The 56,260-nt window shown below is 46.8% G+C and overlaps 1 protein-coding gene and 1 pseudogene across 1 annotated transcript; one reads left to right on the top strand and one right to left on the bottom strand.

Annotated features, from left to right (window-relative positions):
- Positions 1–22,029: 22,029 nt before the first annotated feature.
- LOC127315111 (BTB/POZ and MATH domain-containing protein 1-like) lies at positions 22,030–44,676 on the bottom strand (annotated as a pseudogene).
- A 5,816-nt stretch (positions 44,677–50,492) lies between these two features.
- On the top strand, positions 50,493–53,003 carry LOC127315109 (protein FAR1-RELATED SEQUENCE 5-like). Its single transcript, XM_071824380.1, has one exon. It carries the CDS (start codon positions 50,493–50,495, stop codon positions 53,001–53,003), a length of 2,511 nt encoding a protein of 836 aa, XP_071680481.1.
- The last annotated feature ends 3,257 nt before the right edge of the window (positions 53,004–56,260 follow it).

A 56,260-nucleotide genomic window follows, 5' to 3' on the forward strand; every position in this document is an offset into this window, starting at 1 on the left:
AGAATTTTGCCCAGATTCGTGACAGCAAAGAAATCTGTTTCTGCGCAGTAATCCAAATCTAGTATGAACCTTGCTATCAAAGACTTTACTTGGCACAACAAAACACAAAACTAAGATAAGGAGAGGTTGCTACAGTAGTAAACAACTTCCAAGACTCAAAATAAAAACCAAGTACTGTAGCAAAATAACACATGGGTTATCTCCCAAGAAGTTCTTTTCTTTATAGCCATTAAGATGGGCTCAGCAGTTTTAATGATGCACTCGCAAGAAATAGTATTTGAAGCAAAAGAGAGCATCAAGAGGCAAATTCAAAACACATTTAAGTCTAACATGCTTCCTATGCATAGGAATCTTGTAAATAAACAAGTTCATGAAGAGCAAAGTAACAAGCATAGGAAGATAAAACAAGTGTAGCTTCAAAAATTTCAGCACATAGAGAGGTGTTTTAGTAACATGAAAATTTCTACAACCATATTTTCCTCTCTCATAATAACTTTCAGTAGCATCATGAGCAAACTCAACAATATAACTATCACATAAAGCATTCTTATCATGAGTCTCATGCATAAAATTATTACTCTCCACATAAGTATAATCAATTTTATTAGTTGTAGTGGGAGCAAATTCAACAAAGTAGCTATCATTATTATTCTCATCATCAAATATAGGAGGCATATTGTAATCATAATCAAATTCATCCTCCATAACAGGTGGTAATAAAAGACTACTATCATTATAATCATCATAAATAGGAGGCAAAGTGTCATCGAAGTAAATTTTCTCCTCAATTCTTGGGGGACTAAAAATATCATGCTCATCAAAACCAGCTTCCCCAAGCTTAGAATTTTTCATATCATTAGCAACAATGGTGTTCAAAGCGTTCATGCTAATATCATTGCTACTAGCATGCAAATAAGGTTCCATAGGTTTTTTAATTTTCGCATTAAACCATTCATGTCTTGACTCAGGAAATAGTACAAAAAGCTCACAGATGTTTTCCATTATGCCTTACTAGTGTAAAACAAGAAACAAAAAGTTGCAATTGCAGGATCTAAAGGAAATAGCTTCGAGTACTTACAAGGCGCCGGAAAATAGCTTAGTAGCCGAGATCCGGAGTGTGAGTACCTTTTACCTTTCCTCCCCGGCAACGGCGCCAGAAAATAGCTTGATGTCTACGCCTCCTCCTTTTCCTGTAGATAGTGTTGGGCCTCCAAGAGCAGAGGTTTGTAGAACATCAGCAAGTTTTCCCTTAAGTGGATCACCCAAGGTTTATCGAACTCAGGGAGGAAGAGGTCAAAGATATCCCTCTCATGCAACCCTGCAACCACAAAGCAAGAAGTCTCTTGTGTCCCCAACACACCTAATAGGTGTACTAGTTCGGCGAAGAGATAGTGAAATACAGGTGGTATGAATATATATGAGCAGTGGGAACGGCACCAGAAAAGTGCTTTGCCCAGGAAAGTAAACAAGCAGTAGTAACGCAGCAGTAGTAACACAGTAAACAGTAAACAAGCAGCGATAGCAGTATTTAGGAACAAGGCCTAGGGATCAGACTTTCACTAGTGGACACTCTCAACATTGATCACATAACAGAATAGATAAATGCATACTCTACACTCTTGTTGGATGATGAACACCATTGCGTAGGATTACACGAATCCTCAATGCCGGAGTTAACAAGCTCCACAATTCAATGTTCATATTTAAATAACCTTAGAGTGCATGAAAGATCAATTCGACTAAACCAAGTACTAACATAGTATGCACACTGTCACCTTCACACTATGTAGGAGGAATAGATCACATCAATACCATCATAGCAATAGTTAACTTCATAATCTACAAGAGATCATAATCATAGCATACGCCAAGTACTAACACGGATGCACACACTGTCACCATTACACCGTGCAGGAGGAATAAAACTACTTTAATAACATCACTAGAGTAGCACATAGATGAATAGTGATACAAAACCCATATGAATCTCAATCATGTAAAGCAGCTCATGAGATTATTGTATTGAGGTACATGGGAGAGAGATGAACCACATAGCTACAGCGGAGCCCTGAGCCTCGGGGATGGATTACTCCCTCCTCATCACGGAGGCAGCGATGGCGGTGAAGATGGCGATGAAGACGGCGGTGGAGATGGCTCCGGGGGCAATTCCCCGTCCCGGCAGGGTGCCGGAACAGAGAGTTCTGTCCCCCGAATTGGAGTTTCGCGATGGTGGCGGTGCCCCTGGAGTCTTTCTGGAGTTTCGTCAATTGGTACTACGTTTTTAGGTCGAAAGGGGTTTTATAGGCGAAGAGGCGGCGCAGGAGGGCTGACAGGGTGGCCTCACCCTAGGCCGGCGCGGCCAGGGTCTGGCCCGCGCGGCCCTATGGTGTGGGGCCCCCTGGCTCTCCTCCGACTCTCCTTCGGTGTTCTGGAGCCTTCCGGGAAAAATAGGAGGTTTGGCGTTGATTTCTTCCAATTCCGAGAATATTGCACGAACAGCCTTTCTGGAACCAAAAACAGCAGAAAACAACAACTGGCCTTTCGGCATCTCGTCAATAGGTTAGTTCCAGAAAATGCATAAATATGACATAAAGTGTGAACAAAACATGTCGGTATTGTCATAAAACAAGCATGGAACATCAGAAATTATAGATACGTTGGAGACGTATCACATCTTCACAAAAAATAATATGACCATCCTCCAATTTTTCAGTCACAAGATCTTTAACTATTGCAACAGCAGGTTCAACTTTTATTTGTTCTTCAGGTTCTACAGGTTTCTTTTCACTTTTATGAACCGCACTATTTATAACAGAGTACTCCTTCATTTTAGCAGGAAAAGGAGTTTTTTCAATATAAGCTTCAGGAATAACATGATCAGCAGTTTCAACTACAACGCATTTATTAATAGATGAATCAATTTTATCTTTATACGGTTCATGGTACTTATCAAAATTCTTCTTAGGCAATTCATAATGAGAGGCAAAAGCTTTATAAAGATTTGCAGCAACTTGAGAATCAAGACCATATGTAGCACTCATATTACGAAATTTATCAGTATCCATAAAAGCTTCAATGCATTTATAATCATAAATTATACCTGATTCTCTATCCTTGTCGTTCTCCCAACCTTCAGTATTTTCTTGGATCCGATCAAGAAGGTCCCTTTTAAACTCTTCTTTGTTGCGTGTAAATGATCCAGAACAAGAAGTATCCAGCAAGGTCTTGTCTTGAAAAGAAAGTCTTGCATAGAAATTATCAATAATAACATTACCAGGAAGCTCATGAATGGGGCATTTGAGCATTAAAGACTTCAATCTCCCCCAAGCTTGGGCAATACTCTCTCCATCATGAGGCCAAAAATTATATATGCGATTCCGATCCTTGTGAATTTCACTTGGAGGATAGAACTTAGAATAAAACCGGGGCACAATATCATTCCATTCAAGAGAATCCCCATTATCTAGTAATTTATACCAATGCGCCGCCTTACCAGACAGCGATATAGAGAATAGTTTCTTCCTCACTTCATCCATAGCAATACCTGCACATTTGAATAAACCGCATAATTCATGCAAGAACAATAAATGATCTCCAGGGTGGACAGTTCCATCCCCTTCATAGCGGTTATCCATAACACGTTCAATAATTTTCATAGGTATTTTATATGGTATCACTTCCTCACCTGGCGCCTCATCCACTACCATTGCAGTAGTAGTAGATTTCCCAAATAGAAATTGAAGAGAAGATCTCTCCATAATGACTTATAGCAGCAGGCAGAAATAAAATCAGCACAAACAGTAAAGGTTTTCCTTACCAATTCCACTTACCAATAGCGCTTCACTCCCCGGCAACGGCGCCAGAAAATAGTCTTGATGACCCACAAGTATAGGGGGTGTATCGTAGTATTTTCGATAAGTAAGAATGTCGATCCCAACGAGGAGCAGAAGGTGTTGACAAGCAGTTTCGATGAAGGATTCACTGTAAATGCTCACAGACAAGTATTCAGGGGGTTTTGATGTAACAGGTGAACAAAGTACGAGTAAGTAAAGTGCGAGAGTAACAATTGCAGCGAGTGGCCCAATCCTTTTTAGCACAAAGGACAAGTCGGGTTGTTTACTTATAATGACCAAACGTTCCTGAGGACACACGGGATTTTAGTCTGGTGCTTTCGCTACATACGGCTAAATAATCTTCATTGTTATGATAAGTGTTGTGTGGGTGAACCTATGCTAATGTACCGCCCTTCCTAGGACTAATACATACTTGTGATTATACCCCTTGCAAGCATCCGCAACTACAAGAAAGTAATTAAGAATAAATCTAACCACAGCCTTAAACTCTGAGATCCTGCTATCCCTCCTGCATCGATATACCAACGGGGGTTTAGGTTTCTGTCACTCCGGCAACCCCGCAACTGGCAAACGAGTACAAGATGCATTCCCCTAGGCCCATAAAGGTGAAGTGTCATGTAGTCGACGTTCACATGACACCACTAGAAGAATAACACCACAACTTAAATATCATAACACTGAATACTACTCAACCATAATTCACTACTAACATTTAGACTTCACCCATGTCCTCAAGAACTAAACGAACTACTCACGAGACATCATATGGAACATGATCAGAGGTGATATGATGATGAATAACAATCTGAACATAAACTTGGTTCAATGGTTTCACTCAATAGCATCAACAACAAGTAGAGATCGATACCGGGAGAGTTTCCCCTATCAAACAATCAAGATAAAACCCAAATTGCTACGGCGGTGACGGTGTCCAGCGGTGGAGACGGCGGTGACGATGGTGGAGATGATGATGATGGTGATGGAGATGATGTCCAGCTCGATGACGGTGACGATGGCATCGATTTCCCCCTCCGGGAGGGAATTTCCCCGGCGGATTCCTGCCCGCCGGAGAGCTCTTTTCTCTCTGTTGTTCTCCGCCCCGCAGAGGCGGCTGTAACTCTTCGCGAGGTACCCTCTGTGGCTTAGGTTTTCGGGACGAAGGGTTTCGCGAAGAAAAGGAGGCGAAAGGGGCTGTGGGGCCCCCACACCACAAGGTGGCGCGGCCAGGCCATGGGCCGCGCCGGCCTGTGGTCTGGCCCCACCTTGGGCCTTCTCAGCTCCTCCTTCTGGCTTCCTTCGTCATCTTGAAAAATAGGATTTTTGGTATAATTTCCTTCCACAGTTGATCTTCCGAAATATTGCGTTCCGACGGTGCTTTTTCCAGCAGAATCCTGGCTCCGGTGCTTGATCCTCCAATAATGATGAAACATGCAAAATAGATGAAATAACATAAGTATTGTGTCCAAATATGAAATATATCAATGAATAACAGCAAATTATGATATAAAATAGTGATGCAAATTGGACGTATCAATACTCTGTTTGCTTGGACGATGATGAGAACCCCGTCGTCGCCCCATCCACCTTTCTCGAGTTTTTTGACGTCATGGTGGTTTTCAGTCGATCAGCCGGATCCCTCTCCTTCTCCATATAAGCAGGGTCCCGTTGCATAAGAGTCCCACTCGGAACCTGGGGTGACACCGGCCCGGAGAGGGAGATCGAACGAGGACTCTCGGCTATCGCTCGAGAAGGCGGAAATCCTAGCTCGCTAGGGGAAAAGGACTTTCTGAACTGGTCTCTCTTATCCCTAATCATGTAGCAACAAATAAGAACATGATCTTTCAAGAGTTTTCAACAACATACTTCAGATTTTTTTGGAACTTCCTTTTTTAACTTGAGTGTCTTATCGAGCCAACTTCTATGTCTCTTTGAATGCTTTGGTTGGACATCATTTTTTTAGGCATGCATAACTAAGAAAACCCTCATCTTGAACATTTGGTTGGAAATTAGAATACATGAATCACCCAGAATTCATGTAAATGCACTCATTTTATCCTCTACTTGCTTAGCAACACATTCTAATAAATTATAAAGGTTATTATTTATTCAAGATTATTATTACAACATTACTTTTGTTTATTAAAATAATTATTTAAAATTCGAACAATAAAGAAATATGACATCGACCGACATATGTTAATAGGATTGATATGATACTAGTATCACATACATGCGCGCGAAGCACTTGGATGCGGGATAGAAAGGAACTTGGAAGTTAAGCGTGCTAGTGCTAGAGTAGTGCGAGGATGGGTGACCGAGTGGGAAGTTTGAGCACGAGTAAGTAATTGGACTAGAGATAAGGTTAGTTAGAGACTAAACTCGTGAAATAACTAAAATATTAGAAATTCTGAAAAAAGGAAAAAAAGAGGGAGTGAAAAAAAATTCGAATTTTTTTTACGGTAGTGGGGTTCTACCGCGGCAGCGTTTTGGGACGTTTTTCTGCCGCGGCAGACCCTTTAGCGCCGGTTCGTATTACGAACCGGTGCTAAAGGTCCTCCCGCTCGAACGCCCGGCAACCGCCACGTGGTGCACCCTTTAGCACCGGTTCGCAACTGAACTGGTGCTAAAGGGGGGGCCTTTTGCACCGGATTGTTTGCACCGGTTCTCAATCCGGTGCATATGGCCCAAATGAACCGGTGCAAAAGGCATGTTTTCCACTAGTGCGTCTTGGACCAGCCATGATAAACATCTGCGAGGATCGGAGGACCACGATTTCTGGTTTCGGCGCTGACAAGGGATGGGGAATTTAGGATTTTTTTTTTGGATGGGGGCACAAAATGTCTAGTCACTGTGGTCAGTCACACATGAGGTTCACATGATCTATTTCCCGCCAGTCAACATACCAAATCAGCAAAAATAAAAAATAGACCTCATCTCCACGTGGTGAGAGTGGTGGTGCCCACAATGAGATCATCATCCACTGTTGGGAGGCAGTGGGTGGTGGCGTGGGGGCCTGTCGATCTGTGTAACAAAGGAGGCGGTTATTTGGTTCTTCTTGCGCCAATACGATGTTCTGCTTGATGTTGACCCTCATTGATCTAGCGGGTGACGAGTTCTGGAAGGCTCCGCCGGTGATCTCTATTGGGCGCCTAATGCATGTAGATTGTTGGATCGGATGGAATTCAGTCATGTGCACCCATATTTCTAGTCGTGCAACTTCATGAGGGAGTGATGCAAAGTTTTGCTATCTATTGCAATCATGGGACATGTCCGTTTTCAATTTGCATGAGCAAGATAGTGGCAGAGAATGTTATGGCTGCTGAGCTCCACTAATGGCAGACTTAGTCTTTATGGCGATGAGCACTTTGCTTGGTATTACTTAACTTGCAGTAGCAACATTGGTAAGCAGGGCGGAAGCTCAGAAGAAGTACATAGTTCTCAGGGTGAAAACGCAAGATCTGACCTTAATTGGTTGTGCTTGACAATGACCTTGTTGAGAACATTGTTTTTAAGAGGATGGTCTTGCTCTAAGGTGAAAATTCAAGGTTTGACCTTAGTTGGTTATGTCTGGCAATAGCTTTGAAGGCTTTTGGGAGCCTGACCTCCGAGTGGTGTGTTTGCAGTGATTTGGGTTGCAGCTACAAGGTTTTGATCACCGTTGCAGGATTGCATCAGCAATGTTATTACGATATTTCGCTGTTGTAGAAGATGAGTCTAGTTGGTATCTTTACAATAGTAATATCTTTCCTCTATAAAAAACTTACCCATCTCGAATGGGTTCTATACTTCTATGCATGATGATGCAATTCCCACTTTCAACAAATATATCGAGGGCCCTCTCTACCGTCAACACAACTAAAGAGGCTGGCGAAATTTTAATCCTTAGCATTGCCTTGTAAGCAGATTACCAACGCAATTGCAAAAAAAAACTTTTGCGAAAAATCATGTGGTAGGTGGACAATCTGTTTTATTTGTTTAAACTATAATGCTCAATCTTTCTAACCTCATAGGAGTAAGTAAGCACTGATAAAACTACTCAAAATAGGGGCGTCACTTTGTCAGATGCCAGATTGCATTTGGGAGAGAGATGCAAATTGTAAATGTTTTTTTACTGTAACTACGGCGGGCGTTAGCCAACCTGAACATGTATTAAGTCAAGTTGCCTATGAGACTTTTCAGCCTCTACAAGATGGGTTCAAGTGAACCAGAATACACGGAGGTTACCAGAGAGTAGAAGAAAAGAAAAACACACGCCAACACAAAGAACAGAAAGAGAAAGAGAGCACAAGCGCCACCACCAAGCCTAAAAGCTTAGCACCCATCAACGCCGGAACAGACCAAGAAACGCAGGAAGGAGTGAAGTTGGACCAGTCGAAAGGATCTCGAAGTCGAGAGGGCGCGGAGAAACGAAACCCGTTTGTCGAGCGATCACTCTACGCATTGCAGAGCTAGGAGAGTCGCAGCCACCGTCGAAGGGTATACCACTGCCGAGGTCATGTCGCGACATCGAGAACCGCCGACGGAACCGAAGGGCAGAGTTCCACCGAGAAGACCGTTACACCTCCTCTTGGCCTCAAACATGAGAACCATCACCAAAAGAGCAATCCTCAACACTATGCGAAGCATCGAGAACCTCCCGCGCCATCGAAGGACAATGATCACCGAGACCTCACCGCTGCCACGAACATCCCTGAAAGAGAGGTCAACCATTGTTGCAGAAGAACACAAGGATTTAGCTTGGCCCCGAGACGCAAAGCACAGGGGCTAGAGCTTGCCAAGCTCGCCCAAGCAGGAGCACCACAACCAGACTAGGGGGCACGGAACTCGACAACGCTCCCAACGAAGACAACGACACCTGAGGGCGTCGCCGTTGTTGGCACTGACCAAGATCAGAGCAGGGCTTTCGCCCGTTCCGTATCCATCCCAATAGCCTGCTGCAAGCAGGAGGGATTGCACCGCGATGCCTCCAAGGAGGACCATGACGCCGTAGGTGACACCGCCGCTGAGCTTTCGCCCGGAAAGCCATCTCCACCTCCACTTCGAGAGGAACGAGCAGGAGGGGTCCCAAGCTCAGATCTGGAGAGAGACCCGCAGGCCAGCGCGGCCTAGCCAGCCGCCGATGCAAGGGGCAGCCAGAGGCCGACGCGGTCAAGTCGCGCCCAGGACCCGGATCTGGAGGCGAAGCACCACATCGAGCAGGCCATGGAAGATGCACTGCGGCGAGGATGAGCGAGCGTCGAGGAAGAAGGAAACGAGCAGGAGGAGAAGAAGTCGTTGCGGGGACCGGCCGCCTCCACCGCCGGCTGGCCGCCAGCGCCAGCGCCGGCGAGGTGGAGGACGGAAAGACGGGCGGACGCCAAGATGGGGGCAGGCTACCCCCGAGGTAGTCAAGGCAGTCAGCAGCCGCCGCGCCGCCTCGAGGGAGACGACGCGGGGGGGGGGGGGGGTGTCTCTTTGACTCCCAGATTGTAAATGTAACTGCAAGTATAAGTAAATCTTCGCCTTCCGTCCGAGTACACGCAGATGCAGATATTCCAGGGAGAATAATAATACAAATTCAAGCGTGCAGTAGTCCTGGTTAATGCAGAGGAAGACGAAGTTCCTGCGGGAGACCAAGAGGTAGCAGTGGCTGAATGGGCTCGGGGAGGAACCCCCGTGTCCTGCAAATGGGTAAAGCCACCAGGCCCGCCCAGGGGATTTGATTTTGACGTGACCAAGACTGAGCAAATCTTCGACCTCCTGCTCAAGGAGAAGCAGTTGACGATTCCTGAAGGTATCAAATTCCCCACGGTGCAAGAGCTGAACGGAAAGCCATACTGCAAATGGCATAACTCGCTCTCCCATGCCACCAACGACTGCAGGGTGTGGCGTCAGCACATCCAAGCGGCGATAGAGAAGGGACGACTGATTTTCAACCAGTACGCCATGAAGGTCGACACCCAGCCCTTCCCCGCCGTTAACATGGTAGAATGCACTTACCCTGAAGGTTGCCAGCCAGGATCCTCGTTCAGCATCAACATGGTAGGACCTGGGAACCACTCTGGCAAAGATGGAGACGAGGGCAGCTGCTCTCATAGCAAGGACACAGAAGAGGCCGCTCCACGCGATCGGCTCCGTCATGATGGCAAGCGCTACGTCACAGAGGGAGAAGTGAGGAACATGAGATATCAAAGACCCCTCTCTGATCACCTCCTCAACAAGTATGTGAGTCAGTATGACCAACGCCGACGATCCAGCGATGATGATGAGAGAGATCGTCTGGCTAGAGAAGCCAGAAGACATCGTCGGCACGATCGCGATGAGGAGGAGCACGAGCGCCGTGCCACAGAAAAATCAAGGGAGCAAGACGACAACGACAGGCACTGGGACTGCCCCTTCTTCAGACACTGCTGGGATTCAGGAATGAGCCGATTGCCCACAATCGGCAATTGCCCAGAATGCAACCAGAAGAAGAAGGAGGCAGCCAACGAGTCCGTGTTCAAGCGCTTAGGGCCTCTCCCGCCACAAAGCAAACGCGCTGAGTCCCCTCGGTGGGCAGATCTCGAGGATTCAGAAGACGAGGGACAAGAAGAAGATAGGTACCACCGTCCAAGGTGGTGCCCTGATGGACTCAGCCGTTCACAAAAGCGCAGGGTTCAGCGATTGCGCGGCCTGGAGGAAGCCGAAAGGTTATACTTGCATACGTTAAGGAAGGCACGACCTGATCTGGCTGCGAAAGTTCAGCGAACCCTAGACGAAGAGGGTCGTCCACGGAAAATGGAGTGGCACCCCAAACAAAGGAAAGCCGATGATGAAACATCGGCTGGCACAAACATGGTGTTCATCCTCCCTTCGGAGTTCAGTGCTCCAGGATTAGACGAGGCACCTGTGTCACAACTTGACTGCGGCCCGAGGCCGGTTATCTTTGAGAAGCCACGAGAAAGAAGCTACAGACATCTGAAGGCCTTGTATTTGCGAGGTTATATCGATGGGAGGCCTGTAAATAAGATGCTGGTGGACACCGGAGCGGCAGTCAACATCATGCCGTACTCTATGCTACGTCGGCTGGGACGCTCTAGCTCAGATCTAATCAAGACCAACGTGACATTGAGCGATTTCAACGGCCAAGCGTCTGACGCACAAGGTGTTCTGAACGTGGATCTGACCGTAGGAAGAAAAACTATCCCTACAACGTTCTTCATCGTCGATAGCACGAGCACTTATGCTGTTCTGCTAGGAAGAGATTGGATCCACGCCAACTGCTGCATTCCCTCCACAATGCACCAATGCATAATACAGTGGGATGGAGATGAGGTAGAAGTCGTCCAGGCCGATGATTCAGCCGAAATTTCAACGGCTGGCATGAACGCATGGGAAGCAGCAGGCCAGGAACCCCTCTCAGGTATCAATTTGGACGACTGCGAGCGCATCGACGTGACGAAGGGAAGGGTTAAGCTGGTTTTATCCACTGGCCTGACCATGTAGCTGAGGCAAAGCAATGAGCAAACGGGGCGAGGCTGATCCTTGTGATCGGCCCCAAAAATTATGAAGGAGCATTACAGAACCTTCAGTCAACACTTCAATAGATATGGAGGCCGATTCCAGCGATCGGCCAAAATTATCCTCACCACATGTTTTGCTTATGTTCGTCCTTGATCCTATCAGGAGCCGACGTGCGAATTACAGAGCCGATATCTGCCATTCCCTGACAGATTCGGCTCGGGGGGCACCTAAACACGATGAACATGGGAACAGGTGCAGGAGGACATGTGTGCAGCGAAATATTGGGGCCGATAGGAGAAAATCGGCCAGTAAAAAAAAAATTTATTTGGACAGCCGATGCAAGGACCATCGACTTTAGTGGAATTATGTGAGGTTTATCGAATCTCCACCAAATCCAGGCCAGCTGTTGTGCCTTCTGCTTCTTCGCAGGAGTAAGACAATGGAAATTTCTTCATCTCTGACATTCTCGCCTCGAGTAAGACTCGGGGGGCAGCAGGCCTGGTGGATACTCTGTTTAAGAGCCGATGGGGGTACCATCGGCTGGTCTTTCATCGCCACCTTCTTCACAAATGATGAGTATTAAAGAAGACCATTAGGTTTGGTTGGAAGAATTCAAAGACCTCCCTGAAGGTTCTATATTATCCACCAGATTTCAAGATCATCGGTTGAAGAATGGAAGGGTGAATTTTTAAAGGACTGATGCATTGCTATCGGCTCATTACGCATTGGCAAAGGGGACAAATCGGCAAGGTCAGTAGGAGAGGAAATCAGCTAAATTGAACTCAAAGGAAATCGGCAAGATCAAATTGGGGAAAAGTTCTTCATTGATAGATTTCTTACATAAAGAGCTGATTGCTCTCAAAAGGAGGTACTAGGGGATACATTGCCCCATCTACTACTACTGGTCCTATGCTAGAGGTCCTGTCTACGGGCCGTCGCTGCCCTCGTCGTCGTCGTCGTCGCCGCTGTCGGTGCTGCTCCCGGCGGGCTCGTCGTCGCTCCAATGGCCGCCGACCGGGCCTTCATCGTCCTCGTCCTCTTCGTCAGCGTCGTCGTCGTCGCTGTCGAAGTCGCTGAGGTTCCCCGGCCAGGGGCAGAACCGCTTGGCCGGCGGCTCGTCGGAGGAGGTGTCGTCCTCCTCCTCCTCCTCTTCTTCCTCCTCCACCTCCTCGGGAGAGGTGAAGTCGCAGGAGAAGCGGTCATCGTCGCTCTCCTCCTCCGTTTCTCCGCTGGCGAGGAAGCGGAGGTCGCTCTCCCCGTCGGTCAGGGACTTGTCATCCTCCGACCAGATGGAGAAGTCATGGCTAGACTCCTCCCCGGCCTCAATGGCGCGGCGGGTGTTGGCTGCGTGGACCTCCGCCGGGTTCGGCTCCGGCGTCGGCTCGCGAGAGGAAGAGGACGGGATGGAGAGATCCGATGAAGCAGAGGAGGAAGAAGACATGGTGGCACGGGAGGGCTTTTGGAGTGCTAGTGCGAAGAAGATACGGAAATAAACTGTGCGGAGCGGTTAAAAGGGGATATAGTGGAAATTCAATGTCACAGCAGTTTCCGACGAAGTGGTGCCTAAAAGAAAAAAAAATTTTACTGCCAGGTCACGTGGAGAAGTTGAGAAGGCAAGGCATCATGATGACGGATACTGCGACAGTTCTGCCACGACATGACCCGACGAAGAAAAGCAGAGTGATTTTGGAATTACCAATTCCAAAACCAGGGGGGCATGTGTTATCACCAGAATTTGACCGAGTCAGAGGTGGGCCGCGATCAAGATGAAGTTAAAGAATTTATACATGGAAGAAATACGTGAATCGGCCTTATGTACCAAGTTGGGCGAATTGCCCGTGTATCTGTAACATATTAGAATACGTGTCGGTTAGTTAGAGTTTTACCCGTGCACGGTTAGGTGCACGCCTAAATTAGAAAGTCCCCTGGACTATAAATATGTATCTAGGGTTTATGGAATAAACAACAACCAACGTTCAACCAACAAATCAATCTCGGCGCATCGCCAACTCCTTCATCTCGAGGGTTTCTACCGGTAAGCAACATGCTGCCTAGATCGCATCTTGCGATCTAGGCAGCACCAGCTCCACGTTGTTCATGCGTTGCTCGTACTGAAGCCTTGTTGATGGCGAGCAGCGTAGTTATCATAGATGTGTTAGGGTTAGCATAGTTCTTCGCGTAACATGCTATCGTAGTGCAACCCTTGCATGTCTAGCCGCCCTCACACCTATCTTAGGTGTGGGGGCGGCACCCCGCTTGATCATTATTTAGTAGATCTGATCCGTTACGATTGCTCCTTGTTCTACAAGGATTAGTTTAATATCTGCAATAGTTAGGCCTTACAAAGGGGTGGAGGATCCAGCGGCACGTAGGGTGTCGTTCGTTGGCCCTAAACAGGATGTTCCGGGGATCAACCTTGTGTTGGTTTTTAGGCCTTGTTTAGGATCGGCTTACGATCACCGTGCGTGGCTGCGAGGCCCAACCGTGAGTAGGATGATCCGATTATGTGGTGAAAACCCTAAATCGTCGTAGATCTCATTAGCTTTATCTTGATCAAGCAGGACCACCATATATTCGTGCACCTCGTGCGAATCATGGGTGGATCGGCTCCCTGAGCCGATCCACAGGATAACCTGAGAGCCGATCGAGGCTCGTATTTAATGTTTACGTGTATGCCATGCAGGAAACTAAGCGAGGCATCTCCATCACCTTCCTGACCAGGTATAGGTCAGGTGGCACGCCCTTGCATCAGCATCGGACGTGTGACCAGAACGCTTTGCGGGCCGTCGCTCGGAGGGACCTCAGCCAGCCGCAGCTCTAGGTTGTTCCCGGCTCTACGGTGTTGCCCGTCGCTGCCCGCCGGTGGGTTTCTGACGACAACACATTCTGGCACGCCCGGTGTTATCACCAGATTTTGGTCAAATCAGGAGGTGGGCCGTAAGAGAGATGGGCTTAGAAGATTATACGTGTGGAAGATCTCTGAAGCGGCCTTGCACGAAGAGTTTGGGCTAGACTGCCCGTGTATCTTTAATTATAGTAGATTGTATCTTAGGATTAAAAGTTAGAGTTTATATCGTGCACGGTGGGGATTATTCCCACGTTAGAAAAGTCCCCTGGACTATAAATATGTATCTAGGGTTTATGGAATAAACAACAACCAACGTTCAACCAACAAATCAATCTCGGCGCATCGCCAACTCCTTCCTCTCGAGGGTTTCTACCGGTAAGCAACATGCTGCCTAGATCGCATCTTGCGATCTAGGCAGCACAAGCTCCACGTTGTTCATGCGTTGCTCGTACTGAAGCCTTGTTGATGGCGAGCAGCGTAGTTATCATAGATGTGTTAGGGTTAGCATAGTTCTTCGCGTAACATGCTATCGTAGTGCAACCCTTGCATGTCTAGCCGCCCTCACACCTATCTTAGGTGTGGGGCGGCACCCCGCTTGATCATCATTTAGTAGATCTGATCCGTTACGATTGCTCCTTGTTCTACAAGGATTAGTTTAATATCTGCAATAGTTAGGCCTTACAAAGGGGTGGAGGATCCAGCGGCACGTAGGGTGTCGTTCGTTGGCCCTAAACAGGATGTTCCGAGGATCAACCTTGTGTTGGTTTTTAGGCCTTGTTTAGGATCGGCTTACGATCACCGTGCGTGGCCGCGAGGCCCAACCGTGAGTAGGATGATCCGATTATGCGGTGAAAACCCTAAATCGTCGTAGATCTCATTAGCTTTATCTTGATCAAGCAGGACCACCATATATTCGTGCACCTCGTACGAATCATGGGTGGATCGGCTCCCTGAGCCGATTCACAGGATAACCTGAGAGCCGATCGAGGCTCGTATTTAATGTTTACGTGTATGCCATGCAGGAAACTAAGCGAGGCATCTCCATCACCTTCCTGACCAGGTATAGGTCAGGTGGCACGCCCTTGCATCAGCATCGGACGTGTGACCAGAACGCTTTGCGGGCCGTCGCTCGGAGGGACCTCAGCCAGCCGCAGCTCTAGGTTGTTCCCGGCTCTACGGTGTTGCCCGTCGCTGCCCGCCGGTGGGTTTCTGACGACAACACATTCTGGCACGCCCGGTGGGACCAGCTTCCACATCAACCACATCGCCATCTACATCTGAGATGGCGGACGGCACGCCAGTCACGTACGAGGATCTGACGGACGAGCTCAAGAAGAAGTATGACGAGATCAAAGTCATCGTCGAAGCCGACCTCATCGGCTCTTTCCATAGAACCCGTTCACATGGCATCAGGTGGAAGGGGTTCTCGCCTAATGGTGCACTGGATGGGATAGACCTCTCTGCCCCGTCGGAAGAACGCACCAGGTCCCTGCGGCAGGAGATCAACTACCTGGTGGCTCACTCGCTACACCGCCACTCTGAGAACCTGGTCAACACGTTGGAGCGTGTCGCTCTTCGCGTGATCCAGGAGATCATGAGGCACCAGTACTCGCCGTCAGGACCAGCTCTCGGGACGCATCAAGGAGAGTTGCCACTCCAGTCCCGTCCACCGCTGCCATATGCGTTGGCAGCACCAGAAGTGCCGGCTTCACCGGCATTCGTTGTCTACAAGATCGGTGGTGACCCTGGTGACTACCAGTTCTTGCCTGAGGCACCTAAGGAGATCCCTCACGGGTACACGTGCACGTATGTGCCAGACTGTGGTAACTGGGCACTCACAAACCAGGCCACAGCATCAGGAACTCCTGGGAAAACGGGAGGGACGTCAGCGACAGAGCTTAAGAAGCAGACGTGGCTAACTAGGTACGCCACCCCGACGAACCTCCAGAGCTCAGCTCCTGCAGTTGGCTCAGAGCTGGAAAAGCAAACATGGTTGGCTAAGTACGCCACCCCGGCGAATCTTCAGAGTTCAACTCCTGCAGCCAGCACAGCGGATCAGATCAGTACCATACTAAGAGACCAGTTCGGCATGGTGCCGAAAAGGAGGGCAATCGGCTATTCCAAGCCGTATCCCGACGACTACGAGATGATCCCGCTACCACCCAAATATCGGCTCCCTGATTTCTCCAAATTCAGTGGATCGGATGGTTCCAGCTCCATCGAGCACGTGGGCCGATATTTGGCACAACTAGGACCGGCTTCAGTGTCGGATCAACTACGCGTGAGGCTCTTTTCACAGTCCCTCACGGGATCAGCTTTCGGATGGTACACCTCGTTGCCACCAGACTCCATCCGGACTTGGAAGCAGTTGGAAGAGCAGTTCCATACGCAGTACCATTCAGAGGCTTCCGAGTCCGGCATTGCCGATCTAGCACAATTGCGTCAGAAGCGCGGGGAAACGGTGACAGAATACATCCAGCGCTTCAGGAATCTTAGGAACCGATGTTATTCGGTTCGTTTAACTGAAAAGGAAGCAGTTGAGTTGGCAGTAGCAGGCCTCGCAACACCGCTCAAGGACATGGCCTCCCAAGCAGACTATCCCTCACTGGCGAACATGGTTCAGAAACTGTCGGCATATGAACAGCGCCACCCGGACCTGTACCAGGACAAATTCAAGCGTGCAGTAGTCCTGGTCAATGCAGAGGAAGACGAAGTTCCTGCGGGAGACCAAGAGGTAGCAGTGGCTGAATGGACTCGGGGAGGAACCCCCGTGTCCTGCAAATGGGTAAAGCCACCAGGCCCGCCCAGGGGATTTGATTTTGACGTGACCAAGACCGAGCAAATCTTCGACCTCCTGCTCAAGGAGAAGCAGTTGACGATTCCTGAAGGTCTCAAATTCCCCACGGTGCAAGAGCTGAACGGAAAGCCATACTGCAAATGGCACAACTCGCTCTCCCATGCCACCAACGACTGCAGGGTATGGCGTCAGCACATCCAAGCGGCGATAGAAAAAGGGCGTCTAATTTTCAACCAATACGCCATGAAGGTCGACACCCAGCCCTTCCCCGCCGTTAACATGGTAGAATGCACTTACCCTGAAGGTTGCCAGCCAGGATCCTCGTTCAGCATCAACATGGTAGGACCTGGGCACCACTCTGGCAAAGATGGAGACGAGGGCAGCTGCTCTCATAGCAAGGACACAGAAGAGGCCGCTCCACGCGATCGGCTCCGTCATGATGGCAAGCGCTACGTCACAGAGGGAGAAGTGAAGAACATGAGATATCAAAGACCCCTCTCTGATCACCTCCTCAACAAGTATGTGAGTCAGTATGACCAACACCGACGATCCAGCGATGATGATGAGAGAGATCGTCTGGCTAGAGAAGCCAGAAGACATCATCGGCACGATCGCGATGAGGAGGAGCACGAGCGCCATGCCACGGAAAAATCAAGGGAGCAAGACGACAACGACAGGCACTGGGACTGCCCCTTCTTCAGACACTGCTGGGATTCAGGAATGAGCCGATTGCCCACAATCGGCAATTGCCCAGAATGCAACCAAAAGAAGAAGGAGGCAGCCAACGTGTCCGTGTTCAGGCGCTTAGGGCCTCTCCCGCCACAGAGCAAACGCGCTGAATCCCCTCGGTGGGCAGATCTCGAGGATTCAGAAGATGAGGGACAAGAAGAGGAAGAAGACAGGTACCACCGTCCAAGGTGGTGCCCTGATGGACTCAGCCGTTCCCAAAAGCGCAGGGTTCAGCGATTGCGCGGCCTGGAGGAAGCCGAGAGGTTATACTTGCATACATTAAGGAAGGCACGACCTGATCTGGCTGCGGAAGTTCAGCGAACCCTGGACGAAGAGGGTCGTCCACGGAAAATGGAGTGGCGCCCCAAGCAAAGGAAAGCCGATGGTGAAACATCGGCTGGTACAAACATGGTGCTCGTCCTTCCGATGGAGCTTAGTGCTCCACGATTCTACGACGCACTCCAGGTGGACGATAGCAGGCGCATCAAGTCAGAGGTTGGGCTGGTTTTATCCACCAGCCCGACCGAGTAGCAAGAACAAACCGATGAGCGAACGGGGCGAGGCTGATCCGTGTGATCGGCCCCAAAAATTTATGAAGGAGCATTACGGAACCTTCAGTCAGTGCTTCAGTCGATATGGAGGCCGATTCCAGCAATCGGCCAAAATTATCTTCACCACATGTTCTGCTTATGTTCAGCATCGAGCAACTGGGCAGCGGCCACGTCGGCGGATGAAAGTCAGCACGAATCCTTGCGGAGCCGACGTGCAAGTGCAGTGCCTTGGCTAACCACAAAAGCCGATATCTACAGTCACCTGGCAGATTCGGCTCGGGGGGCATATAGTCAGATGAACATGTGCAGTAAACATGTGTACAATGAAACATTAGGGGCCGATTAGGAAAAATCGGCCAGTAAAAAAAATATACACTCGCAGTGGGTATACAGCCGATGCATGGCCATCGACTCAAGAGGTACAGCTGTTATGAGCAGAAGTCTGGTGGAACAATTGTTGAGTTACAAGAAGATTTCTTACTGGATAAATTCCTTCTCAAGACTCCCAACTCCTCCTGCAAGTCTCCAAGTTCGGCAGTACCAGTCAAGCATGGACCAAGGAGGCGGCTATGATGTTTTGCCTAGCATGGACCAAGTTCGCCAGAGATGATGAGCCGATCTGATCAGCAAGGCGCGAGTAAGGAGTTGAGAAACCATTGTGTTTGAGGCTTCTTAGTTCGAGGAACAGATTTGCTGATCTGTCCAAGGCTTTTCAGTGCGACTGTTTTTCCGAAAATCAAAGGCTCGGGGGGCAGCTCGCCCGGAAATATCTTTGCTCTAGAGAGCCGATTTTGTTGGAATCGGCTGTTTCTGCATTATAACTTGGAAACCAATGGCGACGCATTTGGCTCGCTTTGGATGAGGCTCGGAGGGCAACTCGCCCGAGAGGTTCTTGGCTTTGGGAGCCGATTTTGTTGGAATCAGCTGGCTCTACATTGCAACTGTTCTGAAGAATGATGCTTTATTACAGAGTTATCAGTTTCAGCATCCAAGCTGATTCAGCAACAGTTCCGGGGCTCTCTTGGGAACGTCCGCTCAAAATCAAAGAAAGCCGGTCTGCTGCGATCGGCTGCACCCAGTGCTATCGTCATCGGCAGAGCTAGTTAACTTGGAAGAGCTAAGTTAACTTGGAAGGATGACTGAATTGGCCTATCTCGCGGATTATCGTGAGAGACCAAGGCGTGGCCCCATCTGGTCATTGAGCATTGGTTAGGCTAACAATCGGCAAAGTCAGATGAGGAAAAATCGGCTAAATCAGCATGAAGAGCATCGGCAAAATCAAAGGAAATTTTTCATTGATAATAAGATTTCTTACAAAGAGGGGCCGATTGATCAGCAAAAGGGACAGGTTGCTGCTGCTAATCCTATACTAGTAGGTCCCTATTCTAAGGGCTGTTGCCGTCTTCGCCGTCGCTGGGGTAGCTGCCTTCATTGCTGCTGTCGACGAATCCCTCTGTGCTGCTACTGTGACCTTCAGCAGAGGCTTCTTCCTCGTCATCATCATCGTCCTCGTCTGACCAAGCCCAGCCCCGGATACGCTTTGGCGGTGGTTCGTCGGAGGAGGTGTCGTCCTCCTGTTCCTTCTTCAGGTCGGAGGAGACATCTTCTTCTTCGTCGTCCTCTTCTTCTTTGGTGACGGAGGTGAATTTGCCCCGGAAGAGAGGGTCGTCGTCATCACTCTCCACCTCCAGTGCTCCGTCAACCAGGTACCGGAGGTCATCTTCCCCGTCGGTTAGGGGCATGGCCCCATCTGACCAGACGAGGTCTTCACCCTCCGGCACGAAGTCGAAGTCCCACTCCTGCTTGTCCCAATGTTTGGGAGCCCGGCGGTTGTACGCCTCCATCTTGTCGTGCTCTGGGATCAACTCGCTTGAAGAAGAGGATTGGAGGGAGACGGAAGAGGAGGAAGAAGACGACATCGCTACAGAGGAAGAGGGTTTTTTGGTGCCGATGACTGGAACAGAGGAAGGGAATGAAGAGAGCTAATTAATTGGCACAGTTTAATAATGAGAGGCCTGGTGGAAATTTGATGTCATTGCAGTTTTCGAGGAAATGATGCCAAGGTTATCAAATTTTGCAGAGAAGCTGGAAAGACAAGGCATCATGATGAGAAATACTGCGACAGGTCTGCCCTGCCATGACATGACCCTTCGAAGGAAAAACAGAGTGGTTTTGAAATTATCATTGCCAAAACCAGGGGGGCATGTGTTATCACCAGATTTTGGTCAAATCAGGAGGTGGGCCGTAAGAGAGATGGGCTTAGAAGATTATACGTGTGGAAGATCTCTGAAGCGGCCTTGCACGAAGAGTTTGGGCTAGACTGCCCGTGTATCTTTAATTATAGTAGATTGTATCTTAGGATTAAAAGTTAGAGTTTATATCGTGCACGGTGGGGATTATTCCCACGTTAGAAAAGTCCCCTGGACTATAAATATGTATCTAGGGTTTATGGAATAAACAACAACCAACGTTCAACCAACAAATCAATCTCGGCGCATCGCCAACTCCTTCGTCTCGAGGGTTTCTACCGGTAAGCAACATGCTGCCTAGATCGCATCTTGCGATCTAGGCAGCACAAGCTCCACGTTGTTCATGCGTTGCTCGTACTGAAGCCTTGTTGATGGCGAGCAGCGTAGTTATCATAGATGTGTTAGGGTTAGCATAGTTCTTCGCGTAACATGCTATCGTAGTGCAACCCTTGCATGTCTAGCCGCCCTCACACCTATCTTAGGTGTGGGGGCGGCACCCCGCTTGATCATTATTTAGTAGATCTGATCCGTTACGATTGCTCCTTGTTCTACAAGGATTAGTTTAATATCTGCAATAGTTAGGCCTTACAAAGGGGTGGAGGATCCAGCGGCACGTAGGGTGTCGTTCGCTGGCCCTAAACAGGATGTTCCGGGGATCAACCTTGTGTTGGTTTTTAGGCCTTGTTTAGGATCGGCTTACGATCACCGTGCGTGGCCGCGAGGCCCAACCGTGAGTAGGATGATCCGATTATGCGGTGAAAACCCTAAATCGTCGTAGATCTCATTAGCTTTATCTTGATCAAGCAGGACCACCATATATTCGTGCACCTCGTACGAATCATGGGTGGATCGGCTCCCTGAGCCGATTCACAGGATAACCTGAGAGCCGATCGAGGCTCGTATTTAATGTTTACGTGTATGCCATGCAGGAAACTAAGCGAGGCATCTCCATCACCTTCCTGACCAGGTATAGGTCAGGTGGCACGCCCTTGCATCAGCATCGGACGTGTGACCAGAACGCTTTGCGGGCCGTCGCTCGGAGGGACCTCAGCCAGCCGCAGCTCTAGGTTGTTCCCGGCTCTACGGTGTTGCCCGTCGCTGCCCGCCGGTGGGTTTCTGACGACAACAATACTACATGGTCTTCTTTTTAACCGTTAAAATATGTTCCCAAAACATTCCAGCCTATTTGTTATTTCCAGTGTTTGCACAGTGTCGTGCCACTAAGACAAAGACAAAAGCACACTGTAAAATAGTTTCAAAATTAAGCATCTCACTTGAGCAAATGCACAACGATGAGAAACAAGCCCGAGAAGAGATGAGTTGCCGCAGTTCGAAACATGTAGAACAAAGGAAATTCCATAAATTTGAAGGGGAAATGCGAGCACGGTTAGTTTCTCAAAGCATACATATAAAGTCTGGCAATACTTCATCGTTAGGCAAAAGATAGTCATAGTGAAGCTCTACTATATAATCAATGGACTTATTACGGCCATTCATCGCCTAATTATAGGCATAGGCTTCATTTCCTTCTCCCACGCATGGAGATGACGATGCTAGTAAGCGCTGCAGGGCAGCTCGCCTCGAGATGCCTATACCCCTCTGTCGCCACAACAGCATCAAGGACAGCAGGAGTGCTAACCATGAACTCAACGCACTTGGTCTTGAGGTGCGAGCAGTTGTGCTGCTGAGCCAAAGCCAGAGTCGTCGCGGCTGTTTCGACAGTGATGCCACCAGCGACCTTGCCGGCTTGCCCTCGCAGATCACCTTGAGCCTTTCTAGCCCGTACCTGTCAGCAGCTGCAAGTAACTGCTGAGCCATCGTCGCTACGGCCTCCAGCTCCTGGTCAAGCTCAGGAACCGTGTCCGTGTAGATAAAGTGGAGCATGGCCTTGAACGTTTGCGGCTCCATGTCCTTGATGACGACACGCCAAGCGCTCGCCTCCCTCATGTGCCCGAAGAACACAGCCATGAATACGGGAGACCTCGCGGCTATTACGAGCTTGTGCGCGGCGAAGGTCTCGCCAGAGACGAGAAACATGACGTCGGCTCCCGTCCGGCTCTCCAGGAGCTCGCCAAGGTGCAGGTGCAAGTTGGAGGATGGGACAGGCACCGTCGTTGTTGCCGCTTCCGGTAGTTCCTTGAGGATAGTAATGGTGCACTCCACGCACCGGTAGAAAAACAGGCTTCCGGTGAGCCCCATAAGTCGCGAAGCTACAGGAACCGCGACATGACCCGACGAAGAGAATCAGAGTGATTTTGGAATTATCAATTCCAAAACCAGGGGGCCATGTGTTATCACCAGAATTTGACCGAGTCAGAGGTGGGCCGCGATCAAGATGGACTTGAAGAATATACATAGAAGAAATACGTGAATCGGCCTGTTATGCAAAGTTGGGCTAGTTTGCCCGTGTATCTGTAATATAGTAGGGTACGTGTCGGTTAGTTAGAGTTTGGCTCGTACACGGTTGGGATTATTCCCACGTTAGAAAGTCCACGGACTATAAATATGTATCTAGGGTTTATGAAATAAAAAACAATCACGTTCACCACAAACCAATTTAGGCGCATCGCCAACTCCCTTGTCTCGAGGGTTTCTTCCGGGTAAGCATCATGCTGCCTAGATCGCATCTTGCGATCTAGGCAGTACAAGTTTATTCGTCGTTCATGCGTTGCTCGTACTGAAGCCTTTTTGATGGCGAGCAACGTAGTTATCTTAGATGTGTTAGGGTTAGTATTGTTCTTCATATCATATGCTATCGTCGTGCAACCCTTAGACATCTAGCCGCCCTTACACCTATCTTAGGTGTAGGGGCGGCACCCCGCTTGATCATTATTTAGTAGATCCGATCCGTTATGATTGCTCCTTGTTCTTCAAGGATTAGTTTAATATCTGCATAGTTAGGCCTTACAAAGGGTTGGAGGATCCAGCGACGCGTAGGGTGTAGTTTGCTAGCCCTAGACAGGATGTTCCGAGGATCAACCTCGTGTTGGTTTTTAGGCCTTGTCTAGGATCGGCTTACGATCACCGTGCGCGACCGCGAGGCCTGATACGTCTCCGACGTATCGATAATTTCTTATGTTCCATGCCACATTATTGATGTTATCTACATGTTTTATGCACAGTTTATGTCATATTCGTGCATTTTCTGGAACTAACCTATTAACAAGATGCCGAAGTGCCGATTCTTTGTTTTCTGCTGTTTTTGGTTTCAGAAATCCTAGTAAGGAAATATTCTCGGAATTGGACGAAATCAAAGCCCAGGGGCCTATTTTCTCACGAAGCTTCCAGAAGTCCGAAGGAGAGACGAAGAGGGGCCACGGAGGGGCCACACTATAGGGCGGCGCGGCCCCCCCCTTGGCCGCGCGGCCCTGTGGTGTGGGGCCCCCGTGCCGCCTCTTGACCTGCCCTTCCGCCTATAAAAAGTCTCCGTGACGAAACCCCCAGTACCGAGAACCACGATACGGAAAACCTTCCAGAGACGCCGCCGCCGCCGATCCCATCTCGGGGGATCCAGGAGATCGCCTCCGGCACCCTGCCGGAGAGGGGAATCATCTCCCGGAGGACTCTACGCCGCCATGGTCGCCTCCGGTGTGATGTGTGAGTAGTCTACCCCTGGACTATGGGTCCATAGCAGTAGCTAGATGGTTGTCTTCTCCCCATCGTGCTATCATTGTCGGATCTTGTGAGCTGCCTAACATGATCAAGATCATCTATCTGTAATTCTATATGTTGCGTTTGTTGGGATCCGATGAATAGAGAATACTTGTTATGTTGATTATCAAAGTTATATCTATGTGTTGTTTATGATCTTGCATGCTTTCCGTTACTAGTAGATGCTCTGGCCAAGTAGATGCTTGTAACTCCAAGAGGGAGTACTTATGCTCGATAGTGGGTTCATGCCTCGCATTAACACCTGGGACAAAGGATGAAAGTTCTAAGGTTGTGTTGTGCTTTGTTGCCACTAGGGATAAAACATTAGTGCTATGTTCAAGGATGTAGTCACTAGTTACATTACGCACCATACTTAATGCAATTGTCTGTTGCTTTGCAACTTAATACTGGAGGGGGTTCGGATGATAACCTGAAGGTGGACTTTTTAGGCATAGATGCAGTTGGATGGCGGTCTATGTACTTTGTCGTAATGCCCAATTAAATCTCACTATACTCATCATGATATGTATGTGCATGGTCATGCTCTCTTTATTTGTCAATTGCCCAACTGTAATTTGTTCACCCAACATGCTGTTCGTCTTATGGGAGAGACACCTCTAGTGAACTGTGGACCCCGGTCCAATTCTCTTTACTGAAATACAATCTCTTGCAATCGTTGTTCTCTTGTTTCTGCAAACAATCATCTTCCACACAATACGGTTAACTATTTGTTACAGCAAGCCGGTGAGATTGACAACCTCACTGTTTCGTTGGGGCAAAGTATCTTGGTTGTGTTGTGCAGGTTCCACGTTGGCGCCGGAATCACTGGTGTTGCGCCGCACTACATCTCGCCGCCATCAACCTTCAACGTGCTTCTTGACTCCTACTGGTCCGATTAAACCTTGGTTTCTTACTGAGGGAAACTTGCCGCTGTGCGCATCACACCTTCCACTTGGGGTTCCCAACGGACGTGCCAACCACACGCATCAAGCAAATTTCTGGCGCCGTTGCCGGGGACCTGAAGAAAAGCTACACCACAGAGATCTCTAACTCCCACGTCAACTTTGCGCCAGCAACAAATTTCTGGCGCCGTTGCCGGGGAGATCAAGACAAGCTGCAAGGGGAGTCTCCACTTCTCAATCTCTTTACTTTGTTTTTGTCTTGCTTAGTTTTATTTACTACTTTGTTTGCTGCACTAAATCAAAATACAAAAAAATTAGTTGCTAGTTTTACTTTATTTGCTATCTTGTTTGCTATATCAAAAACACAAACAAAAATAGTTACTTGTTTTACTTAATATCATGCATGTTTTTATTTCACTAGTTAAGCATAATGGAAAACAACAAAAATATGAGAGATCTTTATGAACTTTATCTTGAATTAGGACATGATGTGTTTGAAGAGAGAATTAAAAAACCCATGGAACTTTATATGCATGCTAATGGGAATGTTATTAATACGAATGCTTTGAACACTATTGTTGCTAATGCTATGGAAAATTCTAAGCTTGGGGAAGCTGGCTTTGATGAGCATGATCTTTTTAGTCCCCCAAGCATTGAGGAGAAAATTTTCTTTTATGATTACAATATGCCTCCTATATATGATGATAGCCACTTTGTTGAATTTGCTCCCACTACAACTAATAAAATTGATTATGCTTATGTGAAGAGTAATAATTTTATGCATGAGACTCATGATAAGAATGCTTTATGTGATAGTTATATTGTTGAGTTTGCTCATGATACTACTGGAAATTATTATGAGAGAGGAAAATATGGTTGTAGAAATTTTCATGTTACTAAAATACCTCTCTATATGCTGAAATTTTTGAAGTTACACTTGTTTTGTCTTCCTATGCTATTCACTTTGTTCTTCATTGACTTGTTTATTTACAAGATTCCTTTTCATAGGAAGCATGTTAGGTTTAAATTTGTTTTGAATTTGCCTCTTGATGCTCTCTTTTGCTTCAAATACTATTTCTTGCGAGTGCATCATTAAAACTGCTGAGCCCATCTTAATGGCTATAAAGAAAGAACTTCTTGGGAGATAACCCATGTGTTTTTACCTACAGTACTTTGTTTTTATTTTGTGTCTTGGAAGTTGTTTACTACTGTAGCAACCTCTCCTTATCTTAGTTTTGTGTTTTGTTGTGCCAAGTTAAGCCGTTGATAGAAAAGTAAGTACTAGATTTGGATTACTGCACAGTTCCAGATTTCTTTGCTGTCACGAATCTGGGTCCACCTCCCTGTAGGTAACTCAGAAAATTAAGCCAATTTACGTGCATGATCCTCAGATATGTACGCAACTTTCATTCAATTTGAGCATTTTCATTTGAGCAAGTCTGGTGCCATTTTAAAATTCGTCAATACGAACTGTTCTGTTTTGACAGATTCTGCCTTTTATTTCGCATTGCCTCTTTCGCTATGTTGGATGAATTTCTTTGATCCACTAATGTCCAGTAGCATTATGCAATGTCCAGAAGTGTTAAGAATGATTGTGTCACCTCTGAATATGTCAATTTATAATGTGCACTAACCCTCTAATGAGTTGTTTCGAGTTTGGTGTGGAGGAAGTTTTCAAGGATCAAGAGAGGAGTATGATGCAACATGATCAAGGAGAGTGAAAGCTCTAAGCTTGGGGATGCACCCGGTGGTTCACCCCTGCATATATCAAGAAGACTCAAGCGTCTAAGCTTGGGGATGCCCAAGGCATCCCCTTCTTCATCGACAACATTATCAGGTTCCTCCCCTGAAACTATATTTTTATTCCATCACATCTTATGTGCTTTTTCTTGGAGCGTCGGTTTGTTTTTGTTTTTGTTTTGTTTGAATAAAATGGATCCTAGCATTCACTTTATGGGAGAGAGACACGCTCCGCTGTAGCATATGGACAAGTATGTCCTTGGTTTCTACTCATAGTATTCATGGCGAAGTTTCTCCTTCGTTAAATTGTTATATGGTTGGAATTGGAAAATGATACATGTAGTAATTGCTATAAATGTCTTGGGTAATGTGATACTTGGCAATTGTTGTGCTCATGTTTAAGCTCTTGCATCATATGCTTTGCACCCATTAATGAAGAAATACATAGAGCATGCTTAAATTTGGTTTGCATATTTGGTTTCTCTAAGGTCTAGATAATTTCTAGTATTGAGTTTGAACAACAAGGAAGACGGTGTAGAGTCTTATAATGTTTTCAATATGTCTTTTATGTGAGTTTTGCTGCACCGGTTCATCCTTGTGTTTGTTTCAAATAAGCCTTGCTAGCCTAAACCTTGTATCGAGAGGGAATACTTCTCATGCATCCAAAATACTTGAGCCAACCACTATGCCATTTGTGTCCACCATACCTACCTATACTACATGGTATTTTCCGCCATTCCAAAGTAAATTGCTTGAGTGCTACCTTTAAAATTCCATCATTCACCTTTGCAATATATAGCTCATGGGACAAATAGCTTAAAAACTATTGTGGTATTGAATATGTAATTATGCACTTTATCTCTTATTAAGTTGCTTGTTGTGCGATAACCATGTTCACTGGGGACGCCATCAACTATTCATTGTTGAATTTCATGTGAGTTGCTATGCATGTCCGTCTTGTCTGAAGTAAGAGAGATCTACCACCTTATGGTTAAGCATGCATATGTTAGAGAAGAACATTGGGCCGCTAACTAAAGCCATGATCCATGGTGGAAGTTTCAGTTTTGGACATATATCCTCAAATCTCAAATTAGAAAATTATTAATTGTTGTTATATGCTTATGCATAAAAGAGGAGTCCATTATCTGTTGTCTATGTTGTCCCGGTATGGATGTCTAAGTTGAAGAATAATCAATAGCGAGAAATCCAATGCGAGCTTTCTCCTTAGACCTTTGTACAGGCGGCATAGAGGTACCCCTTTGTGACACTTGGTAAAAACAGTGCATTGTGATGATCCGGTAGTCCAAGCTAATTAGGACAAGGTGCGGGCACTATTAGTACACTATGCATGAGGCTTGCAACTTATAAGATATAATTTACATGATGCATATGCTTTATTACTACCGTTGACAAAATTGTTTCATGTTTTCAAAATCAAAGCTCTAGCACAAATATAGCAATCGATGCTTTTCCTCTATGAGGACCATTCTTTTACTTTCAATGTTGAGTCAGTTCACCTATTTCTCTCCACCTCAAGAAGCAAACACTTGTGTGAACTGTGCATTGATTCCTACATACTTGCTTATTGCACTTATTATATTACTCTATGTTGACAATATCCATGAGATATACATGTTACAAGTTGAAAGCAACCGCTGAAACTTAATCTTCTTTTGTGTTGCTTCAATACCTTTACTTTGAATTATTGCTTTATGAGTTAACTCTTATGCAAAACTTATTGATGCTTGTCTTGAAGTGCTATTCACGAAAAGTCTTTGCTATATGATTCACTTGTTTACTCATGTCATATACATTGTTTTGATCGCTGCATTCACTACATATGCTTTACAAATAGTATGATCAAGATTATGATGGCATGTCACTCCAGAAATTATCTGTGTTATCGTTTTACCTGCTCGGGACGAGCAGAACTAAGCTTGGGGATGCTGATACGTCTCCGACGTATCGATAATTTCTTATGTTCCATGCCACATTATTGATGTTATCTACATGTTTTATGCACAGTTTATGTCATATTCGTGCATTTTCTGGAACTAACCTATTAACAAGATGCGGAAGTGCCGATTCTTTGTTTCTGCTGTTTTTGGTTTCAGAAATCCTAGTAAGGAAATATTCTCGGAATTGGACGAAATCAAAGCCCAGGGGCCTATTTTCTCACGAAGCTTCCAGAAGTCCGAAGGAGAGACGAAGAGGGGCCACGGAGGGGCCACACTATAGGGCGGCGCGCCCCCCCCCTTGGCCGCGCGGCCCTGTGGTGTGGGGCCCCCGTGCCGCCTCTTGACCTGCCCTTCCGCCTATAAAAAGTCTCCGTGACAAAACCCACAGTACCGAGAACCACGATACGGAAAACCTTCCAGAGACGCCGCCGCCGCCGATCCCATCTCGGGGGATCCAGGAGATCGCCTCCGGCACCCTGCCGGAGAGGGGAATCATCTCCCGGAGGACTCTACGCCGCCATGGTCGCCTCCGGTGTGATGTGTGAGTAGTCTACCCCTGGACTATGGGTCCATAGCAGTAGCTAGATGGTTGTCTTCTCCCCATCGTGCTATCATTGTCGGATCTTGTGAGCTGCCTAACATGATCAAGATCATCTATCTGTAATTCTATATGTTGCGTTTGTTGGGATCCGATGAATAGAGAATACTTGTTATGTTGATTATCAAAGTTATATCTATGTGTTGTTTATGATCTTGCATGCTTTCCGTTACTAGTAGATGCTCTGGCCAAGTAGATGCTTGTAACTCCAAGAGGGAGTACTTATGCTCGATAGTGGGTTCATGCCTGCATTAACACCGGGACGATGTGACGAAAGTTCTAAGGTTGTGTTGTGCTGTTGCCACTAGGGATAAAACATTAGTGCTATGTTCAAGGATGTAGTCACTAGTTACATTACGCACCATACTTAATGCAATTGTCTGTTGCTTTGCAACTTAATACTGGAGGGGGTTCGGATGATAACCTGAAGGTGGACTTTTTAGGCATAGATGCAGTTGGATGGCGGTCTATGTACTTTGTCGTAATGCCCAATTAAATCTCACTATACTCATCATGATATGTATGTGCATGGTCATGCTCTCTTTATTTGTCAATTGCCCAACTGTAATTTGTTCACCCAACATGCTGTTCGTCTTATGGGAGAGACACCTCTAGTGAACTGTGGACCCCGGTCCAATTCTCTTTACTGAAATACAATCTCTTTGCAATACTTTGTTCTACTGTTTTCTGCAAACAATCATCTTCCACACAATACGGTTAACTCTTTGTTACAGCAAGCCGGTGAGATTGACAACCTCACTGTTTCGTTGGGGCAAAGTATCTTGGTTGTGTTGTGCAGGTTCCACGTTGGCGCCGGAATCACTGGTGTTGCGCCGCACTACATCTCGCCGCCATCAACCTTCAACGTGCTTCTTGACTCCTACTGGTCCGATTAAACCTTGGTTTCTTACTGAGGGAAACTTGCCGCTGTGCGCATCACACCTTCCTCTTGGGGTTCCCAACGGACGTGCCAACCACACGCATCAAGCAAATTTCTGGCGCCGTTGCCGGGGACCTGAAGAAAAGCTACACCACAGAGATCTCTAACTCCCACGTCAACTTTGCGCCAGCAAGGCCCAATCACGAGTAGGATGTTCCGATTATGTGGTGAAAACCCTAAATCGTCGTAGATCGTTTTAACTTTATCTTGATCAAGTAGGACCACCATATATTCGTACACCTCGTGCGAATCATGGGTGGATCGGCTCTTTGAGCCGATTCACAGGACAACCTGAGAGCCGATCGAGGCTCGTATTTAATGTTTACGTGTATGCCATGCAGGAAACTAAGCGTGGCATCTCCATCACCTTCCTGACCAGGTATAGGTCAGGTGGCACGCCCTTGCACCAGCATCGGACGTGCGTGCCGGAGTCTTTGCGGGCCGTCGCTCGGAGGGACCAGGGCCAGCCGCAGCCCTAAGTTGCTCCCGGCTCTCCTGTGTTGCCCGTCGCTGCTCGCCGGTGGGTTTCTGACCGCAACACATTCTGGCACGCCCGGTGGGACAATCTTCGACATCAACCGCATCGCCATCTACATCTGAGATGGCGGACAGCACCGCAGTCACGTACGAGGATCTGACCGAGGAGCTCAAGAAGAAGTACGACGAGGTCAAAGCGATCCTCGAAGCCGACCTCATCGGCTCTTTTCACAGAACCCGTTCACATGGCATCAGGTGGAAAGGGTTCTCACCTGAAGGTGCGCTCGATGGAGTGGACCTGTCCGCCCCGTCAGATGAACGCACCAGGTCCCTGCGTTAGGAGATTAGCTACATGGTGGCTCACTCGCTGCACCGCCATTCTGAGAGCCTGGTGAACACTTTGGAGCGTGTCGCTTTTCGGATGATCCAGGAAATCATGAGGCATCAGTACTCTCCGTCAGGGCCAGCTCTCGGGACTTACCAAGGAGAGATGCCACTCCAATCCCGTCCACCGCTGCCATTCACGTTGACAACACCGGAAGTGCCGAACTCGCCGGCATACGCCGTCGACATGGTGGAATGCACATACCCCGGGAGGTACCAGCCAAGATTCTCGTGCAATATCAACATGGTAGGACTTGGGCGCCACCCTGGTAAGGACAGAGACGAGGGCAGCTGCTCTCATAGCGAGGACAAGGAGGGAGCCGTTCCACGCGATCGGTCCCGACACTTCCAAAAAATCCTGGTTACGATCAAGAGGAAGGCCGATTCCAGCAATCAGCCCGTATTATCCGTGCCACACGCTCTCCCTGCATTTGGTGTCGACCTCACAGGTGACGGGAAGTTAGGGTATGGGTTTACATCGGCTGATGAGCTAGAGGAAGTCGACATCGGTCCTGGGGATAAGCCGCGACCGACTTTTATCAGCAAGAAGTTGGATCCACAGCTCAGGGGTCAGATGATAGCTCTGTTAAAAGAATACCCAGATTGCTTTGCATGGGATTACACAGAGATGCCTGGGTTAGACAGGAGCATCATTGAACATCGGCTCCCCCTTAAGAAAGGATTTCGGCCGTTCCAACAACGAGCACGTCAGATGAGGGCCGAAATTCTGGAAGAAGTCAAGAAAGAGATCGAGAAGATGTTGGCCGCCGGGTTCATCAGGCCATGCAGGTATGCTGAGTGGATCTCCGATGCTCGTTCTGTAGAGAAGAAGGACGGCCGATGACGTGTGGCCATCGATTTCCGAGATCTCAACAGAGCCACTCCAAAAGATGAATATCCGATGCCTGTGGTAGAAACATTGATCAATGCAGCTGCTGGCCACAAGGTGTTGAGCTTCATGGATGGCAACGCCGGCTATAACCAAATCTTCATGGCTCCAGAAGATATACACAAGACCGCATTCAGAGTACCAGGGGCGGTAGGCTTGTTTGAATATGTAGTCATGACCTTTGGGTTGAAGAATGCTGGTGCAACGTACCAACGAGCCATGAATTATATATTTCACGATCTGATCGGCAAGTTGGTGGAAATCTACATCGACGACGTGGTAGTCAAATCTGTCTCCATGGAGGGACACTTGGATGATTTACGGCGCATCCTAGACCGAATTCGGAAGTTCGGACTGAGAATGAATCTGAAGAAGTGTGCTTTTGGTGTGACGGCTGGTCAGTTCCTAGGTTTTCTGGTTCATGAACGGGGAATTGAGATCGGCCTGAAAAGTCAAGAGGCAGTGCGTACCATGCAGCCGCCTGATACGTCTCCGACGTATCGATCATTTCTTATGTTCCATGCCACATTATTGATGATATCTACATGTTATATGCACATTTTATGTCATATTTATGCGTTTTCTGGAACTAACCTATTAACAAGATGCCGAAGTGCCGATTCTTTGTTTTCTGCTGTTTTTGGTTTCAGAAATCCTAGTAACGAAATATTCTCGGAATCGGACGAAATCAACGCCCGAGGTTCCTATTTTTCCCGGAACCATCCAGAACACCCGAGAGCCGCCAGAGGGAAGCCACGGGGCCCCACACCACACCCTGGCGCGGCCAGAGGGGGGGCCGCGCCGCCCTATGGTGTGGTGGCCCCAGGCCCCCTCCGAGGCTGCCCTTCCGCCTATTTAAAGCCTCCGTCGCGAAAACCCTATCACGTTTGACGAAACCAGAGAAAACCTTGCAGAGCCGCCGCCATCACGAAGCCAAGATCTGGGGGACAGGAGTCTCTGTTCCGGCACGCCGCCGGGACGGGGAAGTGCCCCCGGAAGGCTTCTCCATCGACACCGCTGCCATCTCCACCGCCATCTTCATCACCGCTGCTGCTCCCATGAGGAGGGAGTAGTTCTCCATCGAGGCTCGGGGCTGTACCGGTAGCTATGTGGTTCATCTCTCTCCTATGTACTTCAATACAATAATCTCATGAGCTGCCTTACATGATTGAGATTCATATGATGATGCTTGTAATCTAGATGTCGTTATGCTAGTCAAGTGAATTTTACTTATGTGATCTCCGGAGACTCCTTGTCCCACGTGTGTAAAGGTGACAGTGTGTGCACCGTGTGGGTCTCTTAGGCTATATTTCACAGAATACTTATTCACTGTTATGAATGGCATAGTGAAGTGCTTATTTATATCTCTTTATGATTGCAATGTGTTTTGTATCACAATTTATCTATGTGCTACTCTAGTGATGTTATTAAAGTAGTTTTATTCCTCCTGCACGGTGTAATGGTGACAGTGTGTGCATCCGTGTTAGTACTTGGTTTATGCTATGATCATGATCTCTTGTAGATTGCGAAGTTAACTATTGCTATGATAGTATTGATGTGATCTATTCCTCCTTTCTTAGCATGAAGGTGACAGTGTGCATGCTACGTTAGTACTTGGTTTAGTCGTATTGATCTATCTTACACTCTAAGGTTACTTAAATATGAACATTGAATTGTGGAGCTTGTTAACTCCGGAATTGAGGGTTCGTGTAATCCTACGCAATGTGTTCATCATCCAACAAGAGTGTAGAGTATGCATTTATCTATTCTGTTATGTGATCAATGTTGAGAGTGTCCACTAGTGAAAGTCTAATCCCTAGGCCTTGTTCCTAAATACTGCTATCGCTGCTTGTTTACTGTTTTACTGCGTTACTACTGCTGCAATACTACCACCATCAACTACACGCCAGCAAGCTATTTTCTGGCACCGTTGCTACTGCTCATACTTATTCATACCACCTGTATTTCACTATCTCTTCGCCGAACTAGTGCACCTATTAGGTGTGTTGGGGACACAAGAGACTTCTTGCTTTGTGGTTGCAGGGTTGCATGAGAGGGATATCTTTGACCTCTTCCTCCCTGAGTTCGATAAACCTTGGGTGATCCACTTAAGGGAAAACTTGCTGCTGTTCTACAAACCTCTGCTCTTGGAGGCCCAACACTGTCTACAGGAAAAGGAGGGGGAAGTAGACATCAAGCTATTTTCTGGCGCCGTTGCCGGGGAGGAAAGGTAAAAGGTACTCACACTCCGGATCTCGACTACTAAGCTATTTTCCGGCACATTGTAAGTACTCGAAGCTATTTCCTTTAGATCCTGCAATTGCATCTTTTTGTTTCTTGTTTACACTAGTTTGGCATAATGGACAAGAATGAGCTTCTTATGCTATTTCCTGATTTAAAACATGGATTGTTTGATGCGAAAATTAAAAAACCTATGGAATCTTATTTGCATGCTGGTAGTAATATTAGTATGAACGCCTTGAACACCATTGTTGATAATAATATAGAAAGTTCTAAGCTTAGGGAAGCTGGTTTTCATGATCTTTTTAGTCCCCCAAGAATTGAGGAGAAAATTTTCTTTGATGATACTTTGCCTCCAATTTATGATGATTATAATGATAGTAGTCTTTTGTTGCCGCCTGTTATGGAGGATGAATTTGATTATGATTACAATATGCCTCCTATATTTGATAGCTACTTTGTTGAATTTGCTCCCGCTACAACTAATAAAATTGATTATGCTTATGTGGAGAGTAATAATTTTATGCATGAGACTCATGATGAGAATGCTTTATGTGATAGTTATATTGTTGAGTTTGCTCATGTTGCTACTGAAAGTTATTATGAGAGAGCAAAATATGGTTGTAGAAATTTTCATGTTACTAAAACACCTCTCTATGTGCTTAAATTTTTGAAGCTATACTTGTTTTATCTTCCTAATCTTGTCACTTTGCTCTTCATGAATTTATTTGTGTACAAGATTCCTCTTCATAGGAAGCATGTTAGACTTAAATGTGTTTTGTATTTGCCTCTTGATGCTCTCTTTTGCTTCAAATACTATTTCTTGCGAGTGCATCATTAAAACTGCTGAGCCCATCTTAATGGCTATAAAGAAAAGAACTTCTTGGGAGATAACCCATGTGTTATTTTGCTACAGTATTTTGTTTTATATTTGTGTCTTGGAAGTTGTTTACTACTGTAGCAACCTCTCCTTATCTTAGTTTTGTGTTTTGTTGTGCCAAGTGAAGCCTCTAATCGAAGGTTGATACTAGATTTGGATTTCTGCGCAGAAACAGATTTCTATCTGTCACGAATCTGGGCTGTTTTCTCTGTAGAAAAATCGGAAAAATATGCCAATTTACGTGCGTGTTCCTCAGATATGTACGCAACTTTCATTAGTTTTGAGTTTTCTTATCTGAGCAACGGAAGTATTTATTAAAAATTCATCTTTACGGACTGTTCTGTTTTGACAGATTCTGCCTTTTATTTCGCATTGCTTCTTTCGCTGTGTTGGGTGGATTTCTTTGTTCCATTACCTTCCAGTAGCTTTGGGCAATGTCCAGAAGTGTTAAGAATGATTGTGTCACCTCTGAACATGTGAATTTTTGATTATGCACTAACCCTCTAATGAGTTTGTTTCGAGTTTGGTGTGAAGGAAGTTTTCAAGGGTCAAGAGAGGAGGATGATATACTATGATCAAGGAGAGTGAAAAGTCTAAGCTTGGGGATGCCCCGGTGGTTCACCCCTGCATATATCAAGAAGACTCAAGCGTCTAAGCTTGGGGATGCCCAAGGCATCCCCTTCTTCATCGACAAATTATCAGGTTCCTTCTCTTGAAACTATATTTTTATTCGGTCACATCTTATGTGCTTTACTTGGAGCGTCTGTATGCTTTTATTTTTGTTTTTGTTTGAATAAATGCTTGTGTGGGAGAGAGACACGCTCCGCTGGTTCGTATGAACACATGTGTTCTTAGCTTTTAATTTTCATGGCGAAGGTTAAAACTGCTTCGTTAATTATTATATGGTTGGAAACGGAAAATGCTACATGTAGTAATTGGTATGATGTCTTGAATAACTTGATATTTGGCAATTGTTGTGCTCTTGTTTAAGCTCTTGCATCATATACCTTGCACCTATTAGTGAAGAAATACATAGAGCTTGTTAAAATTTGGTTTGCATGAGTGGTTTCTCTAGAGTCTAGATATTTTCTAGTAAGATGTTTGAACAACAAGGAAGACGATGTATAGTCTTATAATGCTTGTAATATGTCTTTTATGTGAGTTTTGCTGCACCGGTTCATCCTTGTGTTTGTTTCAAATAACCTTGCTAGCCTAAACCTTGTATCGAGAGGGAATACTTCTCATGCATCCAAATCCTTGAGCCAAACAACACTATGCCATTTGTGTCCACCATACCTACCTACTACATGGTATTTCCTGCCATTCCAAAGTAAATTGCTTGAGTGCTACCTTTAAACAATTCAAAATTTATCACCTCTGATTTGTGTCAATGTTTTATAGCTCATGAGGAAGTATGTGGTGTTTATCTTTCAATCTTGTTGGGCAACTTTCACCAATGGACTAGTGGCTTCATCCGCTTATCCAATAATTTTGCAAAAAGAGCTGGCAATGGGATTCCCAGTCCCAAATTAATTAACAAAAATAGACACTCCTCCATGGTATGTGATTGCTGGACGGCACCCGAAGGATTCGGTTAGCCATGGCTTGTGTAAGCAAAGGTTGGGAGGAGTGTCATCATAATAAAACTAAAATAAAAAGGCACTCCTTCATGGTATGAGATTGTTGGCAGGCACCCGAGGATTCGGTTAGCCATGGTTTGTGAAAGAAAGGTTGGAAGGAGTGCCATCCAAAAATAAAATAAAATGGGAGCCGCTCTTTGAAGGTTTGTCTGGCAAGGGGGTTAGAGTACCCGCTACCATTCGTTGAGAACAACATACACCTCTCAAAACTTTATTTTTATGCTCTCTTCATGTTTTCAAAATCAAAGCTCTAGCACAAATATAGCAATCGATGCTTTTCCTCTATGGAGGACCATTCTTTTACTTTCATTGTTGAGTCAGTTCACCTATTTCTCTCCACCTCAAGAAGCAAACACTTGTGTGAACTGTGCATTGATTCCTACATACTTGCATATTGCACTTATTATATTACTCTATGTTGACAATTATCCATGAGATATACATGTTATAAGTTGAAAGCAACCGCTGAAACTTAATCTTCCTTTGTGTTGCTTCAATGCTTTTACTTTGAATTATTGCTTTATGAGTTAACTCTTATGCAAGACTTATTGATGCTTGTCTTGAAAGTGCTATTCATGAAAAGTCTTTGCTTTATGATTCATTTGTTTACTCATGTCATTACCATTGTCTTGGATTGCTGCATTCATTACATGTGTTTACAATAGTATGATCAAGTTTATGATGGCATGTCACTCCAGAAATTATCTTTGTTATCGTTTTACACCGCCGGGACGAGCAGAACTAAGCTTGGGGATGCTGATACGTCTCCGACGTATCGATAATTTCTTATGTTCCATGCCACATTATTGATGATATCTACATGTTATATGCACATTTTATGTCATATTTATGCGTTTTCTGGAACTAACCTATTAACAAGATGCCGAAGTGCCGATTCTTTGTTTTCTGCTGTTTTTGGTTTCAGAAATCCTAGTAACGAAATATTCTCGGAATCGGACGAAATCAACGCCCAGGTTCCTATTTTTCCCGGAACCATCCAGAACACCCGAGAGCCGCCAGAGGGAAGCCCTGGGGGCCCCACACCACACCCTGGCGCGGCCAGAGGGGGGGCCGCGCCGCCCTATGGTGTGGTGGCCCCAGGCCCCCTCCAAGGCTGCCCTTCCGCCTATTTAAAGCTTCCGTCGCGAAAACCCTATCACGTTTGACGAAACCAGAGAAAACCTTCCAGAGCCACCGCCATCGCGAAGCCAAGATCTGGGGGACAGGAGTCTCTGTTCCGGCACGCCGCCGGGACGGGGAAGTGCCCCCGGAAGGCTTCTCCATCGACACCGCTGCCATCTCCACCGCCATCTTCATCACCGCTGCTGCTCCCATGAGGAGGGAGTAGTTCTCCATCGAGGCTCGGGGCTGTACCGGTAGCTATGTGGTTCATCTCTCTCCTATGTACTTCAATACAATAATCTCATGAGCTGCCTTACATGATTGAGATTCATATGATGATGCTTGTAATCTAGATGTCGTTATGCTAGTCAAGTGAATTTTACTTATGTGATCTCTGGAGACTCCTTGTCCCACGTGTGTAAAGGTGACAGTGTGTGCACCGTGTGGGTCTCTTAGGCTATATTTCACAGAATACTTATTCACTGTTATGAATGGCATAGTGAAGTGCTTATTTATATCTCTTTATGATTGCAATGTGTTTTGTATCACAATTTATCTATGTGCTACTCTAGTGATGTTATTAAAGTAGTTTTATTCCTCCTGCACGGTGTAATGGTGACAGTGTGTGCATCCGTGTTAGTACTTGGTTTATGCTATGATCATGATCTCTTGTAGATTGCGAAGTTAACTATTGCTATGATAGTATTGATGTGATCTATTCCTCCTTTCTTAGCATGAAGGTGACAGTGTGCATGCTACGTTAGTACTTGGTTTAGTCGTATTGATCTATCTTACACTCTAAGGTTACTTAAATATGAACATTGAATTGTGGAGCTTGTTAACTCCGGCATTGAGGGTTCGTGTAATCCTACGCAATGTGTTCATCATCCAACAAGAGTGTAGAGTATGCATTTATCTATTCTGTTATGTGATCAATGTTGAGAGTGTCCACTAGTGAAAGTCTAATCCCTAGGCCTTGTTCCTAAATATCGCTATCGCTGCTTGTTTCTTCATCGTTTTGCGTTACTACTGCTGCAATACTACCACCATCAACTACACCCCAGCAAGCTATTTTCTGGCACCGTTGCTACTGCTCATACTTATTCATACCACCTGTATTTCACTATCTCTTCGCCGAACTAGTGCACCTATTAGGTGTGTTGGGGACACAAGAGACTTCTTGCTTTGTGGTTGCAGGGTTGCATGAGAGGGATATCTTTGACCTCTTCCTCCCTGAGTTCGATAAACCTTGGGTGATCCACTTAAGGGAAAACTTGCTGCTGTTCTACAAACCTCTGCTCTTGGAGGCCCAACACTGTCTACAGGAAAAGGAGGGGGAAGTAGACATCACCGCCCACCACGAAGAAGGAACTCCAACATCTCATCGGCAAGATCAATTTTGTCCGATGATTCATCTCTAATCTGTCAGGACGAATCGAGCCGTTCATGGCACTGGTGAAAACTAAATCTGACGACGAGTTTCACTGGGGGGCAGAACAGCAGCAGGCGTTCGATGAGATTAAGCGGTATCTGACGACGCCGCCTGTGCTAGTTCCGCCCCAACAAGACAGGCCGTTCTACATCTACTTGTCAGTAGCTGACACGTCCATCGCTTCGGTGGTGGTGCAACTCTACGAGGGTGTTGAAAAGGTCGTTTTCTACCTCAGCAGAAGGATGTTGGACGCGGAGACAAGGTATCCTGAGGCCGAGAAGCTTTGCCTCTGCCTGTTCTTCACCTGCACCAAGCTTCGTCACATCCTTTTGACGGCAGAGGTCATCGTCATATGCAAGTCAGACGTTGTCAAGCACATGCTGTCGGCCCCTGTTTTGAAAGGCCGACTTGGTAAGTGGATGTTTGCGTTGTCAGAGTTCGATCTTCGGTATCAGCCTGCGAAAGCAGTCAAGGGGCAAGCGTTGGCCGATCTTATAGCTGAACGGATCAGTACCAATATAGCAGCACTGTCTATACGTGCATGGGCTATGTTCTTCGATGGATCGGCTTGCGACGATGGTTGTGGCATCGGCATTCTGCTCGTGTCGCCTCGGGGGGCAGCATACTCCTTTTCCATCAGACTATCTACCCCTTGCACCAACAATGTCGCGGAATATGAGGCAGTGCGTAAGGGAATGGAGTTGCTACTGGAAGCCGGGGCAGAAGCAGTAGAGCTTTTTGGAGACTCCAAGTTGGTGATTAACCAGCTCACGGATGAATATAAGTGCGAGAGTGAATCGCTTTTCCCATATTGGATGGAATGCCGTGAGTTGATGACACAGTTTCGGTACATCAACTTTAATTGGGTCCCAAGATCCCAAAACACCGAGGCCAACAATCTCGCACAAATGGCGTCAGGCTATATAGACATATCTGACGGGTCAGAAGTTCAGGTGCAGTTCCTGGAACAGGATGATTGGAGAGCCGAAATCTTCAATTACTTAAAAGATTCGGCTCGGGGGGCACCTAAACGGATAAGATACAAAGCCATGAAGTATGTCCTCATAGGAGACGACATGTTCTACAGGACGTTGGAAGGGTTACTACTCAAGTGCCTGGGACCAACTGAGTCTAATCGGCTCTTACATGAGGTGCATGAAGGCGCCTGTGGAACTCATCAGTCGGCTCATAAGATGAAGTGGCTAATTAGGCGATCAGGGTTTTATTGGCCCACCATGCTTGAAGATTGCTTCAAGTACTACAAGGGGTGCCAAGCGTGCCAGATGTTTGGGAAGATTCAGATGGTACCCGCATCAGCAATGAACCCTATCATCAGGCCTTGGCCGTTTCGAGGGTGGGGCATGGATATGATCGGCAAAATCCATCCGGCGTCGAGTAAAAAATATGAATGGATTTTGGTTATCACAGATTACTTCACCAAGTGGGTGGAGGCCGTCCCTATGAAGAAGGTGAAATCAGAAGATGTGATCAAGTTTGTGAAAGAACACGTCATTCATAGGTTCGGGATTCCCCAAACTATCACGACCGATGGAGGTTCGGTCTTTATTTCTAAAGAATTCAGAAAGTTCTGCGATGATATGGGGATTAAGCTGATCCGATCATCTCCATACTATGCTCAAGCCAATGGGCAAGCTGAAGCGTCCAATCAGAGCCTGATCAAGCTGATCAAGAGAAAAATTGACGAGAACCCTAGGGATTGGCATGAAACATTGTCAGAAGCTTTGTGGGCCTACCGCATGTCTTGCCACGGAGCTATAAAAACTTCGCCGTACCAGCTCGTCTATGGACAGGAAGCCGTATTACCTTGGGAAATTACGGCTGGATCAAGACATGTCACGTTTCAGGATGATCTAACAGCTGAAGAATATGCAGCTTTGATGAGTGACACTATCGAGGACGCAACAGAACTTAGGCTTTGGTCGTTGGAGAAGATTAAAGAGAACAAAGCCAGGGTAGCTCGTGCATACAATAAGAAGGTTAGACCAAAGGAGTTTCAAGTTAGTGATCTAGTATGGGAAGCTGTGTTGCCATTAGGAACCAAGGACAAAGCATATGGCAAATGGTCTCCTAATTGGCACGGTCCGTACAAAGTTGTCCAGGCCTTGAAAGGTAATGCATACATGCTGGAGCAGTTGGACGGCGTTAAGTTCCCAGTAGCCGTAAATGGTCAACACCTCAAGAGGTATTTCCCAAGCATGTGGGATGATGGGCAGTGAGGTATGGAGGCCGATTTTAAATCGGCCAGTTAAAAAAAAAATCAATCATAGCCGATGCGCAGACATCGACTTGAGAAAACATGCGGAGACAACAGTATGCGAATACAGCCGATGCACGGGCATCGACTTCAGAATAATAAAGCCGATACCTTGCTATCGACTCTAGAGGAAAAAGCTCAATTAAGCAGGTTAACGGAATCGGTTCAGACCTGCCATCGGCTCTCTGTACAGTGACTTCGTTCGACGATCGGTGAAATTGACAAGAAAGCAAAATTAATTGAGGAATATTTTCTTCATTAATAGCGGTATTTCTTACAAAGAAAGAGCCGATTGCTCAGGGAAGAAAGAACAAAAGCCGACTACTACTACTAGTCCCTAATCTAAGGGCCGTTGCTGCCCTCGTCGTCGTCGTCGCTGCCGCCGGCGCAGCTGCTGATAGGCTCCTCATCGGAGCTCCCGTAGCCTTCTACGGGAGCCTCATCTTCCTCCTCGTCGTCATCGCTGTCGTCGTCCCACCAGGCGCGGAGGCGCTTCGCCGGTGGGTAGCCTTCGAGGGATTCGTCGTCGTCCTCCTCCGCCTCTTCTTCGGAGGAGGTGAAATCGTCCCAGGAGAAGCGGTCATCCTCGCTCTCCACCTCCTCCTCCCCCTCGACGAGGAATTGAAGGTCGTCCTCTCCGTCGGTCAAGGATTTGTCATCCTCGGACCAGATGGAGGAATCGTGTTCCTCCTTGTCCCACTCCGATGCGGCGAGGATGTCGTGCGCCGCCAGCGAGCCCCACTCCGGCGTCGGCTCGCGAGATGAGGAAGAGTCGGAGAAGACTGACGAAGTGGAGGAGGGTGAAGAGGAAAGGGACTGGGAAGAAAGATCCGACGAGGCGGAGGAGGAAGAAGAAGAAGACATGGCTACGGGAGATGGAGGATTTTTGGGTGCCGATGGACAGAACAGAGCAAGGGGATGAAGTGGCGAACTGTTTAGGGCAGTTAAATAAAGGGGATATAGTAGAGATTCAATGCCACAGCAGTTTCCGAGGAGGCGGTGCCCAAAAAAGGAAGAAAAGAAAACAACGGTCAAATCACGCGGAGAAATTGAGAAGGCAGGGCATCATGATGAAGGGTGCTGCGACGGTTCTGCTCTGCCACGACATGACCCGACGAAGAGAATCAGAGTGATTTTGGAATTATCAATTCCAAAACCAGGGGGGCATGTGTTATCACCAGAATTTGACCGAGTCAGAGGTGGGCCGCGATCAAGATGGACTTGAAGAATATACATGGAAGAAATACGTGAATCGGCCTGTTATGCAAAGTTGGGCTAGTTTGCCCGTGTATCTGTAATATAGTAGGGTACGTGTCGGTTAGTTAGAGTTTGGCTCGTACACGGTTGGGATTATTCCCACGTTAGAAAGTCCACGGACTATAAATATGTATCTAGGGTTTATGAAATAAAAAACAATCACGTTCACCACAAACCAATCTAGGCGCATCGCCAACTCCCTTGTCTCGAGGGTTTCTTCCGGGTAAGCATCATGCTGCCTAGATCGCATCTTGCGATCTAGGCAGTACAAGTTTATTCGTCGTTCATGCGTTGCTCGTACTGAAGCCTTTTTGATGGCGAGCAACGTAGTTATCTTAGATGTGTTAGGGTTAGCATTGTTCTTCATATCATATGCTATCGTCGTGCAACCCTTAGACATCTAGCCGCCCTTACACCTATCTTAGGTGTAGGGGCGGCACCCCGCTTGATCATTATTTAGTAGATCCGATCCGTTATGATTGCTCCTTGTTCTTCAAGGATTAGTTTAATATCTGCATAGTTAGGCCTTACAAAGGGTTGGAGGATCCAGCGACGCGTAGGGTGTAGTTTGCTAGCCCTAGACAGGATGTTCCGAGGATCAACCTCGTGTTGGTTTTTAGGCCTTGTCTAGGATCGGCTTACGATCACCGTGCGCGACCGCGAGGCCCAATCACGAGTAGGATGTTCCGATTATGTGGTGAAAACCCTAAATCGTCGTAGATCGTTTTAGCTTTATCTTGATCAAGCAGGACCACCATATATTCGTACACCTCGTGCGAATCATGGGTGGATCGGCTCTTTGAGCCGATTCACAGGACAACCTGAGAGCCGATCGAGGCTCGTATTTAATGTTTACGTGTATGCCATGCAGGAAACTAAGCGAGGCATCTCCATTACCTTCCTGACCAGGTATAGGTCAGGTGGCACGCCCTTGCACCAGCATCGGACGTGCGTGCCGGAGTCTTTGCGGGCCGTCGCTCGGAGGGACCAGGGCCAGCCGCAGCCCTAAGTTGCTCCCGGCTCTCCTGTGTTGCCCGTCGCTGCTCGCCGGTGGGTTTCTGACCGCAACAGACGCCGGCGTCCCAGAACATCTGCGCCACCGCTACGGTGACGTAGATCTGCTCGCGTCTGGGCGTCGCCGGCGGGCCCATGGCGAACGGCGCCGGCGCGACTGGCCGGCTGCTGCCGGCCTCGTGGTCGTTGGCGGACGGCTCGAACTCGCACTTCGGGGCCATGGCGGCGCGGAAGCTTCGAGCTCGCGCGTGCGACCGGAGTGGAGAGTGGGGACTGGATAGGGACAGTCCCCTTCCCCAGTCCACATTTAATAGGACTGGGGCACCGACAGGTGGGCCAGCCACGCGGACGAGGCGGACACGCGAGGACGCCGCGTGTCATCCGCGGCCACGCAAACCCGGCCCAGATTTGCGTCGTTCCGGACTCCGCGGCCGTCGGCTTATGCGGTGCGTCCCCGCGTTGGGCCGCGTTTTTGTCCGGTTCGACCCATCCGGACGCGCGGGCGTGGTTTGGATCGCCCCGTTGGAGATGCCCTCACATTGCCAGTACGGGCTTCACTCAGGAGCATAAGCTTTAGTGCAACATATTCGCTGCCCCACCCAGATGCAGGATAGCAGTGGATTTCCCACTCGTACCCGTCGACGTTCCAACGAAATTTGAAGCACTCTTCGCTGTTCATGGTCTTGGCCGCCAAGCTGAACCCGTCGACCTGGAACAGACGCACCGAGCGCACTGTACCGGTGAGCTTCGTGCAAACATTAGCCATGGCGAGGGTTGGAGAAGTGGAGGGTGGGATGCTGGGGATTTGGTGGTCCGGGGGCGAGAAGAAGATGGTGGAAAAAGGGCAATTTATGCAGCAGCGCCTGCATGGTTGCACTTAAAACCAGGACGGCGACCCCTCGAGTACAAGAAGGACCCATTCATGGACGTTGGAAGTTGAGAACGCCAGTAATGATCGATCAATCAATGTAGAACTAGGAAGAGTTGGCGCGGCGCACGCCGTGCCCGTGGCCTTTCGTGTGTAAGATGCTATTAAGATTGAATTAGTGCTAACCGTGTATGCATTGTTAGGTGTTTTTTTTTATTGAGATGTCAGCTCTAATGTCAGAGAAAGTAGTCTGTCGCTTAGTGGCTAGGGGCGCCACCTGGGTGATGCGATGCTCACGTGGTTCTGCATGTTTTTGGGCAGAAGGCGGCGACGGTCAGCCATAAGCTTTATAGACAACATGCCCACCACTCGCACCTTCAATGTCAGCCCCGGTGCTGGCCCGTTCTCCGCTTTGCAGGTACTGAAGCTGGCCACCGCCAGAGTAGGCGCCTTATTGCAAGTGCTAAGGCTGGCCTCCGCCGGCGTATGCACCTTGCTGGCCCAGGGAGAGAGGGGCGCTGTTGCGGCTCTCCATGCCTGCTTGTGTAGGAATAGATGCGGGGACTGCAAGCCAATGATTATAAGCGTGGGCAAGGATGGATTCAGTTCGTCCGTGGCTGGTATGGTATCTTTTCCGGTAGCATTTCAAGAGTTTTATTTCCGTTCATTGCTAGTAGATAGCACGTACCAAAATTGTGGTGCTCAAGAAAACGAAGGAGCAAAGACGAGAGAGACAGAAGAGTTAGAATGCCTTGAAATACGCCATTATTTTGTTCATCCGGTGAAATTCCTTGTTACTAATGTGATTGGCAACTGAAAATGGAAGATATTAAAGTACAACAAACAACACAGATGGCTCAATCGATGGCTTTACCTCCTCCCCGCGCATCTCCCTCAAACAGCGCATGTGCCTCTCCTGAGAGCAAGCCCGCCGCGCGGCCCGCCCCCGCACCGCGTCCCGCGCGCATGGCCGCACCCGCGAAAACTCATCTTCCGCGCCAGCGGCCACCGCCCTGCGTCGCTCTCCGCGACCTCCTCGCCCCCTACTGCCGCTTCTCACGATGGCCGGCGCTTCTGCGAGGTTGCCCGCACGCCGCCCTGCCTGCGTCTGCCCCAGCACGCCCGCAGCAGCTTCCCGCGCATGGCCGGGCGACTCCCGTGCTCGCGTCCCTGCTCCAGCACGTTGGGCTTCCACGTTCTCGCCATGTTGCCTCCCGTGCGAGCACCCGTCTGTTCTCGTCATGCGCCCGTGCGGCCTCGGGGCTACATCCTCTGCCCCTCGCAAGGTTGCAGCTCCCGCGTGCGCCCCTGCAAGTGCCTCGTCTGGCTTCAGCCCGCCGCTCCCTCGAGCGAGCCTTGTCATGTATTTTCCTCGACATACGTTGCCCCGCGCGCCCGTGTCCGTGAAGACGCCGCCTACGACGCCCCTCCCCTGCAAGTGCTTCGTCTGGCTTCAGCCCGCCGTTCCCTCGAGCGAGCCTTGTCATGTATTTTCCTCGACATGCGTTGCCCCGCGCGCCCGTGTCCGTGAAGACGACGCCTGCGGCGCCCCCTCCGGACCAGCGCCATATGCGTCCGGCGACGCCCTTCGCACCTGCAGCGCGTAGCCGTGCAAAGTACCGCACCCGTGCTCCTCCCCTGTGCACCAAGGCCGCGCGCCCACCGCAGGCACCCCGCTCGCGGTGTTCGGCCCACACCGCGAGTTCTGCATCTCTGCTGGTCCGGCCACGCGCACGCCCAAGGCCGCCGCTCCGCTCACTCGTCGCCCGGCGCCGCCTCGCGTTCCATGGCCCTGCCGTTGTCCTGCTCCCGCGCCCTCCGGCTGCTCCGCCTGCTCCACACCAAACTCCGGCTTCGGCGCACCCCGCCGCTCTGCTCGCGCCTCCTACTCCCGCGCCGGTCCTCGATGCGCCCGACTGCTCCGCCTTGTTGTGCCCTCTATCTCCGGCGCCCGCTGGAGCCGGCTCACGGCCCTCGGCCTAGCCGCTCCCCTCACGCCATGCTCGATCGGCTGACCTCCAGAGATAGGCAGAGAGAAGGATCCTTTCACCATCTGCCACCAGCGCCATGATTCTGCTCACCATTCCAATATGTTTGTGAGGAAAAAGAATAGGAGCGGGCCACTGCAATGGGAGGAATAGAGCAAAAAGTCTGTTTGGGTTGTGGATTCTTCTGGTTACACTATTTAATTGTCTCATCAATCGGTGGTGGTGGGGTCATCAGCACCGCTTTGATCAAAACAGCTGGAAACCTCAATCACCGGGAGAAACCTCATCAATCTATGCATGAAAGAAGGAGAAGGGCCGGTAACCGGTTGCCCAGCAGACCAAAAAAAAAAAAGAAAAAAAATTACCAGGCGCTGAACCAGGTAAGAAAGAGAAGAGGAGGATGTACGTGTCTCTAGCTAATTGGAGATAAATACCAGCAATCACCTTGAGCGCCTGTTGGAGTACTTCTACTCTGTTCGCCTGCAGGGTGAGTCGTAACATGGTGACCAACACCCACAGTGACAAAAGGCCCAGTCAATCTCCGAGACTCCGGCCCAAGCACCGCGCTTGCGGCCATGGCCTCCATGATGGTTGAGGTGGTAGTGGGGTGCAGACAACTGTAGGAATATGCAGCAACAGTCGACTGGGTTCCGATGATTTCGCCACCGCCGCATCACGGTTTCCTCAAGTATTGGTGTTGAGGAAAGATATACAGTTCTCTGTTTACGGTGGTCCTAGTATGATTTTCACTATATTGGCTGACTGAGATAAACTATAGTACTGCCTGATATACTCAGCATGGGTAGTATTACTACTAGGTTGCAATCTGCAGAATATCAATGAAAAAAATAGCGCGCTAACACAAATAGCGTGGGTTTCAGAAAAACGCTATAGACGCTATAGCGTGTTGTTTTTCAAAATAGCGTTTAACAAAAAATATGAAAATTCAGGATTTCAGCATATATATAATAATAAATATAGCACTCTGCAGCTATAAAATCTTGGATATGATATTTTGCAGCTAAACATCAAACCAGAGATAGTTCACATAGTCCATAACTTGATATGACATAGTCTCAAAATCACAAACCATAGTTCACATTCACATTGTCCAGAAATGGAAGGATTGAAGGAGGGGAACGGATGCATGGGGTGAAGGCGTGAAGGTGAAGCTAGGCGTGGCCGCTTACCACCGATTGATAGAGGAGAAGGGGGGCGGAGCTGCGCCATCACGTCGTCGCCTGCCGGGCAGAGTAGGTGACAAGGAGTTGGGGAGTGCGCGATCTGAGTTTCTTTGTGTAGGGTTGCATGGATTAGGGATTTAGGATACGCAAGTGGGTCAAAATGTGGAATGAGCTACTAAAAAACTACTCTGCAAAATAGCGTGCTATACGGAATAGCGAATAGCGCCAAATAGCGTGAAATAGCGCGTCTTTAGCGCGCATAGCGTCATAGCGTGCCTAGAATGCATAGCGTAGCGTTCAATTTGTAAATACGTAACAGCGCCGCTATTAGCGTGAAATAGCGCGCTATTTTTTTCGTTGCAGAATATAGAGGCAGCAGCAAACATGACCAGACTGGCTTGTGCATGTCCATGTACAGAGAGAGCATGCAGTATTGATAATACATCAGGACAACGAAAATACTATAATGCACGAGGGCTACTCCGGTGCTCCCCCTAAACTAAGTTGAAGGGTCATAGTTGATATTTTTTCCTATGTTGGATCCGCCGAAATTCATGTCTAGCCCATGTATACTTGTCTATATTGATACGATATGTATACGTCGCGCAAGGAAAAAGAAGAGATCACATAAGCAAGATCTTTATAGCATTTTTTTTATTTCAGCACACGCACGTGACCGTAGATACGTATAAAACGAGGTACAACACAACGGCGGACCATACGGCCTGTAAATGGCTGTACGGACGGTGGATCTACACTCAAAATTACGATCGTGAGCCCTCTTAAGAACATCTATGGAAAGATCTCCACCATTATTGTATTTTACGTGCTCATATTTTTTCTAGGGGAGGAGCACCGGAGCAGATGCACATGCTCAGTTTCAACCAACAGAGGACTCTACTATCTACATAACTGAAATGGCTGCCAGTTTTTCAAGAGCAAGCCGAAGATGCATCTCGGTTGATTGTTTGTTTGGCAGCCTGAAGCCCAGAGATAAAAGACTGCCGAAATAGAATATATGTGCAAAAACAGTTACTGAGAAGTAGGAGATAAGTACACAAGCAGTTTTAAGCTCTCAACGTTCTGGCTGAATTCTTCACACTTGTAAAGCAAGACTAGAGAAAACTGCTCAGAGTAGGGGACGTGGCTACACAGTGCTATAGCACCATATAGGCTACCACAGTGCCCCCCATGTCCGAATCGTTTTTTTCCCAAAACAGCATGTGGTCCCGCCAAGCCTGTCCCGAAATAGAAAGTGGTCCCTGGGCCTCACATGCCACCTTGCGCGCCGTTTTTTTGACTCGGTCAGCAGGAAAAAACGACAACACAAGGCCCAGGGACAGAAACCCACGACCACATAACGCTTCAGGACAGAGTAAAATATACATGCCAGCGGGAGAAACATACATCCCCCGACCAATTCCACCCTGAAACCCTAGCTCCTACCTTCTTCCTCCTCACGACGGCTACATATCTTACCTCCATTGCTGCCAGGAGAGGTTCTACCAACTCTTCTACCAAAGAGCACCAACATTGCTGGAGGACAAACTTCTTCCAGCAATACATGAATATACATCTTCCTCCTCCAAAAGTTCATCAAACCTGGGCAAACCTCCCAGTACTTCTACAGATCTTCTACAAGATCTGAAGATCCGAAGAAACAGGACCTCCCAGTACTTCTCCATCCACCTCCCAATACTTCTACAAGATTTGAAGAAACAGGACAAACCTGGGCAGATCTGAAGAAAAAACCTGGGCAGAACCTGGAGGTAACAAATTGTTCTTATCTCACCCCCTGTTCTCCCCAAAACTCCCATGTGTTTCTTACTTCTATTGCCCAAGATCTGGAACACCTGAGCCATCAGGAATTTCGGATGGAAAAACTTCTACTCATGTTCAGGAAAAAGCATGTTATTTTCGTAGGAAAACATGAACAAAAAACATGCAAAAATAGCTAAGCTACTGACCTGCCTAACTTAAGATAGCATAAAATTGATCCAAACCTTTGCATTGGATGTAATTTTATACACCCAGAGATAACTTGGCATGTACATACCAGTGCATGCATCAGGTGTATTGATCCAGAACACAAAAGAAACATGGAAAAACTAAGATAGATAGGTGTCATACTTAACATAGCAAACATACTGATCCAGAAACTAGGTTTATACACCCAAAGAGCACTTCTGCTTTGCATGATTTATACATCTGCTTGTTTGCATCATTCCATGGAGTTTTTCAGTTGGGAGCAGGACATAAAAAAGAAGCATTTCTGAATCATAGATCTTCCCTTTGAAAGGGGTTTCAGTGCTTTTGATAACTTGAGCACTCCAAAAATCCATGCAGCACCACTCCAGAACCTGTGTATTTGATTGTAATAAGCTGGTTAGTTTACATCTAAAAATGCTCAAGTGAAAAATGCTCAAAAACAAATTATGGAACACTGGTTTTTTAAATGTAATTGCTATGCTCAAGTGATTTTGGCAGACTTAAACATTTTGTACAAATATGAACTAAGGCATACACAACTTTGATTGCAGATATGGATCCAAAATGTTCTACAGGAGCACTAGATCTAAATGAACCAGCAATTGAAGTTGACAGGGTAATCGAAGATGTCAGTTTGTTCAATGATTTGCAAATAGAAGTAACAGGCAGCATACAAAGGACCTTGAGCAATCCAGATGTGACCAAAAGCTCAGAACATAGCAAGCATGTGAGTGGAAGCAACACTGGTGCTTCTGTTGACACAAACCCGGAAACTGGTGAAACACTGTCAACTGATGATTCCGGCGGTGATGAAGATAAGGGTGAAGTCCAGTCAACGCCATGCAGCCAAACTGAAGTCGAAACCCCTTTCAAAGGGAAGATCTATGATTCATGGGAGGATGCGAAGATGCAGTACAACCGATATGCTAAGAAGATTGGTTTTTCCATCAAATGCAGTACATCCAAGGTTTCGAAAATTGATGATCAAAGAGACAAACAGCTATTTGTTTGCAACAAGAGTGGAAAAAATGAAGACATCAATAAGTTGGAAGCACCACCTGTTAGGCAAAGGAACAGAAGCATCACCAAGAAAACTGAATGCAAAGCAAGATTGAGAATTAAAAGGAGAGGAACAAAGTGGTATGTCACATACTTCATCGAAGAACACAATCACAGTTTGGTGAAGAAGTTTTCCTTGAAAATGTATTTGAGATCTCATAAAGGTATACCTAAGGAAGAGAAGGATTTTGTTCAGCTATTGCATAAGGTGAATCTATCTGCTGGCAGGGTAATGAGGATTATGGGAGAGGTCTATGGCGGTCTCGCAAATGTACCCTATGACAGTAAGGATGTGAGCAATTTCATGGCTAAAATTGATGAAGAACACACGCACAAAGATATGTCCCTGTTGCTAGCTCACTTTGCAAGGATAAAAAAAGAAGACCCAGATTTCTATTTCAACATACATACAGATCATGCGGACAAAGTGGACCGCATATTCTGGGTAGATGGGCCAGCGATTGCTGCTTACAAGAATTACAGTGATTGCCTCTCATTCGACAGCACCTACATGACCAACATGTACAATATGCCTTTCGCACCATTCATTGGAATCAATAGGTATTGTCAAACAATCCAGCTGGGATGTGGGTTCCTAAAGAATGAGAACATCGAGAGTTTTGTCTGGTTGTTTCAGGAGTTTCTTGAGGCTATGGGTGGTCTGCAGCCAGATAACTTCATAACTGATCAAGATGCTGCAATGAGAAGTGCAGTTCTCGTCTCATTTCCAAATTGGTGCCACAGAAATTGTAGGTGGCACATTATGCAAAATGCGCAGGCCGTTTTGGGCAACTTCTTGTCAAAACATGAGGAGTTAAGGACAGAGTTGAACGAGATAATTGATTACAACATGTCGGTTGAAGAGTTCGAAACTAGGTGGGCACAAATGATTACCAAACACAATGTAGTGGACAACCCCCATATCTATGATCTATATCATATTAGAGCCACTTTTGTGCCAGCCTACTTCAAAGAAAGGTTCTTTCCGTTCCTACAGACTACTGCTCGTAGTGAGGGGTTCAACGCAGTTTTGAAAACTTACATGGACCCGCACAACAATTTGCATCATTTCTTCCTTCAGTACATGAAGTTGCAAGAAAAGATTGATGTAGCGGAGGATGCAGTTGAATTCAAGGATGAAGACAAGACTCTTAGGGCGTGGGGAGATTTTCCAGTTGAAGAGCAAGCCTTGCAGGTGTATACACGGCCCATTTACTTGCGCTTTCGTGCGGAGCTTCGTAAAGTGACATCTTATAATGTACAGCATGTTGGTCATGGAACGTATGATGTTAGCCCTATCAAGAAATATGTTTATGGCTATGGCAGTAGAAGCTACAAGGTAGAGGCTAATTTGGAAGCTGAAAACTACAACTGCGAGTGCTGCAAATTCAGCAGGGATGGGTTGTTGTGCTGCCATATTTTTAGAGTCATGATGCAATTGGGTAACATTGACAGAATTCCAGAGAAGTACATCCTCAAGAGGTGGAGAATACCAGAAGAAATTATCGTGGAGGAGAAATTGGAATTGCCAAAGGTACCAGTAGACAGAAAAATGAGTAACAAAGAAAGGCAGCAGCTACGTTATGGAACTATGTGCAATGATTTCACTAAAGTAGCCAAAATTGCATCAACATCTGATAAGGGGAAGGCGCTAGCAGATAAATACATGCAAGCTTTAGAGAAAGAATTGTTAGACATGAAAGCTTCGGAGTCTGCTAAACGTAAGAAAACAAAAAATGCTACTACTGCTCAAGATGCAGAAGGGGCAAATGATGGTGGGCTTGATAGTTTTCCGCAGTTTGCTCATGTTGAGGATCCAGTATATGTTCCAAAGCAAGGTCGTCCAGCAGAGAAAAGAAAACAGTCTGGTTTGCATTTGAAATCATCCAAAGTTGTCAAATGCAGCATTTGTGGGTCTAATCAACACACTGCGGCTATGTGCAAAGATAAGATAACACCATCACCAGAGCCCAAAGAATTTGACTTCTTCCGTGAAATGGTGTAATCACATAAGGGAATTCGTATTTTGTTCATCTTATCAAGTACTGGTGGATTTGTTCTTTGTGTAAGATTGATTTTATACATTGCCCAAATGTTAAGCTATCTGTTGCACTGGGAATTATGATTTGGTGTCTCATATCCAAGTTCTGTTAATTAATTACATTCATGTAATTTCGGTGCTTAATCGTGGACATCAATCATTCACACTGATTATGCTTAAAAACATTCATAAAATCTGAATTTGCATGCTGAAAAATACATGCTTTGTACTTGCTGGATTGGTCATCACAAAATCATGGAGAGAAAAAAACATGATTCTGAATTTACATGAGAATCATGAAAAGATACATTTTGTACTCCACAAGTAGTACCTTTGAGCCATACATGAAGAATGTACCACTGGTTAACTTCTTATGAGAAGAGAAGTTCCTCCCAGTTGATTGTGTTCTTGTGAAAGTCCACCCATTTCTTCAAGTTAAGCTTCCTGAGAGCTGGCATGTCCGAACCTCTAAATGCTAGCATCTTTCTCCCATTCCATTCTTCAATGAACTTTAGAACAAAGTACCCACAGTCATGCCTTGAAAAAAAAAGAATGTTAGTAAGCTGAATGTACTTTCCTGTAGAAAGAAGTAATAGAATACATTGAGATGAACAATTAAAAAGCATATGTTAGAACTTACAAAGTGTCTTGCATTGGCGTACTTATGTGTACTGTTTCATATTTTGAGATATCAATTTTTGACTGACTGTAGTTCTTTGCCCACAAATGCTTTATACTTCCGATGATTGTTCGAGAATCTTTCATGAGTCCATGATCACTCTCACGTCTCATTGAGTCCATCACTTCAAACCTACCGGACTTCAAATTCAGCACGATAAGGTAGTAGTGTCCAGTCATGACATCCAAGTCAGGTGTCAAGTCTTGCAATACTGAGAACATTACCTGCATGGTTTTGAAAAAACATGAATACCTCAAATTGTTCTAAAACAAAGAGGTTTGCAACTCAATTTTAATTAAAGCCTAAATGTATAAAACATCAAACACTGCAAAAAGATTTGCCAAAAAGAACTAGGTGAACCAGACAGTAAGTACATCTTTTTCTCTAAAACTATTTCCTCTAAAACTACAGTTTATATGTGAAAAGTAATAATTGAAGAAACAACTTGGGACTTACCATGTCTTTGTGATCAAGACGGTGATTAGGAGAACACTCGAATACTTTCTTCACTGATCTATCCGTCAAACAAGTGGCAGCACTTCTGAGTTTTGTCTGCATATGGAAGGAAACAAGAAGATAACACGTTTAAAAAAAAGTGAAACTACTGATAAAATGGAACTACTGCAAAATGGCACTACTTCATTGAAGAACACAATCAAAAAGTACTGGAAAATGGCACTAACTGAAAGAAAGGGCACTACTGATGCCAATGGCAGTACTGGAAAATGCAAAACATTGAAATGAAACAAAAAGTGTGGTAGTGCACTAACCGCAATCCTAAGTGGCATGACAAACTTCTTCTGCTTGGCCATCTCTGTAGAAAGTGCTTGCAACGCGATCTCGCAAGTGGAGTTACTTAACCAACCCCCAGGCTTGACAGAGTCAGCCAAATCACGGAGGTAAATGAAGAAGTCTCCATAATCAATAATCCTTTCGTCATTCAATGTATCTTTAGTTCTCCCTCCATACATGCAAACCTTGTCGTATAACTCAGAATCTGACTTAGGAACAGACGGTTTCTTTGCGTTTGCAATGAATGGAGACTTCTGATGTGGACCTAGCTTGACTACCCTCCTCGTTTGCGGAATAGGTGTGGTGCTACCAGGCGTCGTTGGAGAAGTTCTTACATTTTGCAACACAATGCCCTTCCCTGATGAGGAAGGCATCTCAATAGAAGCATATATTTTATCCAGTGAGTCACCACTATCATTGCTGGAAATAACAACAAGTTCTTGAAGCTCCGAATCTTCTTCCGGTATTTCCATAACATTCTGCTGGTTAGGTACTGATGCTTGCTCAGCTACTGTTTTCTGAGGTATGGTTTCCTCTGCTAGTGTCTTCTCAGTTAGTGTTTGGTCACCCCAACTGTCTTCTCAGTTAGTTCTTGCTCACTTAGTGCTTGCTCAGCTACTGGTTGCTGACCCACTGTTTCTTCCACTTGACTGAAACCAAGATCAAACGATGGGCAATGTTCCGCCAGCTCTCTCACGTTTCTCTGATAATCTGTTTCATTCGCAGTTTGAACAATTAATTCCTTGGTTTTCCCTGTGTCAAGCTTTGCAGCGTGAATATGGTTGTGACTTTGATCGCTTGATGGCGAGTTGTAAACCTTGTTCATGCTAGCATTGGCCCGTGCTTCAGCAGTAGCAAATCTTGTGAGCCTCCTCCCAATCGGGCTGGCGGAAACATCTTGTTTTATGGGTGACATTGATCTTGTGACAGGCCTCCTGCCAATCGGGCTACAAGACTCTGTTTTCTTCCTCCTTGTTCTAAGTTGGCCTGAACCTTGGCCACCCTCTTCCTCTTGGCTCCCTTTACTTCCTTCCATATTATCAACAGCTGGAGGAGTTTCAGTGCTTGATTGAGATCCTGTACCGTAAACTTGGAGATTCCTCAGTGCATCACCAATGTTGGTCTGTTGGAGGGATACTTCTGTTTCCTGAGTAGCTACAGCTGACACATCCTTGTTGACTTCTGTAGGTTCTTCCATTTGTACATTGCTGCGTGTTTGTTGTTCATCTTCAGCAAGTTCAGAGTTTCCTGCTATTTGGTCATTTTGACAACCAACTGCCTTTTCTTCAAACAATTTTGCAGTCGCTTCCTCCTTATGCACTTCAGTGCCAGAAATATCCTGATGATCTTCAATGACAACATGCTCTTCCGGATTAATTTCAGAGCCTCTCATCTTCTTCTTCTTAGGCCTTGCAGCAGCAATAATTCTGTCATCTGGCTTTCTTTTCTTAGACTTTGCAGCAATCCCCATTTCTGGAACAACCTCCACTTCTGTGGTACCTGCCATGTGGTCCGGTAACACCTCTTCCTCATTCCTAGCTTCTGTCACCTTCTGCCTTGTGCGACGTCTCTTCTTGCTAATGATCTGCACATCTTCCTCCGCCTGGTGAGGAAGTTCAGAGCTTTCCTTCCCTTGATTAACTGCAAACGACCTCACAAATTCTGCAAGACCATCTTCAAACACATTGCACATGCTAGAAACAGCTTCTCTGTATATTACCAGTAGTTGCTGTTACATAAGAAAAGATAA

Source organism: Lolium perenne, chromosome 7 (genome assembly GCF_019359855.2).
Source record: "Lolium perenne isolate Kyuss_39 chromosome 7, Kyuss_2.0, whole genome shotgun sequence".
NCBI classification, from domain to species: Eukaryota; Viridiplantae; Streptophyta; class Magnoliopsida; order Poales; family Poaceae; genus Lolium; species Lolium perenne.

Excerpts from the sequence above, each read along its gene's own strand:
- LOC127315109 (XM_071824380.1), top strand. The coding sequence starts at position 50,493 with ATGGATCCAAAATGTTCTACAGGAGCACTAGATCTAAATGAACCAGCA.